This window comes from Silene latifolia, chromosome 1 (assembly GCF_048544455.1).
Source record: "Silene latifolia isolate original U9 population chromosome 1, ASM4854445v1, whole genome shotgun sequence".
NCBI classification, from domain to species: domain Eukaryota; kingdom Viridiplantae; phylum Streptophyta; class Magnoliopsida; order Caryophyllales; family Caryophyllaceae; genus Silene; species Silene latifolia.
Window position 1 is genome coordinate 86,023,686 of NC_133526.1, and position 72,089 is coordinate 86,095,774.

Here is a 72,089-nt window from a genome sequence, read left to right on the forward strand (position 1 = left end):
CCAAAAAAACAGACCAGGAATGGACTCTCCATGTAGATGGGGCAACAAATATGAAAGGCACTGGCCTAGGATTAGTCCTAAAATCACCACAGGGAGACCTGATTGCACAGGCTATTAGTTGTGAGTTCAAAGCCACGAATAATGAGGCTGAATATGAAGCCCGATTGCTTGGATTAAAGGTATGTATAGAACTCGGTGTAGCAAACCTCAAGGTAAAACCGACTCTCTTTAATTTCCAATCAAGTCAAAGGAGTATATGCTGCAAAAGATTCAAAGATGATACTCTATTTGGAATATGTCAAAAACCTTTGCAAAAAATTCAAAACCTTTGACATTGACCAAATACCAAGGGACTTAAATACCCAGGCGGATGCCCTAGCCACTTGGGATCAAATTTCAATTTCACCTGCTGTGTTTGACAAAATACCCATCGTCCACTGCTGAACCAACCATAGAAAGGCCTGAACAAATTTGCCCTATCCAGGAAGATACAAATTCCTGGACTAAACCTTACTATGATTGGTTCCTACAGGGGATACTCCCTACAAATAAAAACGAAGCAAGGGCCCTGAAAATCAAAGCATCCACTTATACCATTATAAATAACACCTTGTTTAAAAAGTCTCAGGCTGGACCTTACTTACGTTGCCTGGAACCAAATGAAGCCAGCCAAGTCATAGAAGACATACATAATGGATATCTGGAAATCATAAAGGTGGAAGGAGCCTGGCAAGCAAAATTCTCGGACAGGCTACTTGGCCAACCCCGAGAGCCGATCGCATAGCATACACTCAAAATGTGAAGTCTGTCAAATCCATTCCCCTTATATCCATCAACCATCAGAACTACTACATTCCATCTCAGCCCCCTGGCCATTCATGAAATGGGGCATGGACATAGTAGGGAAGCTACCTCGTGCGCCCGGACAAAAAGTCTTCATGCTAGCAATGACTGACTACTTTTCCAAATGGATAGAGGCAGACTCTTACAGGCAAGTCAAAGAAAAAGATGTCATATCATTTATCAAGAGGAATATCATATGTAGATATGGAATACCTTCAGAAATAGTCTGTGATAATGGGACACAATTTGTGGGAAAAAGAACAGCTAATTTCTGTGCACAATGGAATATCAATTTAGTCACATCTACACCAGGCTACCCTAAAGCCAACGGCCAAGCGAGAATCAAGCAACAAAATAGTAATCGTTGCACGAAGAAAAAGCTGAAAAGAAGAAAAGGAAGATGGGCGGAAGAGCTCCCCTAGTCCTATGGGCCGACAGACCACACCCAAAAACAAATGCCACAGGCCAAACACCATATTCCCTGGTCTATGGTCATGAAGCGTAATACCAGCAGAAATTCATGTGCCAACTACCGAAGCGGCTGAACACAATAGAAGAGAACAGGCCCCTATTACAAGATAACCTACTCTTAACGAAGAACCGAGAGATGCGGCCAAAGTCGGGTTAGCCGCCTACCAACAGACAAAGAGCCAGAGTTATAACAAAAATGTCAACATCGTAGTATTCAAAGAAGGAGACCTGGTATTAAGGAAAGTTTTCCCCAACACCAGAGAAAAGAACGCAGGCAAACTAGCCCCTACATGGGAAGGCCCGTACTTAATTGATTCAATAGTGGGACAAGGAGCTTACAGGCTACAAACTTTGGAAGGAGAAATGATCCCCAGATCTTGGAACATTTCCCACTTAAAACTATTTCATATCTGAGAAGCAGGTAAAACTACCCACCCTATATACATGTGTTAAGTTTCATACCTGCTATGTGCTAAGTTCCCACCTAAAACTATTTCATACCTGCTATGTGCTAAGTTACTTGCCTGTTATTCTTAATTTCACCTAAAACTTTATTTCAAATCCTGAAAACTTGTTTTACGCCTTCTTTCCACTTATTATATGTTATACTTTAGGCTTAAACAAATGTTCAGGATTGAGGGCCACTCCACCCAACCCGAACAAAGATTTCTAAAAATGCTCTAATTTGGCACCGCCGCCGACCCGAAAATTAAACCGAGCTCAAGATATAAAAAGACAAGTACAAAGGTGGAATAGACCATAGTACTTGTCAAAGAAGCCCTCCGACAGTGAGGGCCATAAGCCCTCCCGACCGGCAACCACCCTCATTCTTAAAAGCCCTCCCGATAGGCGAGATAAAGCCACCATTTCCCATAAACACGGGAATGAGGGCCATAAGCCCTCCCGACGGCATTACTCTAACAAAAATATCACATGAATATACAGTACAAATTCCACAAAAACAAAGAAGAAAATCAAGGAAAGGATATATATATTAAAACCTACCCAGGAATACACCCCTCCCAGGCAGGAAGAACACACCGTTTATCCAGGCGAAGCCAACAAAAACCAAAACAAATCCTAAATTATTTGTTCAGGGAACATCCCCCCTGAATAGGCCAAAACAACACAAAATCCCACAAACAAAAAAATCAAACTAGCCCACCTTGGACACAAAGAGCAGAACCAATCCCCTCATCGCCACCTCCTCTTCTTCATCTCCATCCCCTTCAACATCACTATTTTTCCCTTTGGATGGAGGAGAGTCCACCTCCTCGTCGGATGCAACTTACAAAGCTCGGGATAAGTGGTATTGAGATCGACCAATTCTCGATCGGGATTCCAAAAGGCCTGACTTCAGCAGGCTCTTTCATGGCATCCACACGACCCTTGCCAAAGAAATACAATGCAAAGATCTTTATACCTGGCCTGAACCTCATCCCTCTCTACAACCAATTCTTCATTTACCTTTAATCGCTCTGCCCGCATAGCCTGTTTTTCACCTTCAATTCTTCCCCGGGCAATATCAAACTTAGCCTCAAGAGCTTTCAAGGCATCCCGAGCGATTTCACTTAGCAGACTCCACCAAAGAACCGAGCCTTCCCCGCCTCATTATCCTCCTTCAACGAATGATTCTCACCTTGACACCTCCAAATCGCCTTTAAACTTGTCATCATCTTTCTTCAAGATTTGTACCTCCCAATCCAAGGCATTTTTAGACCATGGATGATTCCAGTTGACAGGCACTCCTCAAACATCATTAACATTCTAAAACAAAAGAAAATGCCCATCTAAGCCACAAAAAAGAAAACACACACAAAAACCCACAACAAACAAAGACAAAAATATATACCTCCCGAAGCATGGTAACCAGGTTGGCAAAGATAATCCCCGGAACGATACATAGCGGCCAAAAGCACGAGCGAAGCTTCCTCCGCCGGTACTTGAAATAAGGATCATCAACCACAAAAGCCTGAGCCTGAATTTGATCCTTAGCAAACTGGACCTCATCCATACGAGCCCCGACTCCCCTGACCTCATGAACTCCTCCCAAAGACTCATCCACTCACTTCCTCTTCTCGGACGATCACTTTCATCCACAATCTTTTCAGCGACACCAACCGAGCCCCCGCACAGATTCCCCGAATTTGAACAAAGACTATCACTCCCCGTTGCCTCACCGCTCTTTGACTTCTCCCCCGTAATTTGAGAAACCCCTGCCTTCACCAAAGACAGACCAAAACTAGCAATTCTGGCAGAAGCCCTGGTAGCTGCACGACGAGTTTCTAAATCAAAGAATATAAGCATGAATCCAATACAGAAACAGAATGACAAAACAAGCAAAAGAACTTACTCCCTGACGAAGATGCCCCTGGAACCTTAGTGCTCTTCACAGGCTTATAAGTGCTCAACTTAGCCTTCTTAAAACGAGGCATAGCAGCTTGCCCTGCATGCAGACGAGGCCAAGCCCTCTCCTCTTCAGCAACGCCATAAACGCCGCTATCCGGTCACCACCCTCAAAGATCGGGATCATTCACCCAATCATTTACTAAAAGAAAGCACGGGCAAAGTAAGTGAACTCTCCAAAAATATTATTACCAAACCAAAAATAATGCAGAAAGAAAGGTTACCTCCTTCAACAATGGGTAATTAAGATAGTCCAGTCGGGGGCAATTGAGTCACCTTGATAAACATATAAGTTTGAACCCACCTTTATCATCCCCCGAATCAAAATTGGTGATCGGGTGAGCCATCTTTGACCGACTCGAAAATTAAACCTCCCAAAGAGAATGACTCTTCGATGATAGACGCGTTCTTAAAATCATCCAGGGTAATAACCAACTTATGCTTAGAACATAAATGCTCAATAGAATGGACAATCTTCCAAACCATTGGCATGAGTTGAAACGGAGGAACCCTAATAGCCCTAATCACCTCACCATAAAAGGAGAAAGGGGAAGTTGACCACCACCCCGAAAGCCCACTCAAAAATACAGAACCAACCCGGCTACTCCAATTAGCCCCGATAGGACCATTCTCGGAATCCAAACTTCACCCCATGAGGAATGAGACCCCGCCCTTTATATAATGCTCAAAAGCGGGTTTCATTTGATTAGCCTCATGGAAAGAGACTCGCAAAGCCTTATTAGGAGAATACTCAACCCCCTTATAAGACATAGACAGAATCTCTGGAGGAGGAACAACCTCCACCACATCATCCTCGGGGATGACATCGGGGACCCCCTCAACCTCGTGAAAACCATTTCAACTTCAACAGAACTTTTTCGACCTCGGCGAGCTTTTGAAGTCTTGTCTTTCTCCGCCACCAGCCATATATTATTTTTCTGGGAAATGAATTTTTACAAAGGGAGAATTTTTTAGAAAGAGAAAGAAGAAAGTTAGAGATTGGAATGTGAAGACATACACGGAATAAGCAGGATATTTATAGCCGCAAAACTATAACGGCTAGGAAAGCAAGTGGTTAAGATCAATCATGACTCTCCTGGGGTTTTGTGAACCTACCCTATTTATGGCAAGTAACCGTTACAAGAAGTTGAATCAAACACAAATTCTGAATCCGATAGAAAGTCCCTGCACAAATCACTTGCCTGGCCCAAATTTTTATCTCCTCATTCCTGGCCAGACCCAATAAAGGAATAAGCAGATAAGGGGCAATTGTTGGGCCCTAAATTATCCTGCCTGACCTGAATAGGCCAGACAACAGCCAAGGACAATTCCCAGGCCAAAGATAACTAAAATCAGGCATTACTTCAACGCGGATAGGCACCAAGCAGGAATTGATAAAAGACAGGCGAAAGACAACCAGCAGCCTGAAAAGGAAAAGCACCAGGCTACTTCAGGCTACAAACAGGCAGTTTATGTATATTCCCTACAAAAAAGGAAGACCAATTCAAGAAGCCAAAAGATATAAGAAGCAGTCAAAGCAACGGCTAGTCTAAAGGCAACCACCTCCGAGTAAATAGGGCACATCCCCTATTTACCAGGAAAACCTAAACGGCACAAAAACAATTGGAAATAACCACCTATAAATAGAAAGGAGGAGAAGACAAGAAGCATCATCTGAGAGACCATCACTTTTACTCATATTCTTTGTATTCTTAAGCTATATATTCGCCTGTCATGCCTGATATAACAATACTCTGTCAGGCTACCCAAAATCATAGTAACAATCACTCCTGGCTTGGTGCCCGTGGTTTTTTCCCTTATTCCCAGGGTTTTTCCACGTATAAATCCTTGTGTCATTATTTATTAAGTTTGTTTTACATTTAATTATACCAATCAGGCGAGTTATTCGAGTTAGATCACCCTATACATAAATCCCTGGCAGGACGCTCTAGATCAATAAAAATCCTGCCAAAACAGATGGTATGTGATTATTCGTGTGTAGGTGACGGTGTCATGGAGTATCGCTATTTATTGCTTGTGTGTGCTTGGATTGCGAAAAGGTAGGGTTTCCCTACTCATCAGTTTACTGTATAATTGATTTAATGCATTGTTATGATTGATTGATTTGATTAATGCTGTTGATTGATTATATTGTTGTTGGTGGATTGGAGTATGGGTGTTGGAGTGGAGATGATTGGTGATGTTCGGGAGGTGCGTCCTCGGCTGAGTGGAGTCACTTGCGGGAGTGGCTTCGCGCCCTTGATTCGCCCTCTGTGGAACTCGCCACAGGAGGGGATGTGCATATTAATGAACAGGGTTATCACTCGTTGATGAGCGGGGGCTTAGGTGGGCAAGGCTGCAGTCCCCCACTGGCAGGACTACACACTTTAGTGTGTAGTCCGTTATGAGATGTGATTGGGAGTTGGAGGTGGATTGTGGAACAGTTGTTTATCTTTATCGTACTTTGTCTTATTTTGATTATGCAGTGAACTGACCCCGTTGTTGTTTTGTAAAATCTGGGGTGATCCCTTCGGGGATGGTGAGCAGATTGTGACAGGTGATGATGGTCTTTAGCTATGGGGACGAGATGGGGAGTCATCACTTCGAGTCTAGCTTCCGCTGTCACGAGATTAGCTGTTTAGATTCTGTTGTTTTGAGTACTAGTGATCTTTTGTTTTGGATTTGGTTTTGGAACTTGTAATCGTTAACTTTAACTTTATACTTAAATAAATATTTTGGAATGGTAACTTTTGATATACTATGTAACACCCCCATTTATTTAAGGGCCTGAACTAGGACTCCTCAGATAAATGACGGTGTTACCATCTCGGAAACCCGAGGCAGTAGATAACAAAGGAAAGAAACACAGTACTTTATTAAAATGTTTATAGTGAGATTACAACTGGAATTAAAACAAAGCCTTCAAAAATATGACCAAAAGATAAAGTCTGATAAAACTACTAATAAGACTAAGGTGGGCTAGGCACTAAGTCAGTCATCCAAGCTCTCTTCCCGGCCAGCTCCCATCAGTCTCTCGAAATACCACAAATCTGCTCCCAATAATTGGATCATCACAAAGCGTACACGAATACACGGGTCACCGCGAAGGCGAGTAGGGAAAACAATGAAATAATAAAATGTGATATGCATGCTCCTCCGTCACCTCCATCTCCATCTCAACTCATATCTCATATCTCATACCCCGGACAACCCAAATGCATACCGATCCCCGTAGACTATATATATCGACCGTAGCCGATCTGCACTCCACCGAGGACACCAGGCAAGTCTGCGCAACCCGCCCGGGCCTTATCACAACTCACATCGTATCTCAACATCGTCACTCCTACACCATCCTCCAACTCCAATGCATATGAGATGCTCAACATAAATTAATGCAACACAATATATATATATATATATATATATATATATATATATATATATATATATATATATATATATATATATATATATATATATATATATATATATATATATATATATATATATATATAAAAATCAATCAACCGATAAATCATAAAATCATGCCGGTTACTCGATGTTGTGATATCATACTCAATACGATCAATTCAGTCAATCACCTTCCCATATATGAATCATAACGTAAATCAACAACCACGAATCAAGTCAACACAATTAAACAACAACGATAATAAGTCAAGTGTATTTCCCTACCTCAAAGTGCCAGCAAATCCAATTAAGCAGTTCAAGCAGTCCACAAAATAAAGCAACGAATCTGATTATCGATCCTTCACGAATCCGTCACCTAAAACAATTATAATATTTATAATTACTAACTACTAAATATAGAAATTTCCCAAAATAGAAGCTTCCCGAAATACAATCCCGACACCAAACTTATGCCCAACTGATAACTAAAATAACCCGATTAGTATATGACCCAACTCCCCAAAATAGAAAGTTACTAAAGTAGAATTTCTTAAAATGGAAACTTTTCCGATATAGTAGCTTTTTCATTTTAACAAACCCGTCTCTAATTAATTAATTATTACTAATTATTATTTTATTTTAAATAACTCGGAACTAAAAACCAAAATGATAATTAAAGGATTAACGAATTATGCGATTTAAGAAAAACCCGAATCAACATTTGAACAACTCAACACCCGACTCAAAACCCGTCTTTAATTATTTTAATCAACTCGGAAATTAATTTAATTAATTAACAATACGACCGATTAACGAATTATAATGATTAAACTAATAAAACCCGTTTCAAAACAAACACAACCCGTCCACAACCACCGTCCCTTCACTAGCATCCCCACGCTCACACGCGCCACCTCTCCACCGTGTCAACCACCAGACCCAACACCCACTCGACCCGACCACCAAAGAACCACCACCACCTGGTCGATCGCCGCCGGCGAGTCGAACCAGGGCTGGCATTTGGCCTGGTTCACCGCCAAGCCTCACCAACCGCCCACTGTCCTTGACTCACCACCACCGCAACACTCACCAAACCCCCGGCAAACCACCACGGCTCGCTCGCCGTCGCCCCACGCACCCGAAACAGTGGCACCACCGTCTCGACCTCCCCCTAGTCCACGGTGGCGCCACCCCAAACCTACCCATCTAAACCCGTCTGAAAACCATTACATAAACCCGTTTCTACCCCCTTGTCGATGCCGCCCTTCACAGCCACCACCACCGCCTAAAACCACCTCAACAACCACCACCCCACTCGACCCTTACCACCCTACTCCCTTACCCCCGCCGACACCCACCAAAGAACACCTCCCTAAGCCACGAAACAACACCCAAAAACCCGACATCAATGCAAAAACAGAGGAGATGGGTTGAATGCTTACCTTTCCGCCACCACAACAGCCACCATAGCCGCCTATGAACGTCGACAACCACCCCTAGCTCTTCCTTGCAGCACTGACGACAACCAAGCTCACTCTCTCTCTCTCCCTATGTGTGAAAAGCTGAGGTTTGGTGTTGATGAAGGAGGGAGGCGTGAGGGAGGCGGGTTGAGGGAGTAGGGTTGATAGAGATTAGGGTACTATTAGGTTTAGGGTTTAGGGTTAGGGTTAAATGGGCTGGACAGATTATTGGGCCAACTCAAATGGGTCGAGGGTAAATGGGTTGGCTCACATTTCGAATTCCGTATAAACCCGTCTCAATTAACTTAGATCGATACAACGCGAGTCAAGTAAAATAATTAACGTAATTATCGACTCAACAATGAACCCGATATAATTAGTAATATAAAATGTATAATAATTAATATATAATAATATCCATTTAATTTATTACATAAAATACGGGGTATTACAGTCTTCCCCCCTTAAAATGAACTTCGTCCCGAAGTTCGCACCCGTACTCAAACATCGGAAGGGTATTGTATATCGTACATAGGGACGCCACACATTTCTAACACGGTTAACTCACACTTTTGACACATCAATTAAGCATAACAGGCACGGAATGTTACATTCTGCCCTCCTAACAATAAACTTAGTCCCGAAGTTTAACTCATCTTCACTTAACTCAACTAACTACAACTAATAACTACCTGAGAATACGAATGTATAACAACTAAATAATCATCTGAGAACACCATCATCTTCCATCTAAATTCCGATCTCGAACTCAAGTAACTCAATAACCATGGTCACACTGGACCGTAAACGTAACTCGGCACAAAGGCCCCACAACTCAATACTAGTGGCCAATCTCAATCTCAATATCAATAGTTTAACTACACTCTCCTTTTACACATCAACCAACTAACAGAAGTAGGAACAAAACATATAGAACTCATTTGCATAGGTACCCCACAACGAAACATCAACTTGATCAAAACTACAATCTACAAACAAGTGCAATATAAACATTAAGATTTTACAATCCTACCCGACTAGAACATGGTTACGTCCTCGTAACCTCTTTTCAATTTTCGTATGCCCATGCAACAAAATCATTATCAACCACATGTGACAGGAAGGAACACATGATAAGAGATTGCGCATCAATAATAAGGTCGAAACAAGGTTTTATTAAGGAATTAACTGATTGTCAACAAGTAACATTTATTACTAGCTCATGCTTAACTTAAAAACGCTACATCAAACTAAAAGGACAACAAGAAAGGAACCAAGGTTTACACGGTTTCACAACTAAACAAATTTGATGATCAATTATAGACTATGAACGAGCGAGAGCAAAATCAACAAAACAATTTAAAAACTTCTCACATTTGTAAACATATCACAGGAAACAGATCTACCACTGTTATCCCTCACAATCACATGATCTTATTGTCATGTCTGTACAACCATTTACTCACTCACTGGTTTAGGTCACGAATTAGGCCGATGACTTAAGCAATCAACAACATATTCATCATTCATATTTTAAATTATCAAAATTGTTTGCACAATATCAATTCTTGAAAACATATTTCCCAATAAAAGTAACAACATATGATTTATGACAACGACAACATTCCTTCCATATCCCTCATGTGTTTAACATCTTAGCAACCATATCATTCAATTGTGTCCAGTAACTTAGTATAATTCATTTTCAGCAAAACAAAGATATTGTATAAATAGTTTAAACATATACATTTGCCATCATATACTTTGTAGAACACTAGCTATGATAAAAGATTAGCAACTTGAACAATTTCTCTGATTTGCATGATTGAATAATTAGGCAACTCGTAGGCTCAATTAAATGTAACTATAACGACTATCATTTAAACCAATGCATATCATGTGAATCATCAAAGGGTCATCCTATTATAATTGTCAACATAGTTATCATAACAATCTTTATTATAATATAATTGATAGTAACGACTCGAGAATATAGATATGCCAATTGTCGTGTTATATCAAACAGTTTCCTTTATAGCACACCCATACAATTGTAAGAATCACTTTAGCATTTTATGACATCGTAATAACGAACATATTCAATAAGGAATAACAACACCGTTTATTATCATGTTATAGGTGTAGGTCCAACTGAAATAATTTATTGCGATGACGGTAATAAATATAACGATGAGCACACAACTCATATGAAAGACATTAGAACTCAGATGCATCCTACATGTGTGAACATTTAGGCATACTCATTACTACCATCCATGTGTAAACATTTAGACATAATTATTATAATTATTCATGCGTGTATATTAGAACAATCAATTAACTTTTAACGCCATCAACCTACCAAGATATGACAATATAGTTTTATATTTATATACATATCCAACCACTATGCAAATATGATGCACACCCAGACACACTACAACATGCCAAATGTATATAAAGTATGCAAACAACTGGACTCGTATAAACATTTCACCCTCGTTTAAGAATCAAATTAAGCTATCCAATTTTACTCATGCTATCATGCCAACAATGTTATCAACTAAGTTTTAATTTTATCACTTGCTAAGATATATATAACTACTGAACATGCGTGCTACTATCGTCATATAAAGCATTATAAATTCACATTACTAAGGTTCATGAATTAATCAAACAACTGTATGAAACTCAACCTAGAACACACATTTTACAAGTCATGTTTCACGTTGTAACTTTCAAAGATCACGAATAAATAACCGTTCTATTAAAACTTGATTCATATTATTTTTATAAAACACAGAGAGTTAAAAACACAGGAGAAAAAGAATTAGGTCTAAAGCACAAGAATTTCATTTTTAAGGAATTTTACAACTCAGTTGGTCCAAACAGACATGTGACAGCAATTGGTCCAAAACTTGGGTCAGTTTGCAAAACCTATCGTTTAATATAGAGACATCAAGAATTTTTCGTGGCTTATCAATTTGAAAACATATGCAAATTTTATGATCGATGGAGTTGGAATTATGCGAAAATTATTAATACAATTTAAATGAGGATTTTTACAAAATCGTTGGTCAAAACATCACTGCACAGAAACTTCCAAACCACAACTCACTAAAATATTTATTACTCCTAATCCGTATATCATATAAGCATGAAACTAACGCCAAATGAACACTAACTCGCGAGGCTATCTCCCATAAAATTTTCATCCATAGGCAATAAACAGAAAAGAAATGACAGTAACGTCAATTAAAGAGTAACATCAAACTAAACGAGTTTCAGCACTATATCGTTCATTTTCTATGTTCCAAACTCTTACAACCATACTATCGATACTAACCCATCCTGACTTAAATCTCACCATATACTTACGTAAACATCTACCCCATAGAATCCCTTCGCATCTCGATCTACTCCGTACATCTAAATCACGATTGCTATGATTATAAACATGCAATTCAACAGTGTTTCTAATTACTATCACAAGACTATACTAGCATGGCTTTGGGATCACATAACCGCATATTACTAGACATAATAGTACTATCAGCACATCATTCAACATCCACCTAGGTAACTATCATCGACTCGCAATTATTTTCATGCTCACGACTAGCACAACACTTCATTGATTATTAACCTGAACTCGAAATTTTATCTCATCTCCACAACATTATATGATCACGTCATCATTCATACAAAATACTTACCGTAGCGTTGTCCTGCAGAATGGTTAGAATATATGGGTCTCAAGGTATACATCAACTCGATTATGCAATAATCAATGTAGCAATCAGTTAACACTTAGGCAACGATATATGAATTTCATGCTCAACCTCAAGCAGCTTTTCTACCCTTTCTCTCATATACACTCAGGGTTTCCGGGTCAAACTGAGAGGGCCGCTGGTTCGGTGTGAGGGGGCCCCTAACTCATACCTTACCTTAGTGTGCTCCTAACAGTTCTATCCCGGGGTTCATTTTATTTAGACTCTTCCTATGTTCATTGGGTTCATTGGTTTAGGCCTGAGGATCGTTCGCTCTGATACAACTTTGTAACACCCCCATTTATTTAAGGGCCTGAACTAGGACTCCTCAGATAAATGACGGTGTTACCATCTCGGAAACCCGAGGCAGTAGATAACAAAGGAAAGAAACACAGTACTTTATTAAAATGTTTATAGTGAGATTACAACTGGAATTAAAACAAAGCCTTCAAAAATATGACCAAAAGATAAAGTCTGATAAAACTACTAATAAGACTAAGGTGGGCTAGGCACTAAGTCAGTCATCCAAGCTCTCTTCCCGGCCAGCTCCCATCGGTCTCAAATACCCAATCAATCCGCTCCCAATAATTGGATCATCACAAAGGGCGTACACGAATACACAGGGTCAGCCGCGAAGCTGAGTAGGGAAAACAATGAAACAATAAAATGTGATATGCATGCTCCTCCGTCACCTCCATCTCAACTCATATCTCATATCTCATACCCCGGACAACCCAGCCATACCGATCCCCGGTAGACTATATATATCGACCGTAGCCGATCCGCCACTCACTGAGGACACCAGGGCAAGTCTGCGCAGAACCCGCCTGGGCCTTATCACAACTCACATCGTATCTCAACATCGTCACTCCTACACCATCCTCCAACTCCAATGCATATGAGATGCTCAACATAAATTAATGCAACACAATATATATATATATATATATATATATATATATATATATATATATATATATATATATATATATATATATATATATATATATATATATATATATATATATATATAAATCACCAACGATAAATCATAAAATCATGCCGGTTACTCGATGTTGTGATATCATACTCAATACGATCAATTCAGTCAATCACCTTCCCATATATGAATCATAACGTAAATCAACAACCACGAATCAAGTCAACACAATTAAACAACAACGATAATAAGTCAAGTGTATTTCCCTACCTCAAAGTGCCAAAGAAATCCAATTAAGCGATTCAAGCGATCCGAGAAAAATAAAGCAACGAATCTGATTATCGATCCTACACGAATCCGTCACCTAAAACAATTATAATATTTATAATTACTAACTAAAAAATATAGAAATTTCCCAAAATAGAAGCTTCCCGAAATACAATCCCGACACCAAACTTATGCCCAACTGATAACTAAAATAACCCGATTAGTATATGACCCAACAACCCAAAATAGAAAGTTACTAAAGTAGAATTTCTTAAAATGGAAACTTTCCCGATATAGTAGCTTTTTCATTTTAACAAACCCGTCTCTAATTAATTAATTATTACTAATTATTATTTTATTTTAAATAACTCGGAACTAAAAACCAAAATGATAATTAAAGGATTAACGAATTATGCGATTTAGGAAAAACCCGAATCAACATTTGAACAACTCAACACCCGACTCAAAACCCGTCTTTAATTATTTTAATCAACTCGGAAATTAATTTAATTAATTAACAATACGACCGATTAACGAATTATAATGATTAAACTAATAAAACCCGTTTCAAAACAAACACAACCCGTCCACAACCACCGTCCCTTCACTCGCATCCCAACGCTCACACGCGCCACCTCTCCACCGTGTCAACCACCAGACCCAACACCCACTCGACCCACCACCAAGAACCACCACCACTGGTCGATCGCCCGGCGAGTCGAACCAGGGCTGGCATTTGGCCTGGTTCACCGCCAAGCCTCACCAACCGCCCACTGTCCTTGACTCACCACCACCGCAACACTCACCAAACCCCTGTCAAACCACCACGGCTCTGCTCGCCGTCAGCCCACGCACCTGAAACAAAGTGGCACCACCGTCTCGACCTCCCCCTAGTCCACGGTGGCGCCACCCCAAACCTACCCATCTAAACCCGTCTGAAAACCATTACATAAACCCGTTTCTACCTCCTTGTCGATGCCGCCCTTCACAGCCACCACCCCACTCGACCCTTACCACCCTACTCCCTTACCCTGCTGACACCCACCAGCAACACCTCCCTAAGCCACGAAACAACACCCAAAAACCCGACATCAATGCTAAAACAGAGGAGATGGGTTGAATGCTTACCTTTCCGCCACCACAACAGCCACCATAGCCGCCTATGAACGTCGACAACCGCCCCTAGCTCTTCCTTGCAGCACTGACGACAACCAAGCTCACTCTCTCTCTCTCCCTATGTGTGAAAAGCTGAGGTTTGGTGTTGATGAAGGAGGGAGGCGTGAGGGAGGCGGGTTGAGGGAGTAGGGTTGATAGAGATTAGGGTACTATTAGGTTTAGGGTTTAGGGTTAGGGTTAAATGGGCTGGACAGATTATTGGGCCAACTCAAATGGGTCGAGGGTAAATGGGTTGGCTCACATTTCGAATTCCGTATAAACCCGTCTCAATTAACTTAGATCGATACAACGCGAGTCAAGTAAAATAATTAACGTAATTATCGACTCAACAATGAACCCGATATAATTAGTAATATAAAATGTATAATAATTAATATATAATAATATCCATTTAATTTATTACATAAAATACGGGGTATTACATACTAGCCTCGGAAAATCGAGATGGTAACAATCTCCCATGCTAGGGTGGTCTTGGTAATGCACCTTGGTATGTGGGGGTGTTACATTTATGGTTTAAACATTGTATGTTTGCAATGTTTAAGTTATAAACATGCATCTAAAAGGGATGAGTTAAACCAAGGGACACACTTATTTCATCTAAGTTTGCATACATGTAAATGATCAAGACATTCCCTAAGCTAACAATTGCTTTATCTGCACCTAAATTTCTTGGCAATGTTCCAGCCAATCGTTGTGATTTTTTTCTTAAAATGTGGAACCTTATAATCATTGTGTCCTTTGAGTTTAATAATCTCCAACATACATTCTTGTAGAATAAGCCAAACATCACTTAAACATTGTGTTGGTTCTTCATCCTAAGCTTCTATCACATTGGACAGCAACTTATCAACTGTGCTCGCTCTCTTTTAAGTTTGCAGTGACTGTATTGAATTAAAAAACTATAAGTCTAACACATTGAGATCGGATGAATTTGGTGGTTCTTGTGTCAAATTAATGTTGAAATCAGTTGAATTTGCTGCCAACAAAAAATCTGAGTCGTTTCCCTTTATATGTGGCTTCGCATTGTCTTGCTGGATGATGACATTCTTCCTCATTGATGCTGGCCATTTACTGTGAATGGCTAGGATTACCTTACTTAGCAGCATATCCTTAGCGACTTGTTTGTTGATTGAAGCCACTGATTTAGTTTCTAAAGTTTCAGCAGGTCTGTTTTTTGACCTCCTTTTAGCTGGATCTTGGAAAGTAAATGGGAATCTCCCAATTTTTTTATCAAACAAAAGGTTGCCATCTTCATCATAAATGGGTCTTGAAACTGCTGCCATAAACATTACTTTAGTGATGAAACTTTTGCTTTGACAATGCCTATAAGGATCAACTTCTTCCATCAATAGAAAATACTTTACTACATCTTGTGAGATATAAAACCATTTCTCATCAATATGAATTATATTTCCCATGTCCTTAAACTTCAAAGAGTTTGATATCCTATCATAACTTAACTTTGAAAGTGAAAATATGATCAACTTGTTAAACTTGTTCTGATCAGTCAGACTTGAGTGCAAAGTTGATGTATGGCTTCTAAGTTTACCTTGTTTCACCCAATTGAAAATTGTTGTTGCCGAGACACTAATTGCTGCACCAAATGCATGCATTGATCCCCTGTCTCCCATGGTTGTAGTTAATATTCTATCTACAGGGACTTCAAGTGTTTCTCTCTCTTTTTTACCTTTCAAATTGAAATTTAACTGCAAAGATTCACCATCTTCTATTTGACGTTTAACAACCCTCCAAACTTCAAAAATTGTTTTCCTGTTTACTTGGTATTTTGCTGCAAGGATGTTCATTGAACATTGGCTTGCCATCCTTGCTATTCTAGAATAAATAGCATCCTATTCGATGTCTAAATCTTTTGATAGATTTGGGCCACGCATTTTTTATTAATGTTGGTAAGTTTTCACTGTTTTTTACAACTTTTTATTCTTGTTGATATTTTGTCCTTCAACTTGTTACTAACAGTTTTTTGAAGTGTAGAATGATGGAAGGGAAGAAGAAGAATATGGAAGAGAAGAAGAATATGGAAGAGAAACTGTAAATTATATAGTCTATGTAGGGCAATGTAATCATATATCCTTTGTGTACTGATTTAGGGAACCAAGGTTTTTGGGGGGAATATTTATTACTTTTTAAATTCCCCTCATTGCTATTTTGGTGGGAAATGAAAAGTTTGATGTGTACTTATTTAACTTAACCATTCTATTAAGCATTTCAGTTTACAAGCTTAATCAAGCCCCACTTACATCTCCTTCAATACTTTTCCGTTCTTTAATAAACTTCCTTAAAACTTGTGCAAAATGGATGGGGTGAAAATAAAAAAAGGAAGGAGTATTACATAAGTGAAATTGATTACACTTTTTACCATATACAATCAAAGTAAAAATTAACAATAAAATCAGAAATTTATAATGATTTAGCATTAACTCGAGAAAAGTTTAAATTATTAAAACTAAAAATATTTATGTTTATTAAATAACTGAATATTTTTGTTAAATTTGTTAACAATTCTTTACGAAATAAAAAATAGGAAAAATTACAAATAACCACCACGTATTAGCGTATTTTTACAAATTATCACCAGGTATTTACTTTTTTACAAATAACCCCCAACTTTTCATGTATACTCCCCAATCACCACCGTATATTTGCCCAAAACTCGTTTTTCTTATTTTCCGACTCATTAAATAATGATTTATGTGAAATACCAAGACTACCCTTGCCGAATTACTAGAACACACTCAATATCACTACGTTCAATCGATTATCAATAAACACACTCAAACCTAACCCTCAATCCCCAAATTTCTTATCTTTCTTCCCCAAATTCAATCAATTATCTATGGCGTCACTCCCTAAATCGCTCAATCACTCAATCTCTAACCCAAATTCAGTCGATTAATTTACCACAAAAACCAATCGTGTTGGAGATGTGCGGAGGTCGAGCCATGGAGCTCGAGCATGGCAGCGTGACTGGTCTCAGGCGTTGTTGCTGTTGGTAATGCCTGGTGGGTCTGCGCTCTATTGGATTGGTGGGCTTCTTTGTTAGGATTTGATTTGTGGGTACGCCGGAGGAGTATCGAGACGTGGCTGCAGGGGTCGGGGAGACGTGAGGAAAGGCGAAGCAGACGGTGCATTGGGTTGCTGTTGGGGTCCCCTTAGTAGTTGCATAAAGTGATGGTGGTGGGGTAGCAACTGGTGCAAAAATGGTGCGACATGGGTTGGTTCTTGTTGGTGAAATTGGCATGGAGGAGGAAAATACAGAGGAACAAAGATGATGATTTAGGAATTAATTGGGGAAATAAGGGATTAGGGGAGGGATATGTTGCGTGGGGGTAATCCATAAGGGTAATCTAGGAATTTCACATAAATTGTTATTTAACGAGTCGGAAAATTAAAAATACGAGTTTCGGGGCAAATATACGGTGGTGATTGGGGAGTATACATGAAAGGTTGGGGGTTATTTGTAAAAATATAAATACATGGTGGTAATTTGTAAAAATACGCTAATACGTGGTGGTTATTTGTAAATTTTCCTAAAAAATATATATATAATTGATGGGGCATATTCTGCACCCGCTGACCGAGTCAACATATTGAGCAAGGTCAAAGATATCCACAGCAAGTCAACACCTTGGACAGCCTAACCGACGCAGCCTGTCGGCCTGTCACTTGGGTCTCGGCTAGGACAACTAGCCAGCCGGGACACACATCCGCGTACTCACATCCAAGACCCCTCGGCATGGAGTCAACAGGGCCCGCCGGCCTGCCATGGGTCCCTCGGCCGAGGGTAGATCAGTCTTTCCACCTGCTAGCCACTTGGCCACTTGGCCACTACGTGACAAAAGGTGAAAGTCTATAAATACTCCTCAACCCTCATTGAGGAAAGGATCCGAAAATAATCAGTTAAACATATTAATCTGGTATAAACTCCCTTATCTCTCTACAATATACTTTGTGCCAAGTATCACGCAACTTAATCCCTTTAAGTTTACTGACTTGAGCGTCGGAGTGAGTTCGCTCGGTACCAAGCCGAGCCCTCATTTTGTTCATTGTTTCAGGAGAGGCCGAAAGGAAGAGTCAAGCAAAGTCATCATTCTACAAGCTTACGTGGTAACAAAACTGCTCCGTAATCACACCCGGAACAATTGGCGCCGTCTGTGGGAAAGCCATATTAAAAGCTAGTCAAATCCCTTACAAAAAAAAAACAAAACAAAAACCCACCCAACAAGCTAAGAAGATGTCAAAACAGCCAGAAGTAATTGTGACTGATGAAACTCCATTCTACCAGGATGACACAGTCCTTACTTCTGAAGTTGGGCAGTCCCCCACCGGCCGAGTCATTCAACCGGCGTACGGGATGCCGATAATACTAGAAACACCGCTGCCTGCCGGCCAAGTCACTATCATGGGACATGTGGTCGATGCAGCAAGACTAAAGCTATTCCTGGACCTAATGGGTAGCACGCCGCTAACCCCCGTCGCAACGACGGTTACAAAGAAATAAGCACCCAAAGGTGACCAGGGCCCGAAGGTGACTCAACAACCCGTCCGGAGCAATGCAAGAGGTTGGGCGTACCAAAAACGCCAAATGGTGCCCGTGTTGTCGTGGCAGACCAAAGTCCTTCCCACACTCGTGGAAGGACAGTGTCGCCTCGGCGACAACGAGGCCACCCCCGAAGAAGTGAAGAAAAAAGCCCGACTTTCCAAAGTCGGACAACAAGAAGCCCTTCCCGACAGAGGGAGGCAAGCCGGACTAGAGGTGCGAGGAGCCGATCGCCGCGTGTCATTAGACACATGGTCAGACAGCCCCTCAATGCCTATGTCCTCAACGTCACGGTGCCAACAAAATTGAAGCTGCCAGCCATATCATACAAAGGGGATAGCGACCCCACCGACCATGCCGAGGCTTTCGAGTCGTACATGTCGGTGTGGGAACAACCCGATGAGGTGTGGTGCCGAGTCTTCCCAACAACTCTCCACGGCATGGCTCGAGTTGGTACAAGGGGCTACCCAATGGCTCGGTATATCGCTACGCCGACCGAGAGATAGCTTCATAGCCCAGTACTCTTGCAACAAGCGAAGGGCAGTGGAGACATCAGATCTCCTGACTATCCGACAGGGGGAGGACGAGTCCCTCCGGAGCTACGTCAAGAGATTTGACGCTAAGGTTCAGCAGATCCGAGAGCCGAATATCGAATCGGCGGCCAAGACGATGAAAGGCCTACCGAGAGGCGATTTCAAAAATGAGCTCATCAAGTGTGAAGAACTCAACCTGGACTCCGCTAAAAATGGCCGACCGAGCCATCAAGGTGGAGGATTATCACAAGACTGGTAAGCCACGCGGTCCGGGCTCCCGAGAGGATCACCACGGGATAACGAGAGATGAAGGACGCCGTGACAATAATAGGTTACGGCCCGAGAAATTTAATAAGAGACAGAACTCGGCGGGCGCCGGGGGGAGTTCGGGACCATACACCCCGAAGCGGTACAGCAGTCTCACCCTCCTGGTTAAATCACCGGACGAGGTCTTCGCCCTGAGCAAAAATGAAGGGCAGAAGTGGTCAAGACCCCCCAAGACAAAGGCGGAGGGCGACGCAAACCAATTTTGCGATTACCACGGCCAGCCCGGCCATAAGACCGACAACTGTCGGCATTTGAAGAACGCCATCGAGGAGCTTATCCGAAAGGGGGCCCTCAGCAAATACGTAGCTAGAGGCCCGGAGACAAGCTCCGACGGGGCGAATAGGAAATCGTATTCCGAGAGAATGGGAGTGATCCGGTGGTTACCGGGGAGACGAGAACGGAGGGTCGGCTAATGGGCACAAACGGCATCTAAATGAGCTTTACCAAGCCATCAACTTTGTGCCCACCACAGCGATCCCCGCTTCCACTGTCCCCGATATAACCATCGGAAGGAAAGACTACGAAGGAGTCGTAGCCCCACACAAATGACCCGCCGGTGGTCCACCTAGACATATCCAACCACTTGGTTAAGAGGTGCCTAATTGATACAGGGCGCCTACACCAACATCATGTTCGGGAATGCTTCCTCAATCTCGGTCCTCAAGATTGAGGACCCGAGCCCCCGCACCAACCCACTATACTGACTTCTCGGGGGCCGGCTGGTACCCCGGGATCAATCAGTTGCCGGTGATGTTCGGCCAAGACGATGCGGCCAAGAATGTTTTATCTGAGTTCGTGGTCATTGATGGCTCGTCCGCCTACAATGTTCTGAAAGGCCGGGTTACTTTGAGCGAGGCCGACGCTGTAATGTCCATTCGGGCCCTGACATTGATGTATGTCTCGGACCGGGGGGAGGCACAAAAGCTCGTCTCAAAGAACTAGAGAGACGAAGTTGTCAATGTCCAAGTATCGGCCAGAGGGTGTAACATGCAATCCCTCAAAGTGGCAAGGAAATCGAAGAAGGGGAAGAGCCCATCCTTACGACAGGAGGGTGATCCAATGAACACCAACAACGTCAGCATGGTCGAGGGGGCCGAGACCGAACAAATAGAAATTGACCCAGGATGCACCGTAATCGCTTGTCGGCCTGAGCCAAAATTCGAGCCGACCTCCTGGACTGCCGAGGAAGAACAAAGACGTCTTCGCGTACTCGGCCGCCGAGATGCCAGGCGTGAGCCGAGAGGTGATCGTTCACAAGCCGAACGTGCTTTCCAACGCCGCCCGTCAAGCGAGAAGATGAGGAACTCCTCGGCCGAGAAAGACGAGGCCATCAAGGCCGAGGTAGATAAATTATTAGAGGCAGGCTTTATCATGCCTTGTACTTACCCAGAATGGCTAGCAAATGTTGTAATGGTGAAGAAGTCATCAGGGGGGTGGAGGATGTGTGTTGATTTTACAAATCTTAATAAAGCATGCCCTAAAGATTGCTATCCCTTGCCTCTAATAGATAGTTTAATAGACGCAACGGCAGGCTACACTATGTTGAGCCTGCTCGACGCCTTCTCAGGGTACCATCAGGTATTCATGGCCGAAGAAGACATGCCTAAGTGCGCATTCATCACCATACACGGCACATACATGTATAAAATGATGTCGTTCGGTTTGAAAAACGCTGGCGCAACTTACACTAGGCTGGTGGACAAAGTGTTTCAAGATCAAAAAGGGCGAAACATCGAGGCTTACGTCGACGATGCTATTGTAAAGAGCAAGTCTGACAGCGAGCACTTGGCCGACTTGAGCGAAACATTTTGCTCACTAAGGAAATACAAGATGAAACTTAACCCAATGAAATGCAACTTCGGTGTCCGGGCAGGTAAGTTCCTCGGCGTACTTGTCAGCGCCAGGGGAATTGATGCCAATCCAGAGAAAGTCCAAGCAATCCTGGACCTGCCGGAGCCGAGGAATCGAAAGGAGGTTATGATGTTGACCGGGAGGATGGCGGCTCTAGCCCGGTTTATCTCTCGGTCAGCCAACAAGAGCACCCCATTCTTCAAAGTGTTAAAGGGGAATAAAGACTTCAGCTGGGGGGAGGAACAGAGCACAGCTTTCAGGCAACTGAAAGCTCATCTTCAAACTCTCCCAACCCTGTCCAGGCCGATGCTTGGGGAGACGCTATATCTATACATATCGCTTACCTCGGCCACGGTCGGTCGTGATCATCGAGAAGAAGACAAACAAAGAACACCCAATCTACTTTGTCGCCATACATTGTTGCCCGCCGAAAGAAATTACCCACGATTGAAAAAACGCCTTTCTTGTCGTCGTTGCCGCAAGGAAACTGAAACCTTACTTCGACGCACATCCCGTGACGGTCTTAACCGACCAACCATTGGAGAAAGCATTGGAAAAATTTGAACAATCCGGCAGGCTCATCAAATGGGCAGTAGAGCTATCCGGCTTCGGCATTCAATACAAGCCGAGGCCCTCGATAAAGGGGCGCGTGCACTTGCGACTTCCTGGCCGAGTGCACATATCAAGAAGAACCAAATCCCGGAGTATGGGAAGTATACACCGACGGGTCCTCCACGACGAACAGCTCAGGAGCCGGCATCCTTATCATCAGCCCAAACGGGGACGAGTTTGAGTACGCCTTGAAATTTACCTTCTCGGCCTCAAACAACGAATCCGAATACGAGGCGGTGATAACTGGAGTCGAGCTAGCTAGAGCTGCCGGAGCAGAACACATTGTGTAGAAGACAGACTCACTATTGGTTACTAAACAAATCAGAGGAGAGTATGAGGCTCGGGACGACGAGATGGTAAGATACCTGGAAAGGGTAAAAGCTGACACAGCAAAACTGAAATCTTTCCAAATCCAATGCATTCCCAGGTCCGAGAACAACCGAGCCGACGCTCTCTCAAAACTTGCCAGTTCAAGCATCAAGAATGTCAGCCGAACCGTGCTAGTGGATATCAGGAATGCTAAAAGCATCAATGACACACTCTGCATGGTGGGCGACATAGAAGCCGAGACGACGTGGATGACCCCGATAATGAAATACAAACTAACAAATGAGTTGCCGGGGGACCGCAGTCTGTCTCAGAAGATAAAGAGGATCGCCGCAAGGTACTTGGTGTTCGAAGGAGAATTATACAGAAGGTCCGTAATAAGAACACTCTTGAAATGTGTCGGCCCAGCCGACGCGAGCTAATATCTTGTGAAAATACACGAAGGCATCTGTGGACATCACATGGGGTCGAGAACGTTAGCCCACAAAGCTCTCCGAGCCGGCTACTTCTGGCCTACCATGCTTGAGGATTCCAGAACTAAGACCAAGAAGTGTAAGAACTGTCAAATACATGCTCCGGTGATACATGCTCCTTCCCGAGACCTGCAATCGGTGCTTAGTCCCCTTCCTTTTGCACAGTGGGGGATGGATCTATTAGGGCCATTTCCAACGGCCTCCGGAGGAAGAAAATACCTAATCGTCGCCGTGGATTACTTCACCAAATGGGTGGAAGCCGTCGCGGTACCTGCCAAGACCACGGCGGCCGTAAGAAAGGTAATTTGGGAGAATGTTATAACTCGTTTTGGGTTACCCCAAGTCATGGTATTTGACCACGGCTAAGAGTTTTGGAGTGACATGGTGATGAACTGGCTAGAAGAGCTCGGTATCAAGTTTGCATACTCCTCCGTCTGCCACCCTCAGAGCAACGGGCAGGTGGAAGCAGCTAAGAAAACAATCCTAAACGGGCTGAAAAAGAAAGTTGAAGATCTAAAGGGAAGGTGGGCCGATGAACTACCCGGCGTCCTGTGGTCCCTCAGAACCACGGAGAAAGAAGCAACGGGGTACAGTCCATTCCACCTAGTCTATGGGTCTGAAGCCGTCCTGCCAATTGAAGCATCGGTGCCGACATTCAGAAGGCAAACCTTTGACCCAGTCGAAAATGAGGAAGGCCTTAGAGTCTCCCTAGACCTGGTCGAAGAAAGCCGAGACACGGCACGACTTAACTTGGTTGTATATCAAAATCGAATGAGAAGAGCATACAACCGTAGGGTCCACAAAAGAGACTTAAGAGTAGGAGATCTAGTCCTAAGAAAGTCAGCCGCCACCAACAAAGGAAACATCCATGGCAAGATGACGGCCAACTGGGAAGGACCCTACAAAGTAGTTGAAGAAATGAGGCCGGGTACATACCGGCTGACAGACATGGAGGGAGTGCCTCTAATGAGCCACTGGAACACCGACAATCTTAGAAAATACTTCGTATAGCGGCGGAGGTGTCCAAGACCGTTGTGGGCACCCCAACGCTTGATTATATCTAAGGAAGAATGTTCCAAGTTTTCTATCAAAATGAAGTGTCCCTCCCATGGTCATACCAAGATATTTACAATGGCAAGAAAAAAACGTAAACTCGGTTGCCTCGGCCAAAGCCGGAGTAAGAGGGAAACGCGACTTGCCCCACAGCAGTTATCAACATGCTTAGGAACGTATAAGTACGGTTGAGAAACGCAAATCGGACGCCTCGGCCAGACCGAGAGTGAAAGAGGAAGCGATCAACACGTCTACAGATACGAACACCTCGGCCGTTAACCCGATTGCCTCGGCCAGACCGAGAGTGACGGGGTCACAACGACCGATACGCTAACATGTTCACAACGGTGGTTGGGATAGCAAATCTGACCGCCTCGGGCGGTGGAGGAAGCGACCGACACGCCAACATGTTTAAAAAAGAAAAAAAAAAAAAAAAAAAAAACGTTAAGTACAGTTGAGTTACGCATTCTAACTGCCTCGGCTAAGCCGAAAGTAGAAACAAAAGAAGCGCTCAATTAATAACGTAAGAAGACAACTTAGACAAAAATGAGAAAAAGACCTCGGCCAAGCCAGAGGCAAAGCAAACAAACTCTTATTAAAAATGTTTACAGGTAATACAAGAAAGAAGTCGACGGCCGTCCCCATAGGGATAGCCTAAACACTACCTACCAAAGTTTACAAAAAAGAAGGAACAAAGAAAAGGGTACGGACATAAGACATGAAGTGCCAAAAGATGGCGGGGAGGAAAGGCTTAATAATTGGCCCCCGAACAGTGAAGCTATCCGAGATGCCGGTGAACTCGGTGACGACCGCCCGTCTCCCTATGCTCTGTTCTTTGCTCGCCACCGGCGACATCAAGAACATCATCTTTGGTGGGCGACCCGAAGGTGACTTGCGCTTCAGCCTTCACCCTTTTAACCTCTCAGCTTCCTCCCTGGCCGCCTTCGCCTTTTCAGCGTGGGCCGCCTTCTCCGCGGCCTCCTCTTTCTCCTTCTTCACCTCTGCCTCTTCCGCAGCCTTCGCCTCCGCGGCCTTCGCCTTAGCATCGAGCTTATCATCAAACAGCTCGTCAAATTTTTGCCACGGAAAGGAGCCATCAGGAAAGAGCTCCCCGATCACTTCCCTGGCGGCTTCTTCGGCCAGTCCCTTGTTGGGCGCACATGTTAGGTAGGATGACGCTTTGGAGCGTCTCAATGTCCTCCTCCCTCTGGTTGAGGATTGCCCTTGTGCTCCTGTGTGATTTGCACCGGGCCATATACAGGGACTTCCATTCCTCCCTCTTCTTGGCAGTGAAGTCGACGACAGCCTGAAGCTGGTCACGCTCCTCCAGCCGCTTAGCGGCATCAGCCTCCGCGGCCTCAGCCTTAGCTCTCTCAGCAAGGACCACCTTTTCAGCGTCCTCCCTAAGTTTTCGCCCGGTAAGGACCGCCTTTTCAGCCTCAACCTTGGCCCTCTCAGCTTCCTTCTTCGCAGCATCGAGCTCAAGCCTGAGTCGCTCAAACTGTGGGGCAGCTTCGGCCATGACCTTTTCTTGCTCCATAATATGAGCACCGGCCATGTCAGCCCACTTCGCCAAAGATCATCCTAATCAAGGCGGGGAAGGCTTCGGGGAGGAGGAGATGACGGCGGCATTCTTATCACCCGTCTGCACAGACTGTTTCTCTGGTCGCCGTTCAGAGGGACCGGTAGCCGGCAGCGGTTGATCTACAAAAAACTCAGACAAAGCATCCATGTCAACGTTCATTAACATGTCAGAGAGCCTATCATCGGGAATGCCTAAAGAACCACCTAAATCCGAGCCATGGGTTAGATCCGTACCAGTCTGGACCTTCGTAAATGAAGGGCCGGCGGAGTCCTTCTTTTCCCCTGCCTCGGTGACGGTGGTAGCAGGCATCGGTTCTTTTCTCTTCTTTGATGGAGGAGGACCCTCCGCCACGGTGACCTCCTCATCGGTAATATCGACGACCTCCACCATCTCCTTTTGGACTGTAGGGATTGGAGGCTGAACTGAAGTTGACGCCGTCGCCGCCGAAGACGTTGCTTTTCGCGTTCGGCGCGGCACTTTACTGGCAACCCTCGCCTGGGCCGCCGTCGCATCTAGGGCCTTCAACTGCTGATCCATGAGGTCGTTTGGCGCCGGTCTGCGATCACGTGTCTCGGCTTTAGGATGCATATCAACAACTTTTCCGTCCTTGCCGAGTCCCAACCTCTTGAGGGTATCCTCAGACAGATCCGGGCCAAAACGGTCTGCAAAGGAAACGAAGCAAGAGTTAAGTAAAAGAAATAAATCAAAATTCAAAAACAGAAACATTAGAAGTAGAGATGGGCCTCACACCGACCCCACTCACCCTGTTCGAGGGCCGGTATGAGGCCGACGTGGCAGAGCAGTTCATCCTGAAGAATGATCTGCGTCGGGGGCATCCATCCCTTCGGCATCCCATTTTTCTCAGCCTCAAACAGCTTCATTGCCCGTTTTTCGTCCTCATTAAGATGGACCTTGATGGCATCCATCTTAAGCTTATTCCGGGAGACATATTTCTCACGCTCCTCCCGACTCTCATACCGCAAATTGACACGGTGCTCAAAGGACCGGGGCAGTGGATAATCCTCCGGAACCTCGACGTACACCCACCGCGCCTTCCAGTCCTTGCAGAAAGTAAGCTTAGAGACGGAGACGTAACCCGGCTCTGTCTGCACGCTGTACCACCCCACGCCACCAGGGGTTGACGGCCGAAGGTGATGAAGCCGGCGGAATAAGTTAACCCGTTGGGGCCTCCTTTTTAAAGAGACAGAGCCACACAAAGCCAACTATAGTCTGAATGGCCAACGGATGCAGCTGAGCCACGGCGACATTCATGGCTTTAATGATGGCCGCAACGTATCCATTCGAGGAAACCGAGCCCATACTCCGGTGTCCGATGTATACGCCGATCTGACCCTTGGGAGGGCAACAGACCGCTTGACCCTCCTTGGGGATAACAATCCTATACTCCCTGCCGAAGGAGAAATGATGTTCGAAAAAATCAGAACCAGAACAACTGGTGAACTTGTTGGTCCAAGCACGATCAGGACTGATCTTACAGGCGTCGCCGTGATCCAAGAGATGCGGCCTCTCATCGGAATGAGTCCTTTCCTCATCATCACCGTCATCATCATCATCATCATCCGAGAAACTATCCAAATACTGATCATCAACCTCAGGAGAAGGAGACCTAGGACCCCCGGACCTTATCGGGATGGCGGCAAGTGCCTCCTCTTCATCAAAACGCGACGGGGAGCCCCCCGGCGCAGGATTACTAGGTCCGGCATCAGCGGAAGACATGACAACGAATATTTAACAAGAAAAAAGATTGAAGAATTTGTTTAATTACCTTGGAAGGAAATGTTACACCGAGTAACGCTTCGAGAAATTAGAAAGAGAAAGGAACTCTGCGAAAGAAAAACTAAGCAAGAGGAAATTTTTGAGAAAATGAAATTGGGAAGGCCAAAATGAGGGGGTAACTGCCCTATTTATAGAGCAAAGCCCACTCAATCGGACCAATCAGGGCAAAACCCATGAAGCGTCAACCAATCAACGTCGAGCCACGTGTCAAGCATGCAGCCATGGAATATCAATCGACAAATAGTTACAAAACTTCTTTAACACGCTCCTTGGTATCTACTCGCCAAACGGCCCGCTGATTCAACCAAGCTTGGCAGCACCGGCTGGGGGCAATCAAAAGCACACGGCACTCACAACCCCGGTCTCAGCCAGGGCCATTTTCTTTTCTACATCTGATGTCCATTACACATCCATGTGGAGGGGGGATATGATATGATACGGCCTGAGCAGAACCAAGCCGAGGAAGAAGAAGCCGGGGCAGAAATGTTCACTTGCGCAGAATACGCTCAACACTCATCGAAGGTCCATACCACGGCATAGACTACGCTGGGGGCAAATTGATGGGGCATATTCTGCACCCGCTGACCGAGTCAACATATTGAGCAAGGTCAAAGATATCCACAAGAAGTCAACACCTTGGACACCCTAACAAGCCGCACACAGCGGCTGTCACTGGGTCTCGGCTAGGACAACTAGCCAGCCGGGACACACATCCGCGTACTCACATCCAAGACCCCTCGGCATGGAGTCAACAGGGCCCGCCGGCCTGCCATAGGTCCCTCGGCCGAGGGTAGATCAGTCTTTCCACCTGCTAGCCACTTGGCCACTACGTGACAAAAGGTGAAAGTCTATAAATACTCCTCAACCCTCATTGAGGAAAGGATCCGAAAATAATCAGTTAAACATATTAATCTGGTATAAACTCCCTTATCTCTCTACAATATACTTTGTGCCAAGTATCACGCAACTTAATCCCTTTAAGTTTACTGACTTGAGCGTCGGAGTGAGTTCGCTCGGTACCAAGCCGAGCCCTCAGTTTGTTCATTGTTTCAGGAGAGGCCGAAAGAAAGAGTCAAGCAAAGTCATCATTCTACAAGCTTACGTGGTAACAAAACTGCTCCGTAATCACACCCGGAACAATAATATTTTTTAATTTATTTATTTTTAAAAAGATGAGAAATACAAAAGGTATATGTGCTTAGTTTTTTTTAAGGTAATAGAATACATCTTAATAATAATAATAATAATAATAATAATAATAATAATAATAATAATAATAATAATAATAATAATAATAATAATAATAATTTTCCTTTTCTTTTTATTATTTTAATGAAAGATGCATTAATGAAAGCTGCGCGCATCTTTTATAAAAAATAATAATAATAATAATAATAATAATTTTCTCAAAAAAACGTAAAATAAAACTAAAGTTTTCATTTTTACATAATTTTAAAATGTCTTTGTTTACATTTAAAAAAGAAAAGAATATTGCACTTTTCTTTAAATAAAACATAACCTAATTGAGTTTTTTGTAGCATGAGAAAATGAATTTATCATGAGATTTTGGGTAAGGGGCTAAAATTCAACTTTTGCATAACTTATGAGACCTAATTACTAGAATTTAAACATAAGGAATTTAATCTCACTATTAGTCAAACTCTAGGGGTGTTAACGAGCCGAGCCGAGCCCGAGCTTGGCCTTGCTCGGCTTGTGCTCGTAAAGTAAAACTCGAGCACGAGCCGATCTCGAGCTAACCCGAACTTGAAAAAATTGTGCTCGTTATCAAGCTTACGAGCCTTAACGCGAACTCGAGCCAAACTCGAGCTCAACTCGAGCCTATATATATAATTGTAGAATTTTCTTTTTCTCTCTCGATAATTTCAATAACAATGCTCGAAAATTTTATATACAAATATTCGAAAATAAATGAATGAGACATATTTATGTGTGAATGTGTGATACAAATATATAACCATGACAGAATATTTTTATAAAATTTGAGTAATATCTTATCTAATTACACAAGTTCAAGCCGCTCACGAACTTTTCGAGCCGAGCCAACGTTAGCGACTTCTCTTCTTTGTCGTCTCCTAGTAGCGATAATACTCGTCCCCCACTGATTGAACTATAATTGGATTCAGAATGATTAAGCTTGGGTTTGATTCAAATGAACAAGTTGTTGAATGTTGATGCATTGGTCGCGTTTTACAATGGATTTGGAGTATTCGAGAATGCGCATGACCTGTTTGATAAAATGTCTGGTAGAGGGTTGGATACTTAGAATTCGCTGATTATGTATTCTAAGCTCCGTTGCTTATAGTGTTCGAACAAATGCTTTTAAAGGATAATGTCGTCTGAAACTAAACCAGTATGACTGTATGACGGGATTTCGTTATGATAAGAAACACACAACATTAATGAACTAGGCGGTCTGCATGTGTCGCAATTACAGCATGAATCTCTACAAGCAATCAACTAAACTCTGATAATAGTATGACTAGTATGACCAAGTAACGGTATCTGACCAAGCTAACATCTGGTGATTATTATGGGGTGGGTTCCCTTACATACTCCAGGTACCCGTCCCTTCCCAGGAAGAATCTCAACACGATGTATTTGGGCCGCTCTGTCGTATGCAGGCTCACCTCGAGCGTACTGTCCATATCAGTTGCCTTATTCAACGACTCAGCATTCCCCCACTGAAAACTTGCACAGTAGCTCTTCTCTGGTTCCACCTCCCTCCTTCCACCAAGCTTGCACTGTTGCTCTCCCTTATTCACCTCGTACGTAGTGTCCATATCACTTGCTTTTTCTAGACACATGTATGGCATTTCAGTTGTTACCTTAGCTGTCCATGAGTTCTCACGTCGCACCCTCAGCCTTGCAGTGTTCTCCGTTATCTCCACAAAAACTAATACACAAAAGGGAGAAAAACCAGGAATTATTTCAAAGGCAAAATGATTCAAGCAAGAAATTTAGAATTATGACATCATCTTGGTATCAAGAAATAAGCACCTTCATGAGGGACCTGCCGAAGTAAATGTTCAAGGATCGACCTCAGATCCTTAGATGGTACAACCGCACAGGAGATAAACGACAAATCAGGAAACTTTGGAATTTCATCATTGTTTTCGAGTAAGTTGACAGGATCTTCTGTGGTTGACATTGTTCCTGCTCGCAGACAATCAAACATGAGTCAACTCTGTAATTAGATAGGAACTCTGTTAATTTGACAGAAAACTCTGTGGTAGACGTTGTTCAAGCATCATTGTTTTCGAGTAATTTGACGATAAACGTTCAAGCATCAACATGACTAAAAATTAATGTACAGACTCCCGTCGAAGCCACTGCTAGTTCTAGACTATTAGGTAATGTCATCAGCTTAAGCTGCCAAGTTCTCGAGATACAAGTTTAGCTACTATGGAGTACAAGACTCTCAGCGAGACAACAAAACAAAGGTCAGAAAAACCGTTGGGGTCAAATTTACAACTAAAGCTGAAATAAAACAGAATCAGGCCACATGAAATGGTTTCTAAGGCGTTCAGAAAGTAACGTATAGGCGACAGGTTGCGAATCTATTGCCCATCTGATAAAGAAGCCACTGCTAGTTATATGTAGATATCATTAGTTTTAACTGACGTGTTTTATAGATTCAACATTCGCTAATACGGAATATAAGACCAACAAAGGGATTCCAATAAAGTTAATGAATGCAAATTAAATTTGAACTAAAACAGAATTACGCCACATTAATTGATTTCTAACACATTCAACCAAAAAAATACTAAGTAGTTGATCACCAACAGTCAAAGATTATCGAGTGTCACTCAAAAAAATTGATGGTTCTCTAAGTTACAAACAACGAAAATGACAACAATCATAAACCGAAAAAAGAAAAGAAGGAATATGTTACCGGTACTAAAGCTGAGATTGTTACTCCCGTCAACACTGAAAATATCTAATGGACAGTCATCTTGAAGTTGAGTCAATTCGTTACGCATGTATAATGCACGCAAATTGACAGTCTTGCCTTGTATTGGCTTGTTCAATTCAAAATGAGATGGTTTCAGTAATAAATGGGAAATAACATTTGTATTCTTGTTCTCAACCGTGACATGAAACCCATTCACATCGACATCGATCCTCCCTGACCCTAGCATATTGTGTAAAGGATCGCAAAGAGCTTCGATTGCAAATTTCAGATGCTTGGCTTGTTTCAAACTGCAAACAAAAGAGAAGGGTGGTGGTGTAAGCTGTGAAGGTCCGGCAATGTTAGTCGGGTTTTCTTGTGTGGGTCCAGTAACAGCAACTTGCTGTAACCATTCTTGATTAATGTCGGTTCTTCCCCGTTTTGAAGGTGGTTCATCGACATCACTTGAAGAAACGGACATGGGACTTGGTTTGATTTCTTGTGAATTATCGGAATCTGACATGGCGGTTGGTAGATTTTCGTGATCCGAGATGGACATGGTGAAAAGAAGCGTGAAAAGCAGAGAGAATTAATTGTTCTGATTGTGCAGTTTTATCAGAAAAGCTTGAATTAATAGTTATGTTATATATATATATATTATATATATATATATATATATATATATATATATATAATGCTGTTAACTTTTTGGCGGGAAAAGTAGTTGTTTGTTAAGAAGTTAGTTGGAGACTATGGATGGACAGTTATTTTTGTTTACATAGTCATGACATGATCTTAATATGATATGATTTTAATAATATATATATATATGTCATGTACTAGATATTTTTACGTTTGATTAGTGGCGGGGTATGGCATGGACGCAGATGATCGTAAATTTTGATTCTTACATCAACGTCAATCGCAATGGTTTAGAGGTCTAGACGGAGCAAGTTGTATTTTGTGTTCCATGGAGATAGATGATAGAAAACTTTGATTCTTGTTTAATCTGATAATCCATTTTAACCCCTAGATTAAGACATATTCGATACAACCAGATTCGTTCACATCAACCGTTTCATATATGTTGACTTATCGTTCTTCTAGTTTTTCGGACATTCGATTAACAACTTGAGTTACATTCTAATTAAGGTCATTCGATTAGTAATGACATTGTTGTTGTTGTTCCTGTTGCTGCTGTCGTTGTTGCTGTTAAAACCAGACATACGAGTCACTCGGTTTTAGTTCAGATAGAATAAAATCAGATTGTTGTTGCTGTTAAAACCTGACCATTTTCTGACTGAGCGCTGTAATAGATGTGGAAATGAATTATTATTATCTGAGGATCAGGGACTAAAGAACTTGCTTAACGGCAACTTTAAATCAGTAACTGCAAGATTTCGATTTTACAAATCTAGTTCAAATTATAAATTGGTAAGAAACATGCAACAATGAACTAGACTGTACGCATGTGTTACGATTGCAGCGTGTGTCTCCACAAACGATCAACAATGTATGTGAACCTTACAAGTCAACTGATAAATTTGATAATGTAGAACTAATATAGTAGTATCACAGAACAGTAATCGAGCAAGCTAACATCCGGGTGATTATTATGGGCTGGGTTCCCTAATATACTCCAGATACCCAAAGTCTCCGAGGATGAACCTCAACACGATGTATGTGGGTCCCTCTGTATGCAGGCTCACCACGAACGATTTGTCCAAATGAACTGTGTTGTCCAACCACTCATCATGAGCCCATTCAAACATTGCACGGTAGATCTTCCCTGGTTCCGTCCCCTGCCTTCCAGCAACCTGCATAAATTGAATAAAAGAATTTCCTTTTAGCTTTAGCTTCATACTACAAAATGGACAATATATTCCTTTGTCGAAAAAAATATATGGCGTCTGAGTTCTTACCGTATGCATATCATACTCGGCTGTCCATGTTTCGTCGTCCTGTCCTGCCTGTAGCGTGGCAGTATTCTCCGTTATCTCGACCAAAACTGATACAGTACACAATAGGGAAAAAAAAAAACCCGTAGAGTTAATCCAATGGCGGTGATTCAAGGCAGTGCAGCAGAAAATCATATTAGATTGTTAGAATTTAGAATTACGACATCATCTTCCGCCTTTTGTCAGAGGAAGCCAGAAATAAGAACCTTGATATGGGGCCTGTTGAAGTAAAGATCCAAGCATCGTGATCAGGTCCTCATATGGTACCGCAACCTCACAGGAGCGAGATATATCAGGGAACTTTGGAATTTCAGCATTGTTTTTGAGCGGCAAAACAGAATCTACTGCTGTGTCTGATAAAGAAGACATTGTTTTAACAGTCGAGTTTTAGAGATATGACATCAGCATAAGACTGTCAGCAAGAAAACGAAACAAAGGCTATTGATTAGAACAGAATTAGGTCACAATAATTCGCTGTCACATTAGTCGAGATTATTGTGGTAAAGAATTTACTGTATAGACCATTTTTATTGGTTTCTAAGACATTCATAAAAACAAAAAAAAAAAAAAAAAACCCGAATAGTTAATCATCAATAGTCAAGATTATCGAGTCACACATGAAAGAGTTATGTTGGATTCAAACTGAACAATAATCTGAACTAACAAAAGAAAGTGAAAGCGAAAGTTAGAATTAACCTACGAAATGACAGCAAACATAAACCGAGACAAAAAAAGAGAGAAAGAAGATGTTACCAAGTGTACTGAAGATGAGATCGTTACACCCCATGACAGGGAAAATATATAGTGGACTGCCTTCTTCAACATTAGTCAATTTTTTAGACAATTCAGGCAAGCTGACAATCTTTCCCTTTATTGGCCTGCTGCATTCAAAATCAGACGGTTTCAAGAATAGATGGCAAACAGCATTGTTATTCGAGTTCTGAACCGTGATATTAAACCCATTCTCATCGACATCAATCCTCAGTGACTGTTGCTGATTGATTTCAGGATCGCTAAGAGCTTCCATTGACAATTTCAGAGTTCCAGCATGTTTCAACTTGCAAATAAAAGAGAATGGTTGTGGTGTAATCTGTGAAGGTCCGGCAATGTCAATCGGATTTTCTTGTGAGGTTCCAGTAATACGAAGTTGCTTTAAAGATTCGGAAACAATGTCAGACATGGTTCTTCCTCGTTTTAAAGGTGGTTCATTGACATTAACTAAAGTAACAGACTTGGGAATTGGTTTGTTTTCTTGAGAGTTATCGGAATCAGACATCGGGGTTGGTGAGTTTTCTGGGTCGGAGTTCGACATGGTGGAAAGAAGAGACGGTAAATCAGAGAGAATTCGAGATGTTCGTTGTTCTGATTGTGTAAGAAATGGTGTTGATTTGTGACGAGGTAGTAGTAGTTATGCTGTAAATATAATGCTGTTAACTTTTGGGCGGGAAAGTTAGTTTTCTGTTAAGAAGTTAGTTGGAGAATGTGAGTGGGCGGTTATATTTGTTATACCAGTCCAATGTACACATAATTTCTTAGACCTTCTCTTTCTGTTTGTTAACTTATTATGCGAGTTGCGCTTCGTCTTAACGACGTCATACTACTTATATGTAATTCTCATTTTTGGATTATCTGTTATTACTACTGGTACGGTTATGTAAATCCGGTCCCCTTCCCTTGCAATTCCTAATTGGTGGATTAAAATCTGGCATATGGGTTACTTGATTTAGTTCGGTTAAAATAAAATCTGATCAGTTCGATTTGTTTTCAATATCAATACAGCACTTCAGTACATAAATCAACCACCATGCTGTATGGTGAATATACGGCCATTTTCCGACTGAACAGTGAACTATCAATAGATTTGAAATAGCAAAAACATAGAAGGGATTCCAATAAGACGGAAGACAGCAGTGTATCTAATATATGAGGCAGATCACTTGCCATTCAGTGACCATATTAACAACGTATCAACTAAGCTCTGAAAATACTAGATCGAGTCAAGAACTGTAACAATGTAACATGTATGTGAATGTTACAGTAAGTGAGCAAGCAATGTATCTAGACTTTAATGCTGCAACAGTAGTAGTATGACTAGTATTATTGAATTACAGTAACTGAGCAAGCAAACATCGGTGATTATTATGGGATGGGTTCCTTCATATACTCGAGATACCCAAAGTCTCCCATGAAGAACCTCAACACAATGTATGAGGGCTGCTCTGGATACAGGCTCACAGCGAACGCAGTGCTATTATGAGCTTCCTGGTTGAACCACGCATCATCAGTCCATTCAAACCTTGAAAGGTATCTTCTCCCTGGTTTCGTGCCCTGCCTTCCAGGGGCCTGCATTAAATGAAGTCAAGGAAATTCAATTTCCTTTTGATTTTATACTACAAAATGGACTATATATTCCTTTGTCGAAAACCAATATATATGGTGTTTGGGTAGTTACCGTGGACATGGGATACTCCCTTTTCCATGCGTCCTGACGTCCTGCTATTAGCGTGGCATTATTCTCCATTATCTCGACCAAAACTAATACAATACACAAGTGGGAAAAAAACCAGGAATTAGTCCAAAGGCAGTGATTCAAGCTAGTGCAGAACATCACATTATATTGTTAGAATTTAGCATTACGACATCATCTTCTTCCGCCTTTTGTCATTCCCAAATACGAAATATGGAATTTTCATAAAAAGCAAGAAATAAAAACCTTCATATGGGGCCTTCTGAAGTAAATGTTGAAGCATCTTGTGGAAGTCATAATTTGGTACAGCAGCCTCACAGGTCCGAGACATCTCAGGAAACTTTTGAATTTCAGCATTGTTTTCGAGTACCATAACAGAAAACTGTAAAGTAGGTTTAATTCCTGCTCGCGGAGAAGCAAACATCAAGAATGGGACAGTCAAAAATTAATGTATAGACCACAAATATCTAATCTAAGCCATTGCTACTTTTAACTGTCGAGTTTTAGAGATTCGACATTAGCTAAGACTGTCAGCAAGATAATGAAACAAAAGGCTATCAAATTAGTTAAGGCATTCCATTACTGATATATGAGTTAGAGATTAATCATAGAAAAACAACGTAGCTCGTCATCAACAGTCAAGATTATCCAGTCTCACATAAACTTTGGAATTTAGCATTGTTTTCGACTAACTTAACAGAAAACTGTATAGTAGGCGTTGTTTATGCTCACAGAAAATCAAACATACAAAAATGGGACGGTAAAAAATTACTGTATCGACCACAAATATTTAATTTTCTGCTCCGTCAGATAATAGTATCAGCGAGATCTCATATAGGTTATCGGTCACAAAAATCCCTCATCAATGGAATATATCCATGAATGTAAAACAATAATCCCAAGAAACTCGACTTAAAACAGAATCAGGCCATATTAATTGGTTTCTAAGGCATTCATATAAAAAATCGAGATTATGTTACAACAGAATTAGACCATCAACAATTCAACCGTCAAGATTATCTTGGATTTATTTCATCTGATAATATCTTGGATTCAGAATCAACATAATCACAAGTGAGAAAGAAACAGAAAGCAGAAGTTCAAATTAACACACAAAATGACAGCAAACATAAACCGAACCAAAAAAGAAGAGGAAGAAGGAAGATATTACCGGATGTACAGAAGATGAGATGGTTACACCCCGTGGCATGGAACATATATAATAGACTGCTGTCGTAAACATTAGCCAATTTCTTGGACAATTCAGGTAAGCTGGCAAATTTTCCCATTACTGGCCTAGTGCATTCAAAATCAGATGGTTTCAAGCATAGATGGCCAATAATTTCATTACCCGAGTTCTGAACCGTGACATTAAACCCACTCACATCGACATCGATCCTCATTAATGCTTTCTGATTGACTGCAGGATCACTAAGACCTTGGATTGCAAATTTCAGTTGCCAGGCATATTTGAAACTACAAGCAAACGAGAAGGCTTGTGGTGTAAGCTGTGAAGGTCCGGCAATGTCAGTTGGGTTTTCTTGTGAGGTTTGAGTAATATGAAGTTTCTGTAAAGATTCGGAAACAATGTCGTACATGGTTCTTGCTCGTTTTATAGGTGGATCATCAACATCCATTGAAGAAACAGACGTGGGAATTGGTGAATTTGCTTGCGAAGTCTCGAAATCTGGCAAGGAGATTGGTGGGTTTTCGTTATTGGAGGTCGACATGGTGAAAAGATGAGACGGAAAAGCAGAGAGAATTCGAGGTGTTTGTTGTTGTGATTGTGTAGTGTGTGTTAGAAATGGTGTTTTATTGTGAGGAGGTAGTACATACTGGTTTGTAACTTTTGGCGGGAAAAGTAGTTGCTTGTGAAGATGTTAGTGCAGTTATATTTGTTACACCACTCCAATAGTCCAATGTACACATAATTCCTTTCACCTTCTGTTATTTAGGCGTCGAAACCGCGGCCCAATTAATCCGAACCGGACATGGCATGTTTGGCGTCGAAACTTGTCCTAGCTCATTGGGTCCAAGATAAATAAATCAAGTTTATTATTACCAACCTGCTAAAGGTCGTTGACAAATTATTAAATATCGTTGACAATTTGTAATAACTTTTCTAATCTTTCCCTCAATTTAAACACCCCATATTTTAACATCTTTTTTTTTTTCAAGTACGACATTTCCGTCACCACCTCTTCAATTCCGCTACCAAGTTCAAGGAATCGACGATGGAAGTAATCTAAACTAGTTTAATTTTTTAAAAATTTGTAATTAATTAGTAGATTTAGATGGTTTAGAATAGAATCGTTACTGTTGGAACGGATTAAAGATTAATGATTACCACGCCCAAAATTAATCTAATTCGAAACACGATTTTTTTTTATATTATAAATAATAAAAAAAACTATTTTGATATTTTAAATTAGAATGTTGATTAAAATATTTGTTAAATTACGTTTTTGAGGCGAGTTTTTGATGGAAAAACAAATTAGGCGTGTAACTAGGGCTGTTCACTCAGTGGTCCGGACCAAAGACCAGATTGGACTGGACCATTTGGTCCGGTCCAGACCAGACCGAATTTTGTTTTGTCCGGTCCACGGTCCACCTATTTACTCTACTTTGGTCTTCGGTCCGGTCCTGAACCAAACCGAATAGACTGCGGACCGGACCGTGGACCGAAATTATGTAAGAATTTTTTTTTTAAAATTGTAATATTATTGATTTTATTTTCTACTTTGTTTATACGTATTATAAGATGTGTAATTATGTAGTTAAATCTAGTAAGAAAATAATGTTGTTTATTTTGATCGTTACGAACTTCTCGAGTTCTAGTTTTATATGCTAAAACATGTCAATGACAATAATATTTGGTCCACTTTGGTCCATTTGGTCCGGTCCGGTCCACGTATTTTTATGGTTCAGAGTGGACCAGACCAATATTAATATGGTCCGGTCCTTGGTCCACCTCTTAACCCTTCTTTGGTCTTCGGTCCAGAGAGTTTGGTCTGGTCCGGTCCGGTCCTGGACCTAATCGGAAGATGTCACCAGCTCGGTTTTCCGAGACTCTGAGATCGGAGTTACAATTGATAATTATTTATATAAATAACATATTTAGTGGATTAGAATGAATAACAAGTGAAAGCTATACATTATACAAGTCGACTGTCGTCTATGATCTAGCTATGCAACTCGAGTCATATCTAAGCCTAGAGTTCACACATTCGAGCACCACCAGGACATGTTTAGAGGTCAAGAATTCCATCTCTGTCTAAAGTTAAGGTACTTAATTTTGTACCTGAACAATTACAGTATTTCGTACGAAGATAACAATCACAAACTGATATATCAAAGAATTCTGCCAACTTAACCATTTTAACAATCTTAGTAATGTATACTGAAAATCATACGAACCATACAAACCAAGCGACACATACGAGCATTAGAAATGTAACATAATAGTGGTATCAAGCAAAAACACAATGGTGCATCAGCCAGCATATGAGCAAGCTAGCTGCTTTTGGTGATCTTTTAAGAGCGGCGAGTCCAACATTCCCTCATAAACTCTAGGTACCCCACGTCCCCAATGTTAAATCTCAAGATGATCCTCTTGGATCGTTCTGGATAAAAGAGCACCACGAACTTTGCATCCAACTTACTTGCCTTGAGCAACGAGTCAGCAACGCTGTAACAATATTAAAGCATGTTGTCCATTCAAAACTTGTACTGTAACTCTCCCCTGCTACCATTCTGCGACTTGCATCAGGCTGTAACAATGAATGGTAGATTCCGTGTATGAAAATAATGGAAGCAAATGTTTATTTGGTGGAACAATGAATGTTATTTCAGATGTTACCTTAAGCATGGGATAGTTGGCAGTCCATGAGTTGTTATCGTTTCCTGCCCTGAGAGTTGCGGTGTTGTTCTTGATGTCAACTGAAACTGGCACACAGCATGAAAGTAGATTGTTAGCTAGAGATTAGAGTAAGACATCCATCATTTTCTGCCTTTTTGTTTGTTATTTCCAGTTATAGAATTTTCACATTGAGCAAGAGAAAAAAAAACCTTGAGGCGCTTTTTGCTGGAGTAGATGGCGAATCATGTCCCCGAAATCATCAGATGGTACAGAAGCTGTAAAGAAGAGCGACAACTCTGGAAACTTTCGGATTGCAGCAGAGTTGTCTCCCAATTTTACGAAAAATCTTCTATATTCAGTTCCTTCTAACAAACAATAAAAAATGAAAAACAGCACATCAGACATCAGACAACATTGTAAACATGAGTGGGCATAACTGGTTATTCTCGGGTGGACATTTATCTGAGCATCACCTCACGGTCAGGGTAATTTTGAGGTCATTTTTATTCAGGCATATGTTTCACATCTATCGTATTAGGGTGTTTTTGTGCCGAGTTGTTTTCCGTCAGACCAAATAGATTTGAGACTGCTACATTACTATGGTCTATGGGTTTGACTCAGGTCAGTCTAGGTTGGGTTAGGTTCGCATGGTCTATCTTTCGTATAAGATTGTCAGCAAAATAACCGAAAAGTTAGTTGATACAAACCATTCATCAGCCGAAACAGATAATGATGGGAAAACAGTCATACTTACATTTCATGGTAAAGCGGTTTTTTGATGAATAATATGATGCCTTAATTTCCGAATCAACTAGAACACATGGTAAAGCGCTTACATAATTATATTCATATGATGCCTTATTACATAATTATATTCATTATGATCCAAGATTCCAAATGATTTACAAATCCTAAAGAATATCTTCGACAAATAAGACTTGTTTCAGACTTTCCCTTCAGTCGACATTCGACAAATATCTCCCTTTAATAATTTTCTCATGCTTCTTTAATTTTCAAGGAAGAAAAAAAAGCAAACATAAACTAAAATAAACCCAAGAAAGATAAAGATTTTACCAAGTAAAACAAGGATATCGAGTTGATCAGTCCCACTACTGCGATTGCCAAGATATACAGTACCCTCATCTTCGACAGCAGCCAATTCCAGAGACAGCAAAAGAAAACTGAAGCTCTTCCCCTTCAAGGGCTTGGTGCATTTAAACCTATCTGGTTTCAAATGTAAATGTCCAAGAACATAGTTGCTCAAATTCTGAACCGTGATATTGAAACCGTTATCATTAACATCGATCCTCCCTGACAATTGGCAACTGACTTCAAGATTATTCAGAGCTTCGATTCCAAATTTCAGATATCTAGCAGGTCTGAAATTGCAATCAAAATTCCAGGGTGATCGATTTAACTGTGAAGGTTGGAAAATGTTGTCAAGCATGTTTTCTTGGGAAGCTGTAACATTGTCTTCTAACTTTCCTCTTAGAGTTGCAACTGCAGCTTTTTCTTCTTTTGTAAGTGGAATTCTTACATATACTAATAAGTTGCCAATTTTCTTTGGGGAATATGACTCAGGCAACTCTTCTGAAGTAGTAGACATGTATTCCGAGGAGTCAGAAACATTGTCAGAAGCGAAGCTGTTCTTAGAATCAGACATGGTGACTATTTGGTTTTCTTGGGAGTTTTCGGAATTTGACACAATGGAAAGAAAATAGATGAAAGTAGAGATAATTAAAATGTGTGATTGTGAGAGAAATGAAACTGTGTAGTATATATAATATGCAAGATTGGCGGGAAAAGCTGTTTATTCTTACAAGTTACTTAAAACTGAGTTTAGTTTATTAATATAATTTTGTGGTAGTCTAATTACCTAAGTGAGAATTTGATTGCATGTTGGTCCTCATCATGGCAGGGGTGTATTACAGAATTCTGAAAAAATTTAAGTATGTCTTTGCGCGCTTTGCCGGTTTTATAACAGAATTCTGAAAAACTTGTAGTTCAACAGCCGTAGTAAAGTATAGGGAAAATCTTGTAAACCTTACAAGCAAAGCAACAGAAATTAGAAATGTACGAACATAGTAGCGGCATCAAACAAAAACAATATGGTGCATCAGTGTTTATGAATAATTATGATCGAGCAAGCTAGCTTCCGGTGATCTTTTAAGAGGGAGTCGAAGAGACTATATCACGGTAAAATCCCTTGTGAACTCCAGGTGCCCCACGTCCCTGAGGCTGAATCTCAAGATAATATATATTGGTCGTTCTGCATGAAAGAGCACCACGAATTCAGCATCCAACAAACTTACCTTCCTCAGTGACTCAGCAACGCTTCCTACCCTGAGAGTTACGGTGTTGTCCTTCATGTCAACTGAAAGTGGCACACGATATGAGAGTAGATTGTTAGAGATTAGAGTAAGACATCATTTTCCTACCTTTGTTATTTCCAGTTATAGATTTTTCCTATTAAGCAAGAATAAGAGCCTTGTTGAGGCGGTTGCTGCTGGAATAGATGATGAATCATGATCCTGAAATCGTCAGATGGTACAGTAGCCCTACTGCCCTAAAGAAGAGCGACATCTCTGGAAACTCGCAAATTACAGTATTTGTATAGCTCAAGTCAACGAAAAACCATAAGATGTCAGACTGCTGATACTAATTATTAACTACATCAGCATTCCGATTCTTGCTTATACTACAGGCAGCTAAAAACTATCACCTATATTCCACATATTCTATGTCATGAAACAATGAAATCTACGCTTGAATGTAGCTACGTTTCGATGCACCAGGCCCTTGAACGGTAAGAGGTTCAGTTTTGATGTGTTTGCTCAAGAATTGGCTGATGTCGAAGATGATTAGGGTGCTGTATATCTTGGAAATCACAAAGGGACTAATCATCTTCGACGTCAGCCAATTCTTGAACAATCGCATCAAGAAACATTAGCAGAAGCCGAGCTTTTCTCAGAATCAGACACGGTGACTATTTGATTTTCTTGTTTTGTGATTAAAAGAAAGATGTAATTATTATTGATCTCAATGGATGTATCTATTTATATAAACAAGGAGTCCTAAACCTACCATAATAATAATAATAATTTATATAAACAGCGCACGTCAATCTGCCGTCAACTTCTTCACTGCCGCACCTTTCTTCACCACCAGGACTGCCGCCTTACGCCGGCCCTTCTTATCGTCGTCTTTAGGGTTCAGGTTAGGGTTCAGGTGGGGGTTTTATTGCGGCTTTGTGTAGTTGCTGGTGATCGTGTTTTCTCCTCTAGGGCTTAGTACTGTGCTCTCTTCCACCGCTGACTGCCGCCATCCACCCCACGTCGACCATTTGGACCTCACGTCGCCGGTCAGGGGAAGGAGTGGTGGTTGTTTCACGGTGCATTTCGGGGTTGCGGGGGAATTTTTGTGCAGCGTTTTATTTTCAGGTGGCATTGTCGTTTATTCTGCGACCACTGTCGTCCTGCGCCACCACCCATTGGCTCTTTGACCTCAAGTTGCCGCCATTGCTGTGGTGGTTGACGGCGCTGCCCCCTGCCGGTGAGTTTTTCTGTTTTCTTTGCCTTTTTGTGTTCCGTTTTTGTTTTCTCGCTGTTTTCTGTTTTCCGACGGTGGTCCGGTGGTGCCCCGGTACTGTGGACAGCCGCTGCATCCTTTCCTGTGTGTAGGTGTAGTGGTGTTGGTTTGGGGTCCGGGTTCTGCGGTTCTTCTAGGGCTTTTGTCAACCATTTTGGTGGTGGTTGGTGTGTTGGTCGCCCTAGGCCGTTCAATACCGCCTTGCGCGAGGAAGGGTGTTGGGTTAAACTGTCCTTTAATGCCCGAGCTTGTACGGTACCATTGTCCTTTTTCGAGTCTTCATGGGTGTCGGGATGGTTTCGGTAAGGGTCTTACTAAGGCAGTTTGGCAGAAACACTTACAGGTCCGACATTGTCATGATGGTGCGTTGGACCTTACGCGTCAGACTCTTTCTGATAGTTTGATTGTTTATTCCAATGCCGAGAGTTCTTTGAGACGGATGGGGCTCTGGTTGTGCGGGGTGTGTTTTATGACCCGTACTGTTAGAGCAAGATGTCGGCATAGTCGGGGTGATGTTGTGGAGCATCCGGGGTGTATTGATGGCATTTACACCTTCCATATTCATGGTATTCCGAGACCTTTGGCTCCTTCTGCTTCGGTTCCTTATGATGATAGTGTCGAGCTCGTTCAGTGGTCTATATCTTCGCTGGATCGTTTGTTGTCTTTGGGCCTGCGCACCGTGAAATCTATTCCTCCTAAATGTCGTCTTGGGTTTGCTCGGGCTTTGAAAGGGGCCTTGGATGCGGTGTATGATGCCCCTAGTGATCTTTCCCGCTGGATTCGTTTGCTTGTTCTACCACTTTGTTTGCTCAGGACTTTCGCTCCTCGGAGTAATCATGAGTGTCGGATCGCTATTCGGCGTCGATCGGGGAGGAGAGTATTGCCAGGGCTATCCTTGCTTAGGGGGCACCGGGGGGGGGGGTTTGCGGTTGTTACAGGAGTCTTTTGATGAAGGTCCTTCTTCATTTTCTGTGGATGAGGATCTGGATTTGAGTGAGCTTAACCTCCGCCAATGCCGGCGGAAGATTTCTGATGGCCATTATACTGCTGCTGTACGGGTGCTTTCTTCCTCTGGGTCGCCCCTTACTCCAATGCCACTCTCGTGGCCCTGCGTGAGAAGCATCTTGTCGCCCCGTCTCCTTCATTGCCTCCTCTGTCTGGGGATCATCATCCTCTGGTTGCCTCTTCGGCGGTTGTCTTGGATATGATACGGAGCTTCCCTCGTGGTACTTCATGTGGGAGGGATCACTACAAGAAAAAGGCTGATTTGCAACGGACTAATTGCAACGAACTGTATAAGCCGTTGCTAAGTATTACTTGCAACAGATATTATTATATTTGCAACGGATATTAAATTATGCAACGGCTAAAAGAAAATTTGCAACGGATATTAAATTATGTAACGGCTTAATGAAAATTTGCAACGGATATGCATCATATCTATTTACCCGCCTAATAAATTTAAAGCTCGTTAATTTATGCAACGGATTTTGTAATGCCTATCCGTTGCATATTGGTTAAACTCCTACAATCTATATATCTATCTATATCTATATTAATTAAAAGTATAATACAAGAACCACTAAATATTTACCTGTACACGTGTCGGCTCCTCAGTGAAAATATTCCCGCCCACCCGTCACTTTACTAAACCCTAATTAATTAAATTAATCAAATTTGTTTTCTACTCTATCTCACATAATTACTTCCCTTTCTCTTCATACGACGCCTTTCTCAACCTTGAAACCCCCTGCAAACTCTCCTTCTAATAATATTTATTGATTGACGAAAGCAATTAAGAAGAGATTTACCATGTTAATAATGATTAGAGGTATGTTTTATTCTTTATATTTTAGGTCTTATCAATTATTTTTTCGCATACGTTTGCAGATTTGATAGTAGAATCGGTGTAGGCGTATAACATATCGGTATTAATTTATAATTCTGAGATTTTGACTATGCAGTACTCCATATTTGTTATGTGTTTGCTGTTGTAGGTATTTTGTGATGGTATACTTTCAATGCTCCTACCAAGTAATTTTAAATTTCGATTACTTTACGTTTTTCTTAGTTTTCCACTTCTTTTGAACAATCGAAAATGTTTTATAGATTAATTCAATTTTAAATCATCAACTGATCTAATTACATTCTTTGATTCTGCCTTCCAGATCATATGTGCGATCTACAATTTACGATGCATTGAGCAAATGGTTCCCAAACAATAAGGTGAAGTGGTTTGTTTGATGTACCCTAATAAATTCGTTTTGCATATAATTTTATTTCTAATCCGTTGCAAACTCTATATAAGCAACGGATTAGGGTTATTTCGCAACGGATTGGTCCGTTGCAAATAGGAATTTTTCTTGTAGTGGATGATTTTCGTGCCCAGCACCTTATGGACTGTTTGAGTGGCGCTGCTGTGGCTATCTCCGATGATTTGATCACTTCTATTACTAGGGTGGTTAATCTTTTTCTTGAGGGTCGATGTCCTCTTCCTCTGGGTGAGTACATTGTCAGCGCCCCTCTCACGCCACTCGTTAAACCGGGTGGTGGAGTTCGTCCCATTGCTGTTGGTACGGTCTGGAGACGGCTTGTCTCTAAGGTTGGTGCTTCTATGGTTGGTCCGTCTTTATCTTCTTATTTTGATGGGCTTCAGTTCGGGGTGGGTGTGTCCGGTGGAGGATAGGCTATCTTGCATGCCTTAGCTTGAACCGGCTCATTGAGGCTCGGGGGGCTCGACTGGGGCTTTCTATGCTGCTGGTTGATTTCCAGAATGCGTTCAACCTTGTTGACCGTTCGACCATTGATGAGTCCCCATTTTGTGCCTATTTCACCTTTCTTTTCTTTGCATATTTCCCGACCACATGCGGGTTTTGACCCTTTTTAGCCCCGTTTTGTAGCTTTAGCCCGTACTATGAAATTTATATGCCTCACTGCAGATTTTGCATAAGGAAGAGGGCTAAGGGAGCTAGGTGTTGAACTTTCAAGAGAAGCTTAGAAGAGAAAAGTGAAGTGAAGAGAAGAGGAGTGAATCGAAGAGAAGAAGGACTCCCGGCCGGTCGGCCGGCAGCCGGTCCACCGGCTGAGAGTCCTACTAGCTTACATTGACTTCTGAAGACCTGAAGAAGGAACCCCAGCCGGCTAGGCGGCAGCCGGTTAGCCGGCTGAAGACACCCCCCTGGAGCCGGTCAAATGACCGGCGGCCGGCCCACCGGCTTGCCATACCTGATGATTAAATTGGAACTCAAAAGTTCCAGAGGGTTTTGTGTCGGTCAACTGACCGGCGGCCGGTCCACCGGCTCAGACTCCCTTCTCCGCGTTTTGAACTCTTTTGTAATTTTCGACCTAAACAATTGTAAGCTATAAATACCCCCTCCTTAATTCATTTTCGATATATAACCCTAGATCTGAGAACTTTCCTTATTAATTGTAATCCTTTCTTAATCAAGCACTAATCTTTCCTTAATCTTTCCTTAATATTTAGTGAATCTAGTAATTGTTAGTTAGATTCAATAGTTTACTCTTGTTCTTTGAAGTTTGTATTGGGGATTTTGAAGGGTTTTCCTTCTTACTAATCAATCAAGCTTTCATCTTTCCTTTTGTTGGTATAATTCCTCTCCTTTCTTTTACTTGTTTATCATTTGTTTACATTTTCCTTGTCTTTTGATATTGCTATAACATTCATCATGTCTCCTCCTTGTGTTATTTGCTTTTCTTCTCTATTTAGCTTAATTTCCCTTAACATGAGTGAGTAGATTCCTTCTAGGGTTTAGGGTGATTCTTTATGGAATTTATGGGCATGATTCTTTGAATATTTTGGTCTTTGGTGAATTTGTTTAACTTTCCTATTCATTGCACTCAAGGTGTTTGTTGATTTGCTCAAGTGAAAGCTTTTGCCTTTCTTCCATTATTGCTTAATTCTCCCTTGAAATGAAAGTTTTTTTGGGGGTCTTGATGTATGTCTAGGAGGGGTGTGATACTTAATGAAAATTAGTAGCCACCTTTAAGATAGCCAAGACATTGGTTCTCCATCTTAGGTTAATCTCTCACCATTGACCCTTTTTGATCTTCATGTTTGCCCCTAAACCATATTGATGACCCCGAAGGCCCTAGCTTTTAATTAACCGTATTCATTATCATCAACTTGTTTGTCCTTTGCTTTAGTGATTATAACCAAAACCCTTTCTTTTAATTTTGATTAAACTTGACTCCTAATCGAACTTTGTAGCAACCCCCGCCGTCCTTGAGTTCGACCCCGACTAAATACTACGCTTTTTCGGGTTTTACAAATAGTTTTGGTGTAGGAAGTAGGCGACAAATTTCCTACTACTATCAAATGGCGCCGTTGCCGGGGATGGCGTTAGGTTATGCTTAGTTTTATTTAGAGTCTTTGCTTTAATCTTGTCTCAATTGTTAGTTTGCTTTAGTAGTTGATTGTTGCTTGTAGAGTGTGTGTGATTTTTGCCTTTCCCTAGTGTGTAAAAACACTAGGAGACTTACAATTTGTCAAGTGTATGCCTAGAAGGAATCACCAAGCTCTTCTATTCAACTCCGACCCCGAAAGGCTTTTTAGAACCTTGAGGACTAGGACTCTTGAAAGAGTAAGGAATAATTCCACCCAAGCAAACATTGATCAACCAAACTCATACATCCCACAAAATTTTGATACAACAACTACGATTCAACCAAATACCACAATTGAGACTTTAGTAGAGAACCCCTTTCATAACTTCCTTAATTACAATAGTCCACCTCAAACACCACCACATCAAGAACCAAACCACCCACCACAAATGGCTCTTAGAGATCACAACCGGCCTAACCATAATGATTCATGTAATCCCATCAATTTTGGCACCTTGGCCCCAAACAACTTTGAAATGCATCCCGCCCAAGTCGGGTTAGTTGAGAAGGACTTGTTTGGAGGTCATCTTGAGGAGGATGCCCATGCTCATCTCCGGAAGTTTAAGAGGAAAGTTTCAATGATGAAGAAGAATGGGGTGTCCGAAGACACCTTGAGAATGATGTTGTTTCCGTTTTCATTGACGGGCAAAGCGGACCGGTGGTTGAACATTCACCCACCGGATACTTTCACTACTTGGGATGACTTAGCCCAAGCATTTATGGCCAAGTACTACCCTTCCTCAAAGACCGCGATGCTCCGCAACGAGATCCATACGTTCCAACAAGAGGATGGGGAGTCCTTAGGTGAGGCTTGGGACCGTTATCAAGATTTGATAGCAAGTTGCCCCCACCATGGAATACCGGAATGGTACATTACTCAAACATTCTTCCAAACTCTACTACCAAGAACTAAGGAGATGGTAAATGCCTCCGCGGGGGGAGGTTTTGACCACTTGAGTGACGAAGAGGGCACGGCATTGATCAAGAAAATGGTAGATTCGGAGGCAAACTATGGTTCTAGAGGGAACATGCTACGAAGGAACGGGAAATTTCCTAAGGAAAATGCCTCCAACTCCGAGACAAATGCCAAGCTCGACTTGCTCACAAAGCAATTTGAGAAGTTTTCAAAGAATCAAGTGAACCAAGCCGCGACCTCATATGGGCCGCCCATGGAAGAAGTTGCTCAAGTCACGAGTTGTGAACTTTGTGGAGGAAGTGGTCATACATATGACTTGTGTGGCAACAATTACAATGGTGCCTATGAAGAAAATGCTCAAGAGGTGAACGCTTTTCAAAGCTACAACAACAATCCTAGACCACCAAGGCCTCCTTACAACAACCCGAACACCTACAATCCAAATACCAATTTCTACCACCCCGGGTTAAGGAACCACCCCAACTTTAGTTACAAGAGCACCAATGTTCAAAACCCCCAACATCTCCAACCACAAACCCAAACCAATCCACCCGGTTTTGCTCAACCAAGGGGAATTCTCCCAAACCCACGAAATAATTTTGGAAATCAAAACCAATGGTCAAGCAACAATCAACCCCAAAATCATGGCAACCAACAACAAGGGTACCAAGAGTTTGGTGGAAACCAAAGCAACCAAGGGTTTTACCAAGGGAATCAAGTAAATCAAGCAAATCAAGGATTTGGGCAAGGGTATGTTCAAGGGTCTCAAGAACAAGGTCAAGGATCAAACTTCAACAACTATGGTCCGAGAGGTAACTTTCAAGTGGGGCAAAACAACAACCAAGGTCCCAATGCTAGATATGACTATGGGTTCCCTTTACCCATAGCCAACCAACCTCATCAAGAACCCCAAGGTGAGCTCTCTCAAGTGGAGCTTTTGAAGATGATTAAGAACATGCAACTTCAACATAGCCAAGAGATAGCTAATTTTGCAAAAGCTACTCAACAAGAACAAGCAAACTTGAGAGCTACATTTCTTAAGGACATGAGGGAAATGGAATCTAGGATGGCTTCTCATGCTATGGCTAACCCTCAAAGGCCGCCCGGTGGTTTGTTGGCTCAAGGACAAAGCTCCAAAGATGCCTCAAATAGCCACCATGCTCATGCCGTAGTGCTAAGGAGTGGTTTAGAGCTTGAGGACCCTTACAAAGACCTTGAGTTGGAAGTTGATGAAGATCCCAAGGGGAATGAGGTAGAAATGGATGATGAAGAGGGAAGCTCACCCATTGAGGCTTCGGGTAAAGCTAATGAAGACGAGAAAGGAAAGAAAGCTTGTGAAGATTTGACTAGAAGAGGAATTCAAATGGACAAGGATGGTGATGGATATGTGGAAGACCTCCCTTATGAGGAGGAAGCTATTGAAGAAATACCTTTGCAACATTCTAAAAAGGTAACAAAAAGTTCGGCTCCTCCAAAGGTATCTTCCAATTCCCAACTTGTTTCTAAAATTCCTTACCCTTCAAGAGCGATAAAGAGTAGGGAAAACCTCAAGTATGCCAAATTTTGTGATATGCTTGAGAAACTTGAGGTTACCCTACCCTTTACGGAGGTGATAATGAACATGCCAACCTACTCAAAATTTTTAAAAGACATTTTGACAAGGAAAAGAGTCTTGGGTGACCAAGAAATAGTGGCTATGGAAGAAGCATGTAGTGCTCATATCCTTAACAAATTGCCCACTAAACTTGGTGACCCGGGAAGCTTTTCCATTCCTTGTGTAGTTGGCGGTGTTCCTATCTCTAGAGCTCTTTGTGACTTGGGAGCAAGTGTTAGTGTTATTCCTTTGAAAGTTGCAAAAAGGATTGGCATTCAAAACTTGGCTCCCACTACCATGACCCTCCAATTGGCGGATAGGTCCGTCAAACGCCCTATGGGGGTGCTTGAGGACGTGCCCGTCAAGGTTGGAAGGTTTTTGATTCCCACCGATTTTGTTGTCCTTGATATTCCGGAGGATAGCCACACTCCCATCATCCTAGGTAGGCCATTTTTGGCTACCGGAGGAGTACTCATTGATGTGAAGAATGGGCGGCTAACCTTCCAAATTGAGGGCAACAAAATCGAATTTAACTTGCCAAATTTGATGAAAGGTCCAAGTATAGAAAGATTGAGCACAATAGAGGTAATTGATGAAGTAGTGCACGAAGTAGCCCGTGAAGAGGCGGAGATGGAAGAGGTTTTTCAAATCTCTTTGCATGATGAGGCAATGAAAGAGGATCACGAAGTTGATGAGGAGCTATTAAAGAAAGTGGAGGGCTTTCTCCCTCCAAAGGTACAACTCAAACCCTTGCCTCCCTCACTCAAATATGCTTTCCTTGATGAGGGAGAGGCCTATCCGGTGATCGTTAATGCTAACCTAAGTGAGTCCCAAGAAAAGAAGCTTTTGGAAATCTTGAAAACTCATAGAGGAGCACTTGGGTATAGCATTGATGACATCAAAGGCTTAAGTCCGAGTTTGTGCATGCATAGAATAGTTTTGGAAGAGGGGAGTCAACCCAAGGTTGACGGTCTTAAGAGGATTAACCCAAAGATGGCCGAGGTGGTGAAAAATGAAGTATTGAAACTCCTAGAGGCCGATATTATATACCAAATTACCGATAGCAAATGGGTTAGTCCGGTCCACGTGGTACCCAAAAAGGGGGGGATACAAATGGTTGAACAAGAAGATGGCACCACCCTACCCACTAGACCCGTGACCGGGTGGCGAATGTGTATTGACTACCGCAAGCTCAATGCCGCCACCCTCAAAGACCACTTCCCAATTCCCTTCATTGACCAAATGCTAGAAAGGCTCGCGGGCCATGCATATTATTGCTTCTTAGACGGTTATTCCGGGTTTTTCCAAATTCCTATCCACCCGGATGACCAAGAGAAGACGACCTTCACTTGTCCAATAGGGGTCTATGCCTACCGTAGGATGCCATTCGGGCTTTGTAATGCGCCCGACACCTTTCAAAGGTGCATGATGGCAATATTTTCCGATTTCCTTGAGAAAAGCATGGAAGTCTTCATGGACGACTTTAGTGTCCATGGAGACTCCTTTGATCATGGTCTAGAGAACTTGACTAGTGTGTTGAAGAGATGTGAGGAGCACAACCTCGTCCTCAATTGGGAAAAATGCCATTTTATGGTAGAAGAAGGGGTTGTACTCGGTCACATTGTCTCTAGTAGGGGTATTGAGGTTGATGGTGCTAAGGTTGCCGTTATAGAGAACTTGTCACCCCCTTCCAATGTTAAGGGAGTGAGGAGTTTTCTAGGCCATGCCGGGTTTTATCGGCGTTTTATCAAGGATTTTTCAAAAATAGCAAAGCCCCTAACCTCATTACTCCTCAAGGATTCCCCCTTTGTGTTTGATGATTCTTGTCTTGAAGCTTTCAATAGGTTGAAGAGAGCATTGGTCACGGCACCGATAATCCGGTCTCCGGATTAGAATCTTCCCTTTGAGATAATGTGTGATGCTTCGGACTTCGCGGTTGGTGCGGTACTTGGGCAAGTTGTGGATAAGAAGCATCATGTGATATATTACACAAGCAAGACTCTTGATCAAACTCAATGTGGATATGCTACTACCGAAAAGGAAATGTTGGCAATTGTTCATGCCGTGGAGAAATTTCGGCAATACCTTGTTGGGTCTAAGGTGGTGGTTTACTCCGATCACACCGCCTTGAGATAATTGATGGTGAAGAAAGATGCGAAGCCCCGGCTCTTGAGATGGGTCCTTCTTCTTCAAGAATTTGATTTAGAGATTAAGGATAAGGCCGGTTCGGAAAATGTTGTTGCCGACCACTTATCTAGATTGACCGTTGAAGACCATGGGATACAAGACAAGAGTGGACCCATAAATGAGTGGTTGCGGGATGATGGACTCATGGAAGTTACCGCCAAGACCCCTTGGTTTGCGGATCTTGCAAACTACATTGTGAGTGGTTTCTTACCGGATGAAATGGAACCTAGAGAAAGGAGGAAGTTGAGAAATGATGCTAGGAGATATTTTTGGAATGACCCACATTTGTTTCGCAAGTGTGGGGATGGAATGTTCCGAAGATGTGTTTCAAGAGAGGAGGGCTTAGAGATTGTGGACCGGGTTCACAATTCCGCCTATGGGGGACACTTGGCCACCTCTAGAACAATTGCCAAGATCATCCAAGGTGGGTTTTATTGGCCCTCCATGTTCAAAGACATTCACTACTTGGTTAAATCTTGTGATGCTTGTCAAAGAGTTGGGAACATTGGGAACAGAAGTGAGATGCCCTTGACTAACATATTGGAGATTGAGCTTTTTTATTGTTGGGGCATAGACTTCATGGGACCCTTTCCCAACTCTTGTGGAAATGAATACATCTTGGTTGCGGTGGACTATGTATCCAAATAGATTGAAGCGGTTGCCTCCCCCACCAATGATAGCAAGGTTGTAATGAAGCTTTTTAAAGGCACGATTTTTCCAAGGTTCGGAACACCAAGAGTAGTCATAAGTGATGGCGGATCTCATTTCCGCAAAAGTACCTTCAAAGCTCTACTTGAATCACATGGAGTGCGGCACAAAACCGCACTTGCCTACCACCCTCAAACTAGTGGGCAAGTGGAAGTTTCTAACCGCCAAATTAAAGCCATTTTGGAGAAAGTCACCAACAAGAGCCGGAAAGATTGGTCCCAAAAGCTCCCGGATGTCTTATGGGCATTGAGAACCGCCTTCAAGACACCCCTTGGCACCACCCCGTATAAGCTTGTGTACGGGAAAGCTTGCCATTTGCCGGTGGAGTTGGAGCACAAAGCTTGGTGGGCTCTTAAAGAAATGAATTTTGACTTTGATGCCGCCGGAGAAGTGCGGTTTCTCCAAATGAATGAGCTTGAAGAATTGAGATTGGAGGCTTATGAGAGCTCCAAAATCTACAAGGATCAAACGAAGAAATGGCATGATGCCAAGATCATGAAAAAAGAGGTAAGTGTTGGAGACCTCGTTCTCCTTTTTAACTCCAAAATCAAGGTGTTTCCGGGCAAGCTCAAATCACGATGGTCCGGACCCTTTAAGGTGATGAAAGTATTTCCTTATGGTGCTTTCGAACTTTGGAGTGAAGAAGGGGGAACTTTTAGGGTCAATGGTCAAAGAGTCAAGTGATACTATGACGGTGATGACAAAGGTCCTATTGAAGTGCTCTATCTCGGGGAACCCCTCCCCGAGGAGAGGGAAAATTGAAATTCTTGAAAGCAATTTGGTTTGGTGGAGTTCCTCAAGAACCACCTCTTGTACATAGCATGCATTTTTAGTTAGCTTATGAGAAAATTGGAAGGGATCGTACTTGGAAAGATGGAGTTGGTGAGGTTTGGAGAGAGCCTACTCGACTTTTGGGAAAGGTTCAAGCTTGCAAAGTGAGGAACGAGAGAAAAAGGGTTCCTGGCCGGTTGACCGGCCGCCGGTCAAGTGACCGGCACATAACCAACTGTAAGTTTTGGGTTGTAATTTTGAGAAGGGACTCCCAGCCGGTCGGGCACCGGCCACCTCACCGAGAGAGTCATGGTGACGTGGATTTTGGAGGAAATGACGAAGGAAGGACTCCCAGCCGGTCGGCCGGCAGCCGGCTCACCGGCTGAGAGTCACTTATATACTTAGAATTTTTTCGAAAAAAAGGAAAAGGACTCCTGGCCGGTCGACCGGCCGCCGGTCAAATGACCGGCACAAAACCAACTGTAAGTTTTTGGAACCCCAGCCGGTCTACCGGCAGCCGGTCCCCTGACCGGCCCAGATCCCTCCCGTGCCCCTTTATACCTTCTCAACCACTCATTTCTTCCTCACTTTACCAAAATCACTCTCTCTCTCTCTTCAACCCAAAACACACCATCTCCATCCTCCCTTCACCTACCTAACCTCAAATCATCGCAATCATCATCCAATCCTCCATTTTATGAGGTAAAACTTCTTTTTAACCCTATATTATCACTCCAAACTCCATTTTTCATCTTCAAAACACCAAAAAACTCAGAAAATCGTCACTTCCAAGGCTAGGGTTTGAAAAATCCGAAAATGCAACATCATATTTTTGGGTAAGTTCTTCACTCTAGCTTTATTTATATAAGGTTTAATTATCCTTTTAAGCATTTTTGGTGGAGAAATAGGAGATTTTGTTGTGGGTTAGTAAGGGTAGTTGCATTTTTGGGATTAATGGCTCCAAGCAAGAGAGCCAGGGCGGCGGCTAGTGTATCGGAGATAGCCCGCGACCCAACTTTCCCGGAGGTCCAATTCATTTCCGAGCAACACAAGGTGAGATTTTCTCATTTAAAATCTACTGAAATTATCCCTACTAGATTTATTTGCCGGAATACCTTGAGAAAGCTAAGTTGGGACACCGATTGCGAAAAGTTGTTTAATGGGGTCGGGATGGGAGCTATGTTCAACCTCCATCGCCAAACCTTTGCTAGGATCACACTTGAGTTTCTATCCTCCCTCGAGGTAGAAAAGAATAAGAATACAAGCAAAATTACCGGTATCTCCTTCCGGTTAATGAACAAAACCATTCAAGTGACCCTTGAGAGAATTGGAAGAATTTTTGGGTTGCCTTGTACGGGGAGCCACCTTCCCCCGTCTAGGTATGATCAACAAGAATTATGGAAAGCAATTGCCGGTGAGAATGTTAAGGATGAGCCTAAGATGAAGGAGCACCATATTCATAGCCCTATTATCCGGACTTGGCACCGTTCTATGGGTTGGACGATATTTGGGAGGCATGAGCCTCACAATATGCGTTCGGACGAGCTCTTTATACTCGGGAGCTACCTTAGGCAACGCCCAACGGCGTATCAAATTAATATTGCTCATCACTTGATACTTCATTTGCAAAAGCTTGGCAACAACATCCGTACCAATACACCAATCGTGGTAGGGGGTTTGATAACCCAAATTGCTAAAGAGACCGTGGGGTTTGTGGAATCAAGGCATCAACCGATAAATGGGGTTACCATAATGGATGGTAATCATTTGAGCTCCCTCTTCTTTACTAAGTATGACTTCAATGACAAGAAGACTTACCTATTGATTAGGCAAAGCTTGACCTCTATCCCCCTCCCAAATGCCGACTTGGTCGCTCTTGAGCCGGACCAAGAAAGATATCTCCTTCCTATTGCAAGCACCGCCGACCCTTCCACGCGGGATTGGGCCCGTACCACCCTCTCTTACGGAAGAAATGCTCAAGGGCCTACTCAATCTTCTTACAATTATGAGGCCCCGCCCGAAACCGGCGCATCTTCCTCCGCCCAAACCTCCCAATACCAACCCATTGATCCTAAGATTTGGGAGCTCATGGAGGGCATGAACCTTGGGATTGGAAAGGTGCAATCCTCCTTGGAAGACTTCCGCACCCACGTCGACAAGCGCTTTGAACAAGTCGACGACTCTTTAGGCCGAGCCCACCAAAAAATTGATCGGATCTACGTGGATCAAGCTCTCGGCAACTACCCTCTCTATGAAGACTACGCTTCCCGGCGTATGGTCCCTCCGGACGGTCCTTTTCCCTCCTACTTCAACCTACGTAATGGAGGGTACACTCAACCGGGGATTCATGGGGGCCTCAACTTAAACCCCGACTACTATAGCGCTCCTTCCTTCCAATCTAGTGGAGGATATGACTTCAACCAAGGGAGTGGCTACGGTGGTTTTGGGGGAGGCTATGATAGCCAAGGGGGATCGGGAGGCTACCACACCAACATCTCTATGGATGCTCCTTTCAACCCTCAAGTCAACCTAGGAGGGTTTGTTGGTAGTGGTAGTGGCCAAGGAGCTAGTGGAAGTGGGCAAGAGATGGATACTAGCATTTATGATGATATTAGTTTTGATGTGGGAAATGTTGAGTATGGCGGGAGCGGATTTAATGCTCCTAGAAGTGATTTTGATGCTAGTGGAAGCGGTTTTGGAGCCTATGGTTATCAAGGCGGCTTTGTTGATCAAAGCCGTGATAAGGGAAAGTGTGTGGTTAACATTGATGACGATGATGATGATGTCAATGACAATGATTATGATGATGGAGACGATGATGTTGATGATGAGACCCCTCGTGCCGAGCTAGTGGACTATGGCTCGGATCTTGAATGAGCCCCTATCTTTGCTCTCTCCTTGAAAAATCCAAAGCCAAGTATGATTTTCCCCCTTAAATCCAAATTTTCTCATTCATATTTAAATTTTGTATGCATTTAGTTAGAACTTCATATAATTGCATTCATGTAGAATTGCATTAGATTTCAATGTGTAATATATTGTCACATTTAGTACTTGCATTCACTTAGGATAACTTGCATTGTCATTTAAATTTTGCATATAGAATAGAGCATGCATTGCATTTTCAAAATAAAAACCAACTAAAAAATTGAAAAATGACTAAAACCACCAAAAACATGTATTTTATTTCACTCAATTGCCCTCCCATGTAAATGAATAAGTATGGGGAGGGCCTAAAAAAAAAAACACCAAAAACATGCATTTTAATTTCCAAAAATCAAAAATACCAAAAATATGTTATTTTTATTTTCAAAAATTCAAAAATCCAAAAACATGTTCTTTAATTTAGAAAAAATTCAAAAACCACCAAAAATATGTTATTTGTTTTTCCTATTCTCTCCCTATACTTTGTTCCATTGAGGACAATGTAAATTTCAAGTGTGGGGAGGGAAATATCACTTTGTGAATATTTGTTTGCACCTTTAAATTTGTTAAAAATTCAAAAATGCCTAAAAAATTGAAAAATTTCAAAAATATTGCATTGTATATATATGTTTGTCTAACAAGTGGCGCAGGCACATACGGGACATTTGAGACATTAGGAGACTAGAAGACCGCTCGGTTTAATCTTTCCTATCTCTTTCTCCTTTACTATTCTTTTCCTTTATATTGTTGGATATATGGAGGAGGATGGGCTATGTTGATGAGGATTTTCCATTTTGGAACTTGGTGTGTGTTGCTTACGTGCTGCTAGGTTTAGACAATTGTTGCATGTTTATTTATGTTGCTAGTACTTAGAAATGCATTTCGTATCTTGTGAATATGTGTTTGTTGCTTTATTTACCCTTTGCATCAAGTTTGTACATAAATGTGGTCTAGGAAGGGAGCATGATACCTCAATGATGATATTGTCTTGGCCTTGTCTTTCCCCTCCTATTGGCTTGCACCTTGTGACACCCTCGTTATATACGGGAAATGAGGCTAGACCGGAGAGTTTTGACCACCTTGTGAGACCATAGACCGTAGACAAGGCCTAGATTTCGACCTAGCTACTCAAATGTGAGGATTAGAACCTCCTAGGGTCGGTGCATTCTTACCCGACCCCCACTTAGGATTGTGAGTAGGCTCCTTGCGTGGCATGTCACATCACGACGCACAAGCATGGCGTCCTTTCCTTTTAGACCATGAGATGTTTATTTATATGCATATTTTGAAACAACAAGTTGCATTTCAATTTTTGAGCCTCACATTGCCAAATAAGCCTAATTTTTCGACCCTTTAGACTAGGACCGATTTTGTTTACCCCTTTTGAGCCTTGACCTTTCATTTGATACCTACGATACTAACTACAACCCAAAAACAACCGACCTTGATCAAGAAAGTTGTCTATGAGTTTTGGTAGTATGAAGAAAGGGATTTGAGTCTTGGTTTAGTGGATGTGTACAATCCACTTAAGTCGGAATGATGGTTTAGTTTGGTTTGCCTTGAATAAAGAGGTTTTGAAAAAAAAAAAAAAAAAAAAAAAAAATGTGTAATGAAAAAGAAAAAAATGCGTTGCACTTATACTTTGTCTGTTGAAGAAAAAGCCGAGCAACACTCCTTGTACATCATTAAAGGAGTAGAAAAAGGCGTTGCAAAATAAAGGGGAAATGATGTTTTTCCAAATGAGTCGGATTTTCGAATTTTTGTGTGATTTAGGCAACTAATATCATGTTCTTTTTGATTCATTCATTTGTTGTAATAAGTTGGAAAGAAAAGGGAAATTTTGACAACTACTTGATCTTAAGCTCCAAATGATCCATAACGGTGCTTGTACCCATCCCATTTCGACCCATCGCCTAACCCCATTACAACCCTTGTTTCTTGTATGCATATTTTTCCTCTTTTTGCATCTCATTGATGGTCTTGTAGGAAAAGATTCCATGTTAGATTGCGGGCATGTCTCACGAGTCGAGTAGATGAGTGATTTTGGTTTCTTTTTGCACAAAAATCACCCGTTCCAAAAATAAAATGAGAGATTAGTGAAAACCGTGAGGGAGTCGGTAGTCTTGGTCCCCTTAGTCATGGGTCATTTTGGTTGAATCTTGAGTGTGTCATGTGATTCTCGAAGGTTAGGCTTTGTTTCCCCCTTTCCCGCCTTTGAATTTGTTTCCTAGGCTTTTGGTTGTCTAATTGCGGTTGCTTGAGCCACCATTAGGGCATTGACACCCCGCCGAGACTATGAGACGGTATCTCCCGACCAAAACCTTTAATCGTTCAAAGTAAAACGGCCGCTTAGATGAGGAAAGCGGTTTGATTTTTGTGATGCATCATATATGTTGACTTGTGCTTAATTGATTGATTGCATCAAAAATTTTGTAGCAAGACCCAACTTGCCTTGTAATAGGGCACTCTTCCCTCATGAGTGTCAAATTGCGAGTTGAAGGGGCGTTGAGTGCGCTAATACTCAATCGGTTTAGATAGTATTCTAGTTGAGTGATGCTTATTTTGTGCACCCACTCTCCTTATCTATTATAGTAGTGGCTTTCGCATTTAGGACTTACTCGAGGACGAGTAAGAGTTAAGTGTGGGGAGGTTGATGAGTCCCCATTTTGTGCCTATTTCACCTTTCTTTTCTTTGCATATTTCCCGACCACATGCGGGTTTTGACCCTTTTTAGCCCCGTTTTGTAGCTTTAGCCCGTACTATGAAATTTATATGCCTCACTGCAGATTTTGCATAAGGAAGAGGGCTAAGGGAGCTAGGTGTTGAACTTTCAAGAGAAGCTTAGAAGAGAAAAGTGAAGTGAAGAGAAGAGGAGTGAATCGAAGAGAAGAAGGACTCCCGGCCGGTCGGCCGAGCCGGTCCACCGGTGAGAGTCCTACTAGCTTACATTGACTTCAAGACCAAGAACGAACCCCAGCCGGCTAGGCGGCGCCGGCCACCGGTGAAGACACTGGAGCCGGTCAAATGACCGTGGCCGCCCACCGGCTTGCCATACCTGATGATTAAATTGGAACTCAAAAGTTCCAGAGGGTTTTGTGCCGGTCAACTGACCGGCGGCCGGTCCACCGGCTCAGACTCCCTTCTCCGCGTTTTGAACTCTTTTGTAATTTTCGACCTAAACAATTGTAAGCTATAAATACCCCCTCCTTAATTCATTTTCGACACATAACCCTAGATCTGAGAACTTTCCTTATTAATTGTAATCCTTTCTTAATCAAGCACTAATCTTTCCTTAATCTTTCCTTAATATTTAGTGAATCTAGTAATTGTTAGTTAGATTCAATAGTTTACTCTTGTTCTTTGAAGTTTGTATTGGGGATTTTGAAGGGTTTTCCTTCTTACTAATCAATCAAGCTTTCATCTTTCCTTTTGTTGGTATAATTCCTCTCCTTTCTTTTACTTGTTTATCATTTGTTTACATTTTCCTTGTCTTTTGATATTGCTATAACATTCATCATGTCTCCTCCTTGTGTTATTTGCTTTTCTTCTCTATTTAGCTTAATTTCCCTTAACATGAGTGAGTAGATTCCTTCTAGGGTTTAGGGTGATTCTTTATGGAATTTATGGGCATGATTCTTTGAATATTTTGGTCTTTGGTGAATTTGTTTAACTTTCCTATTCATTGCACTCAAGGTGTTTGTTGATTTGCTCAAGTGAAAGCTTTTGCCTTTCTTCCATTATTGCTTAATTCTCCCTTGAAATGAAAGTTTTTTTGGGGGTCTTGATGTATGTCTAGGAGGGGTGTGATACTTAATGAAAATTAGTAGCCACCTTTAAGATAGCCAAGACATTGGTTCTCCATCTTAGGTTAATCTCTCACCATTGACCCTTTTTGATCTTCATGTTTGCCCCTAAACCATATTGATGACCCCGAAGGCCCTAGCTTTTAATTAACCGTATTCATTATCATCAACTTGTTTGTCCTTTGCTTTAGTGATTATAACCAAAACCCTTTCTTTTAATTTTGATTAAACTTGACTCCTAATCGAACTTTGTAGCAACCCCCGCCGTCCTTGAGTTCGACCCCGACTAAATACTACGCTTTTTCGGGTTTTACAAATAGTTTTGGTGTAGGAAGTAGGCGACAAATTTCCTACTACTATCAACCATGCTTCAGGAGGTCCGCCGTCGTTGCCCGGCTCTCTCCCGTTGGGTGGAGTTTTGTTATTCCAGCCCGGCCCGTCTTTTTTATGGGGAGCACTGCTGGTGGTCTTGTCAGGGTGTTCAGCAGGGTGATCCGTTGGGGCCTTTGCTTTTCGCGTTGGTTTTGCATCCCTTGGTTTGCAAGATCCGGGACACTTTTGACCTCACTTTACAGGCATAGTACTTAGATGATGGCACCATCGTGGGTGATACTTTGGAGGTGGAGAAGGTTTTGGACTTGATTAGGTTGGATGGCCCTCGTTTTGGATTGCATCTTAAAGTCTCCAAGACGGAGGTCTTTTGGCCTGTTGAGGATCCACGGAGTCGGCTTCCGGGGGTTTTCCCCACTTCTATTTCTAGACCATTGCGTGGTGTTACAGTTTTGGGAGGACCTGTCAGTACTTGTCCTGGTTTTAGCAGTGAGATTGTGGCGACGAGAGTAACTAAGACCATTGAGCTAATGGACTTGGTTGCGAGGATTGAGGACCCGCAATGTGAGTTGCTTCTTCTTCGAGCTTGTACGGGTATCTCTAAGCTCTACTTCTCCCTTCGTACTTGCTCCCCTACTGTTTTTGGGTCTGTCCATCTTCCTTTTGATACCGCTCTTCGTTCTAGCTTGGAACGTATTGTCACCGCGTCAGGGCCGGGTTTTGGGGATTGGCAGTGGCGCCTTGCTACATTCCCTTTTCATCTTGGTGGTCTTGGTGTCTATGCGGCGGGGGATGTTTTATTTTATGCTTTTATTGCGTCCCCTTGCGATCTGCTTGGTTTTGCGAGCTAAGCTCCTCGCTCTTCCGGTATTGTAGCTGCTGGCCCCCGCTTTTGATGATGCCGCGCAGTGTTTACTGCGACTACGGGTTTTGGTATATTAGGTCACCCTAGTGAGATTGCGCCCCCAAACTTATGAAGAAATTGGCAGACATTTATTTCACGACGGTTCTTTGCTACCTCGTAGTCTGTTTTCTCTTTGACACCACGCCGGCTTGCTTTATGGCGATCTCGGCGGGTTCTCACTCCTCCGATTGGTTACGTGCGGTTCCTATCTCGGGGGTCAGGGCGGACTATGAACGGGAGGACTTACCGTAGTGTGTTGGGGTATCGTCTGGGTGTTCCGTTATTCGCGGTATCTAGGCCCCGTCTCCGCTTGCTCTCGGGTTTTTGCCGAGGATGTTTTTGGGGACCACGCTGTTTCTTGTCTTGGTCTTGTGGGCGTTAAACATCGGCATAACCTTGTCCGGGACACTCTTTTCGACATCTGCTATAGATCCGTATTATCGCGGGGAAGGAGGTTGATATCGGTTTGGTTGATGGGCATGGTGGCTCTCTTCGTCCTGCGGATTTATTGCTTTATTCTTGGGACGGGGGCGTGATGTGTGCGTCGACCGACGGGTTCTTCACCTTTGACTCGGATCGGGTTGACATTTTTGTGCTTAGGGCGGGTTGTCGCCGATCTTTGCAAAAAAGTGTGCTAAGTATGGGGATTTATGCGCGGTAGCGGGTTATGGTTTCCTACCTTTTTCTTTCTCTTCCCTTGGGGAGCTGGGTTCGGATGATGTTGCCTTGCTCAAGCGGATCCAGAAATTCTCGGTATCTCAGGATACGGGGGCTCGGGTAGCCGCTTACATTTTTACTAGGCTTAGCTTTGCTATTGCTAAGGGTGTGGGAGCCCAGATTGTCTCTCGGCTCCCCACCAATTTCATGTAAACTTTTACTTTTATTTTAATGAAAGCTGCGCGCATCTTCATAATCATAATCATAATAATAATAATAATAATAATAATAATAATAATAATAATAATAATAATAATAACAACAACAATAATAATAACAACAATAATAATAACAACAATAATAATAACAACAATAATAATAACAACAATAATAATAACAATAATAACAATAATAACAATAATAACAATAATAATAATAATAATAATAATAATAATAATAATAATAATAATAATAATAATAATAATAATAATAATAATAATAATAATAATACGAAAAGGACTAGGATTTGGTAGCTTCCTTTTAATGGTCGGAAACAATATGTAAGTTATATTGATTTATTGATAATTAACAATGAGGATGGTACATGGTTATATGTACAAGAGGTTATTCTATACCTAAAGTTATGGGATTAGTTTCCTAGTAAAGAGGAAGAGATATATACAATCTTTGACTAAAGGTTACAAAATATTAACAGTAAGGCAGAGAATGAGTTGGCTAATTAATTATCCTCCAACACAATATTGGCAGAAGCCAAGCTTTTCTCAGAATCAGACATGAGGACTGATGGGTTACCAATTATAATTATACGGAATTCAAGTTCGTCACTCCTAAGCAGTTAGTAAAATACACGGCAGTAACTTCTCTCTCTAGTTTTCTAGAGAGCTTTTTCCTCTCCAAAGCGAGAGTTTATTATTTTTTAATCTTCTCTTTCCTGCTTCTTTGATTAACCCCAAAAACCATTAAACTTCCCACAGTTTTTCAAGTGGTTTGCGTGTAAATCAATAGTAATCATTACATATCTTCATCTTCATTGGGTATTCTGGTGTCTCCTAGGGTTTCTCAAATTGTTGCCCAATCACTTGTTTATCCGATTTCTGTCCTAAAGGATTTGAAGAGTCTCTTTCTTAGGGTTGCATGCATCCCTTGCTTATTTAAAGACCACATTTATTGGGGTTTTTTCATCAATCTGCATCTTCTTCTTCTCTCTACTTTAAATTTTAATTTTCCGAGTGTTTATTTTTCCTTGCCTCCCTTGAGATGGAGGATGAAGACGGAGTTCATCATTTTGGTCCTGATCAGAATCAGGATTTCCCAAACACACAACATAACTATTTTTATCATCAAGGTTATCCCAATGCTGAGTTTCAGCCTAACAATGCTTTGCATGCAGGTTCCTGGCGTTTTCCGAGGACGGGGCCTGTGGTTCAGCTTGACCCTGAGACTCTTGGGAAGTCTAGGGAGTTTTGGGGGCAGTGTGTTCTGGGTTTTTTTAGTAGACTATCGTCTTTTTAAAGCTCACAATTTGAACAGTCTAATTCGTCAGAAATGGAGAACTCGAGGTAGGGTGACTGTTTTGAAGCTGGGAGATATTTATGCACTCCACTGTGAGTCTGATGAAGATAGGGATGATCTTCTAAGTCGTACTTATGCTTGCTTTCATGGAGCTTTGATGATATTCTCAAAATGGTTTCCTGACAGTATTCCTAGAACGATCAGATTTCCTTATGCTGATCTTTGGGTTAGGGTTTGCGGTCTCCCCTTTGAGTATCTCAATCTTGAAATGGCGAATGTTGCTGGCCATCTCCTTAGCCAGCACTATGAGGTAGATCCTTTTGAATTTATTCCTGATAATGATTATCTGCGTGTTAAGGTACGTCTTCAACTTAATGAGCCACTGGTTCCGGGCTTCTTTCTTGCTATGGAGGGGGGATATCTTTTGTGGGTCCAATTCAGGTATGAGGACATCTTTAAATACTGTATTCAGTGCGGTAAGGTTGGACATATTGGTGCATGCTGTAGAGAAAGCATTACGACAATCGTTTCTAGTGTGAATGGAATGTTGGATAAGGCCTCTGAGAGAGGTTTTGCTGTGTTTCAAGCTCAAAGTGCTCACACTATGTTTAATTTAGACTTGAGGGCCACTCCCTCTACTACCAAGTATGTTTCGTCTAAGGTGCGTCTTGGTCGAAGTGAGGCGAATGTCCACAATCCTTTTGAAGAAGAACACGTTATTGACTTCGAGCTTGGCACCACCCCTGGTGGTAGGATTTCTCCGGGTATGAGGTTTGCTGTCACCGCACAACCTTTTGCGGGACCTATTCTATTCAACGTGGGTGGGAGTCAAGAAGACTTTCCTATGGGTTACAACGTGAGTAATAATAATAATATGAATGGTGAGGCTAGTACTGCTAATATGAATCATGATCTGGGAGGTTGGGTTGCTGATGAAGGACCGAGTATCACCGCTGCTGATCAGAATCCGGCTTCTGACCCTATGCATGTGGAGATCCCTGCTGTTATTATTCCCTCAATTAATCCAACTGATAATGGGTCTGTTCCAGATTTGGTTATGGCTGAAGTTCAGTTTAATCCAGGACTTAATACTGCTGAAGTTGCTCAGAATATTTCTGCTCTTAATGAGGGGGTTCCTGCAGAAGTAAGCGCGGATGATTTGGCTAATACTTCTGTCCCTCCTCCTATTCCAGTTAATGCGCAAGGGCTTGGGAGTTTTCTGGCTGATGGTGATCCCTATGCTTCTTTTGTTAACTATGGTGGTATGACTACTAGGTTTGATCGTGATCTTAATATTCAGGACGCTATTCTTAATAGAGTTGAGAGTGATTATAATTGGGCTCGCATGGATGATGAAAATAGGGGTTACAACCAGACTTTTGACCCTCCGCCTGAAGGTCTTCCGGTTATCTTTCATTATCATCATTATTATCCGAATGATCAGAGTGATGGGCCTAATGCTCAGGAGGTCGAAGCTGCCTATGCAAATATCAATGCTAATAGAGGTTTTGATTTGATTATTAATATTGAGGATTCGTCAAGTTCTAATTACTCGACGCCTGAGTGGCCTTTCTCTAGTTCTGATTCTGATATGGGAAGTGGTCAAATGATTTCTGCTGAAGATTCCAAAGATGTTGGGGGAGATGTTGATACTGTTTTGGGTCTTACCTTGGGAGCTGGTGTGGATATGACTGTCCCTACTACTGTTGTTGGTTCCCTGCAGGTGGGCTCTAGTGCTGCTAAGTTGCCTCAAGTTTGGACGTTTTCAGATGGGATGCGTTCTTCAACTTTTTGTCCTGCTAAAAAGGCGGCCTCCATTGATACTTCAGTTCAGAAGGGACCATTGAATGCACTATTTCCGGTAAATAGGAAAAGGAAGTGTCTTTCTGTGGCGGATGATGCTGATGTCCCTGATGATGCCTTGCTTTCAGTTGGACATGCCAAAGCATATCTCACTCAGTTGGCTAAAAGAAGCTGTTCTGATTCTGCTTGGTTTACTACACACACCAATGGTAATCCTCATTGTGGATTTCGTATTAATGTAGGTGATGATGATCAAATGTGCTCCAGTGAGGGCTCCATTTCTGCTGCTGATGACATGGGTGTTGCGGAGGCTGGCCGTATGCAACCTCCTCGTGCAATATGATTGGCCTCTCATGGAATTGTAAGGGTATTAATAGTACGCTCTCCCCTATTGTTCCAAAGCTAAGAGCGTTACTTAGTTATAAGTATTATGACTTTTTATTTCTTCAAGAAACTAAATGTACTGTTAGGCATGTCTCTCCTTTGTTTAGAGCTTTTGGTTTTGTTGACTCAGTGGGAGTTGATGCTCAAGGTGCATCGGGTGGGCTTTGGGTTGGCTGGAAGAAGAGTTCGATGATGAAATGTGTAGTAATATGTAATAACTTCATCATCCTTTTGAATGAAAAGTATGCTAATTTGCCTTGGTACCTGGTTTTGTTCTATGGCGAACCTGAGTTATCTCTCAGAATGGCTGTTTTAGAGGAGTTGGGTACTTATATCTCTTCTTTTATCTATCCGTTTATCATTCTTGGAGATTTTAATCAGGTAGAGTTTAGTTGTCATAAGCTTAGTAAGAATAAGAGATGTATTCAGGGAGCCTTTGGCTTCAATAAATGGCGGGTGGAGCATGAGTTACTGGATATTCCTTTTAAAGGTCCGCGGTTCACGTGGTGCAATAATAGGAAGGGCATTGATAGAGTTTACGAGAGAATTGACAGGGCTTATGGTTCTAAAAGCTGGTTGCATGTTTTCCCGAATACGGGGGTTAAACACTACCCAATTCAAATTTCGGATCATGCCCCCATAGAAGTTGACCTCAACCTTACAAAGAATCACAATAAAAAGCCATATAAATTAGAATCCTGGAGCTTGGAGAATGAAGAATGTTTATCTCTTATTCAGTCTAATTGGTCTACTTACGTTGTTGGGTCAGCACCATTCCGACTGGTCCGAAAGTTGTCTTTAATTAGAGGTATTATGAAAAAGTGGTGTATTGAGAAGAAGTCTTCGTGGTTTGAAAAATGGGATAATTTTGACATACGGTTGGAAAAGGCTATGGAAAATACTATTGATACCGGTAATGATCTTGTTTTCTCGTCTGTTCATGATGAGGTGATTAATTTTGCAAATGCAGCGGCTCTTTATTGGAAGCAAAGAGCGAAACTTAAGTGGACAGTTGACGGGGATACTTGTACGAAGTACTTTTTTAACTGGGTTAAAGGTCGTGCTGGGAGTAATTTTATCCTTGGGCTTAAGGATTCGTCTGGGGACTGGTTATATGATAATGAGGCTGTTGGTGATTTGTTTTACTCACACTTCAAAGGACTGTATAATCCTCCTTTCTTATGTGATGGTGACAACCGTGATATTAATGAATCAGATGCGATTTTTAGAAGGGTCAGTTCCAGAATTTCTTATGATGACGTTGATTTTCTTAGTAAGCCGTTTACTCCTAAAGATGTTAGAAGGGCGGTTTTTCAGCTTGGGCCTCTTAAGTCTCCGGGTCCGGATGGGATTCCAGCTCTTTTCTACCAGAAGTGCTGGTATACTGTTAAAAATGATGTTATTGATGCTGTTCTGGCGGTCCTTAATAAAGGTAAGGTTTTGAAGGAACTCAACAGAACATTTATTACTTTGGTTCCAAAATGCGAGAGTCCTGAGTGTGTCGAGGATTTCAGACCTATTAGCCTCTGCAACGTGCTTATGAAGATTATTACCAAATGTATCACTAATAGACTCACTCGTGTTATGAGGTATTTGGTGGGTGACTATCAAAACGCTTTTGTCTCCGGAAGACATATTAGTGATAATATTCTTATCGCTCATGAAGCGCTTAATAACATTAATAAACACTCTTTTGGAAAATGTGGGAGATTTGCTTTTAAAGCGGATATGAGTAAGGCGTACGACCGTACGGTGGGATTTCCTTTATGCTACTCTTAAGTGTTATGGTTTTCCTTCAAATCTGATTTCTTTAATTATGGATTGTGTCTCTACTGTTTCTGTTTTAGCAGGATTTTCCTGAAGGGATCCGACTTATTTATATAGTGATCAGGGTATCTAGTTCTATAAAATTAGAGTGGAATGGATAAATGATAAAGAATGAAACAAGTATGATGGATAACGTTTTTATTACTTTGATAGACCGGGCACAATATTGTATGAATATCTGAGAGTTTTAGAGTAAAAAGAAGATAAAGTATGGATCAAATTAATAATGAATGCCTTTACAATTGTTAAAAATCTCCTATTTATATCTTTCTCTACCGTCCTCCCAACGTTACAACGAATAACGTTGTAAATGTATAACGTTCTCCCCAAAGGTAGGAGTTGTTGCCGGAATAATAGGGCATGCTTCCTATTAGTTCGTTTGACCCGTTCTTAACTTAACCAATCCTCAGCTTTTTCTCTTCTTTCCGTCCAGATTCATGGATTAAATAGTTTTAGGTTTGGACTTAGTCTTCCTTGAGAATAGGGCATGGTTATCTGGCTTATACAATCGCATTTCTTGTTTATCTGCTTAATCCAGGCTGTTTTTAGTACTCCGCCAAGCTATGATATACTTGACTATCGTGGCTTCTTTTCCAGGAATTAGTAGTCTTCTTGCCACAATATTCTTCAACAAATAAATAGTGGTCGATTTGTCCGGTTCTTGTCTTGATCAATCAGCCTTGTTGAGTCAGGCCAGGTTATGGTCAGACCAGGCTAAACTGGGCCTAACAATTGCCCCTTGACATTTTACCCGTGCTGGATCCGGCCAGGGGTGAGATGTCAAATTTACCGGTTTAACTAATTAAGGAGAATCATATTCATTTAGTGACTCTTAGACTCCTATTTACCGTTGAACACTGCAACGGCTACGTGACATCATGCTGACAGTTTTACAATTCCTAGGTTTTTCATGCCGTTATTCACTTCTCTATAAATACGGTATTTAGGGCAAGATCAATTTTCCTCCACTTTCTTTGCTGAATATTCTTCTGAAACTCTTCTAAAATTCTTCTGAATTTCTTCCCTTCTTCTTAGTAATCTTGTTCTGTTACTTTGCATATCCTTGACAATTTCAATAAATCAAACAACCTAAAAATATGGGAGCCAAAAAACGCCCTGCTTCCCAGAGAGCTGCTGCTGCTACTGTTGAGCCTGAACCCACAGATATTCAAGAGGAGGAGGTAAGGGAAATTGATCCTCCTGCTCGGGCTGTGGCTTTCAAGTATCAGGATTCTGTATTCACTGCCCTTCAATCTTTGGATCCTTACTTTCCTGAAGAGAACTTGTTGAAAACAAATTATGACAAGATATTAAGGGAGAAGAAAATAATTCCTGAATCGACCGAGGTATGGATTCTGAGTCTTGTCCATTAGGGCTAACGGGTATCACCTGGTTGGTTCTGTATTTTTGAATGGGCATTCAAAGCGGTATAAGTTACCTTTTACTCCCTTAATGATTGACACCATCCGTGCTATGGAAGTGTCACCTTTTCAAATTATGCCGATGGTTTGGAAACTTGTTCATTCCATAGAAAATTTATGCGCTAAACACAATCTTGTGATTACTCTCAATGATATTAAGGCATTATATCATTTTAAAAATCCTTCATTGGTCGTTTTAATTTGAGAATTAAGTCAAAGATGACTCCATTAATTACTAACCTGGATTCCGGAGATGACAAGAGTTGGGCAAAGACTTTCCTGTTTATCCTGGACCGAGACTGCGGGATCGGGCTTTGATTACACGAGATATCCTCCTTTGGAGAGTGGTAGGTTTCCTGTATTTTTATTTTGCAGTTATATTGAGTGAGAGTGAGGTATATAAATCTTACCTGTATATTTTGTTTCTGTAATGTTTGTAGCTCCTGATTGGAATCACGATCCTCTGGATGAAGAGGCTATTGCAAGGATAGATGCTTTCCTTGCCATTCCCGAGGAAGAGAGGACCAGCCAGCCTGCTTGGCGGGGAATTGTTGCCCCGGTATATGAAGACCAAGCGATCGGGGTCGAGTACCCAAAGGCAAGCCTAGTTCTCTTGCTCTTTCTGTACGTCTTCGCATGCTTTTATTTTGGTTTTGTCTTCTTGTCGCTTTTTGGTTTGATATTTACGTATATTTTTTATGTATCCAGTGTTTAGGTCTTCTGCTAGGCTGGCTAGCTTTTCTGCCAAGGATTTGAAGGCTGGGGTGGCTAGGATTGCTTTGAACAGGTCAAGAGCCGGAAACTAGTGGGAGTGACAAGACTTTGGATATCCCGATTTCGATGTCCAGCCTCCTCAAGATCCGCCCGATAGTGTCGCCGAGGTCATACAAGCTCAAAAAAGAAAGAGGGAGGATGATATTCGGAAGAGGAGGAAGGAGGGAAACAACCTATCCGGCTCGGCCACTTAGGAGTATAAGGCGGTGCACTGCTAGGATTGATGACATGGATGATGCCCGGGCTCGGATAGATGAGTTTTCTGCGAGGATGAGCGACCAACTGTTGTCTGCTAGTACCCTTGATTCATCTACCAGGGTGGTTTCTATTCGACTTCTCTTGTAACAAGGGTTTCTTGAACTCGTTTCCCAGGCTAGAGAGGTTAGTTGTAGAGGGATCTGTTTATAGTTTATATGCTTTTTGTTTTACCTTGTATTTGCCTAATTGATTTTGTATGTACGCGGGGTTGGATCTTTGGGCAGCTCTTTGCTTGTCGGCTTAGGGACGCCCGAGCCAAGGTTACCGACTTGGAGGAAAAGGCTGGATAGGCTAAACCATGACCTACACTCATCCGGGGGTAATGAAGTGGTGCTCCAATCTCGATTGGCGGCAGCTAAGGAGTCAACCAGGGCTGCTATAGTTTGTGAGGTGGTCGAAAAATGCTTTGAGAAGGTTGTCGGTTTGGAGTTGGAGGTGAGAAGCGAGGCAATGCGGATCGGTTGAAAAAGAATGAAGAGCTTGCTGCGAAAAGGAGTTAGTGGAGGCGAGGTTGGGCGATGCGGCTCGGTACTTCTTCGGAAAAGGTCGGGTTGATGCTATGAGGGACCCGAGAATCGATCGGGCTGATTGGAATCCGGACCGAGATGAGACGACTCTGGATGCTCGATATCCGACTTGGCCAACATGGGTCAAGAAGAAGAAGTGGATTCTCCTCCTTCCAAGGCAAAGTCTGCTGATCAGGAGATGGTGGATGGTTGTGAGTCGGTTACTGGCTCAAAAATAACTTAGTTTTTTCTTTTGGGTTTTGGTCTATCCAGGGGGAGTGTCCCTGGAATGAATTTTTAGAGTTTTAAGGAATTTTTTGGCCCATCCAGGGGGGATGTCCCTGGGATGGATGGTTATTAGGTGGGATTAGTATTTTGGGTGAATAAATATTTGGTCTCTATTTTGTTTCTGTTTGTGTTTTGATAAGGTACTGATGTTGGACATGTCTTGGATCTCGGCGATTGTTCGATGATCGAGCGATTATTTGACCGATCGAGCGATTATTCGATCGATCAGGCCGATTTAATGTGTTATGGGTGGGGTTGTTGCACATGCGGAGGGCTTATGACCCACCTATGTCATACAATTCGGAATAGATTTTCCGGGTTTGTATGTTGAGCTCGATTTAAAGGCCTATTTTGCAACTGAATTTTGGGTATCAGTTGGATATTTGGTGGGGGTGGCCCCCAATCTTTGAGATTTGTTTTAACTAAAATGCAATATGTAAAACAA

General features: G+C 42.0%; 5 protein-coding genes and 1 non-coding gene across 6 annotated transcripts in view; 1 reads left to right on the top strand and 5 right to left on the bottom strand.

The window, feature by feature from the left end:
* Positions 1–15,649: 15,649 nt before the first annotated feature.
* On the bottom strand, positions 15,650–16,573 carry LOC141649805 (uncharacterized). Its single transcript, XM_074458482.1, has one exon. The coding sequence runs from the start codon at positions 16,571–16,573 to the stop codon at positions 15,650–15,652; it is 924 nt and encodes a 307-aa protein (XP_074314583.1).
* Positions 16,574–33,183: 16,610 nt separating this feature from the next.
* Positions 33,184–34,471, bottom strand: LOC141595701 (uncharacterized). Its single transcript, XM_074415685.1, has 3 exons — positions 33,944–34,471; positions 33,702–33,787; positions 33,184–33,596 (listed from the first exon to the last, which is right to left on the bottom strand). The coding sequence occupies exons 1-3, from the start codon at positions 34,104–34,106 to the stop codon at positions 33,393–33,395; spliced, it is 453 nt and encodes a 150-aa protein (XP_074271786.1). The 5' UTR covers positions 34,107–34,471; the 3' UTR covers positions 33,184–33,392.
* Positions 34,472–35,711: 1,240 nt separating this feature from the next.
* LOC141595759 (uncharacterized) lies at positions 35,712–38,041 on the bottom strand. Its single transcript, XM_074415750.1, has 4 exons — positions 37,376–38,041; positions 36,451–36,606; positions 36,190–36,272; positions 35,712–36,080 (listed from the first exon to the last, which is right to left on the bottom strand). The coding sequence occupies exons 1-4, from the start codon at positions 37,932–37,934 to the stop codon at positions 35,877–35,879; spliced, it is 1,002 nt and encodes a 333-aa protein (XP_074271851.1). The 5' UTR covers positions 37,935–38,041; the 3' UTR covers positions 35,712–35,876.
* Positions 38,042–39,457: 1,416 nt separating this feature from the next.
* LOC141595846 (uncharacterized) lies at positions 39,458–41,857 on the bottom strand. Its single transcript, XM_074415831.1, has 4 exons — positions 41,138–41,857; positions 40,273–40,428; positions 40,064–40,149; positions 39,458–39,974 (listed from the first exon to the last, which is right to left on the bottom strand). The coding sequence occupies exons 1-4, from the start codon at positions 41,724–41,726 to the stop codon at positions 39,804–39,806; spliced, it is 1,002 nt and encodes a 333-aa protein (XP_074271932.1). The 5' UTR covers positions 41,727–41,857; the 3' UTR covers positions 39,458–39,803.
* Positions 41,858–48,807: 6,950 nt separating this feature from the next.
* On the bottom strand, positions 48,808–48,914 carry LOC141619914 (small nucleolar RNA R71). Its single transcript, XR_012531838.1, has one exon. It is a non-coding gene; the product is annotated as a small nucleolar RNA R71 (small nucleolar RNA).
* A 20,580-nt stretch (positions 48,915–69,494) lies between these two features.
* The window catches only part of LOC141649814 (uncharacterized), an 11,120-nt gene continuing 8,525 nt past the window's right edge, over positions 69,495–72,089 (top strand). Inside the window, exons 1-3 of the mRNA XM_074458491.1 lie at positions 69,495–69,632; positions 70,170–70,176; positions 70,259–70,377. Coding sequence (XP_074314592.1) covers positions 69,495–69,632; positions 70,170–70,176; positions 70,259–70,377 — 264 coding nt within the window. The remainder of the gene's footprint in view (positions 69,633–70,169; positions 70,177–70,258; positions 70,378–72,089) is intronic.

Excerpts from the sequence above, each read along its gene's own strand:
- LOC141595701 (XM_074415685.1), bottom strand. The coding sequence starts at position 34,106 with ATGTCTTCTTTATCAGACACAGCAGTAGATTCTGTTTTGCCGCTCAAA. Across the intron at positions 33,788-33,943 it reads TCAACAGGCCCCATATCAAG|TTTTGGTCGAGATAACGGAG; the intron begins GTTCTTATTTCT and ends GTACTGTATCAG. Across the intron at positions 33,597-33,701 it reads CCGAGTATGATATGCATACG|GTTGCTGGAAGGCAGGGGAC; the intron begins GTAAGAACTCAG and ends CAATTTATGCAG.
- LOC141595759 (XM_074415750.1), bottom strand. The coding sequence starts at position 37,934 with ATGTCGACCTCCAATAACGAAAACCCACCAATCTCCTTGCCAGATTTC. Across the intron at positions 36,607-37,375 it reads TCTCATCTTCTGTACATCCG|GAATTAAACCTACTTTACAG; the intron begins GTAATATCTTCC and ends CTCCGCGAGCAG. Across the intron at positions 36,273-36,450 it reads TCAGAAGGCCCCATATGAAG|TTTTGGTCGAGATAATGGAG; the intron begins GTTTTTATTTCT and ends GTATTGTATTAG.
- LOC141595846 (XM_074415831.1), bottom strand. The coding sequence starts at position 41,726 with ATGTCTGATTCTAAGAACAGCTTCGCTTCTGACAATGTTTCTGACTCC. Across the intron at positions 40,429-41,137 it reads CGATATCCTTGTTTTACTTG|AAGGAACTGAATATAGAAGA; the intron begins GTAAAATCTTTA and ends ATTGTTTGTTAG. Across the intron at positions 40,150-40,272 it reads CCAGCAAAAAGCGCCTCAAG|TTTCAGTTGACATCAAGAAC; the intron begins GTTTTTTTTTCT and ends GCTGTGTGCCAG.
- LOC141649805 (XM_074458482.1), bottom strand. The coding sequence starts at position 16,573 with ATGGCAAGCCAATGTTCAATGAACATCCTTGCAGCAAAATACCAAGTA.